The following is a 63,793-nucleotide window of genomic DNA, read 5'->3' on the forward strand; positions in this document are numbered from 1 at the left end:
TATTGACTAAACACTAAACACGCCCATATTGATTAAACACGCCCATATTGACTAAACACGCCCATATTGACTAAACACGCCCAAATTGACTAAACACGCCCATATTGACTAAACACGCCCATATTGTCTAAACACGCCCATATTGACTAAACACACGCCCATTTTGACTAAACACGCCCACATTGTCTAAACACGCCCATATTGACTAAACACGCCCATATTGACTAAACACGCCCATATTGTCTAAACACGCCCATATTGACTAAACACGCCCATATTGTCTAAACACGCCCAAATTGACTAAACACGCCCATATTGTCTAAACACGCCCATATTGACTAAACACGCCCGTATTGACTAAACACGCCCGTATTGACTAAACACGCCCATATTGACTAAACACTAAACACGCCCATATTGATTAAACTTGCCCATATTGACTAAACACGCCCAAATTGACTAAACACGCCCATATTGACTAAACACGCCCAAATTGACTAAACACGCCCATATTGACTAAACAAGCCCATATTGTCTAAACACGCCCATTTTGACTAAACACGCCCACATTGTCTAAACACGCCCATATTGACTAAACACGCCCATATTGACTAAACACGCCCATATTGTCTAAACACGCCCATATTGACTAAACACGCCCATATTGTCTAAACACGCCCAAATTGACTAAATACGCCCATATTGACTAAACACGCCCATATTGTCTAAACACGCCCATATTGTCTATATACGCCCAAATTGACTAAACACGCCCATATTGTCTAAACACGCCCATATTGACTAAACACGCCCATATTGTCCTAACACGCCCATATTGTCTAAACACGCCCATATTGTCCTAACACGCCCATATTGACTAAACACGCCCATATTGTCCTAACACGCCCATATTGACTAAACACGCCCAAATTGACTTAACACGCCCAAATTGACTAAACACGCCCATATTGTCTAAACACGCCCATATTGACTAAACACACGCCCATTTTGACTAAACACGCCCATATTGACTAAACACACGTCCATATTGACTAAACACACGCCCATATCGACTAAACACGCCCATATTGTCTAAACACGCCCATATTGACTAAACGCGCCCATATTGTCTAAACACGCCCATATTGACTAAACACGCCCATATTGTCTAAACACGCCCATATTGACTAAACACGCCCATATTGTCTAAACACGCCCAAATTGACTAAACACGCCCATATTGACTAAACACGCCCATATTGTCTAAACACGCCTAAAAGATAGGTTTTAAATGATTGTGCTGGTGTGGGCTGACGAATCACTGTGGTGAGCCCGGTTAGAGCTCAAATGAAGAGTCGCTCTTTACTTGAGGGTGGTTTATTGATATCTTCAATTATTCTTTACAGTTTGATTGCACAGGTGGTATGTGTGTGTGTGGTCTTCTGTCACGCACACAATACTGAACTTGGGATGCAAACAAACTATTACATTCAACTATAAACTCTGATAAAACGCGATGGCAAACTCCGTCTCCAAACTCTTTTCCTCTCTCTCTCTCTCCTCACGCAGCTTGCTCCTTTCGGTGGTCTAGGCTCCGCCCCTTAAAGGGCCAGCATGACAGTCTCTTTCAATAGGGCCTTTTTAACAACGCCCATATTGACTAAACACGCCCATATTGACTAAACACGCCCATATTGACTAAACACGCCCATATTGTCTAAACACGCCCATATTGACTAAACACTAAACACGCCCATATTGACTAAACACGCCCATATTGACTAAACACGCCCAAATTGACTAAACACGCCCATATTGTCTAAACACGCCCATATTGACTAAACACTCCCATATTGACTAAACACGCCCATATTGTCTAAACACGCCCAAATTGACTAGACACGCCCATATTGACTAAACACGCCCATATTGACTAAACACGCCCATATTGACTAAACACGCCCATATTGTCTAAACACGCCCAAATTGACTAAACACGCCCATATTGTCTAAACACGCCCATATTGACTAAACACGCTCATATTGTCCTAACACGCCCATATTGACTAAACACGCCCATATTGTCTAAACACGCCCATATTGTCTAAACACGCCCATATTGACTAAACGCGCTCATATTGACTAAACACACGTCCATATTGACTAAACACACGCCCATATCGACTAAACACGCCCATATTGTCTAAACACGCCCATATTGTCTAAACACGCCCATATTGACTAAACGCGCCCATATTGTCTAAACACGCCCATATTGTCTAAACACGCCCAAATTGACTAAACACGCCCATATTGTCTAAACACGCCCATATTGACTAAACACTAAACACGCCCATATTGATTAAACACGCCCATATTGACTAAACACGCCCATATTGACTATTGACTAAACACGCCCATATTGACTAAACACGCCCATATTGTCTAAACACGCCCAAATTGACTAAACACGCCCATATTGTCTAAACACGCCCATATTGACTAAACACGCCCATATTGTCCTAACACGCCCATATTGACTAAACACGCCCATATTGTCTAAACACGCCCAAATTGACTAAACACGCCCATATTGTCTAAACACGCCCATATTGACTAAACACGCCCATATTGTCCTAACACGCCCATATTGACTAAACACGCCCATATTGACTAAACGCGCTCATATTGACTAAACACACGTCCATATTGACTAAACACACGCCCATATCGACTAAACACGCCCATATTGTCTAAACACGCCCATATTGACTAAACACTAAACACGCCCATATTGATTAAACACGCCCATATTGACTAAACACGCCCATATTGACTAAGCACGCCCATATTGACTAAACACGCCCATATTGACTAAACACGCCCATATTGACTAAACACGCCCATATTGTCTAAACACGCCCATATTGACTAAACACTAAACACGCCCATATTGATTAAACACGCCCATATTGACTAAACACGCCCATATTGACTAAACACGCCCAAATTGACTAAACACGCCCATATTGACTAAACACACGCCCATTTTGACTAAACACGCCCACATTGTCTAAACACGCCCATATTGACTAAACACGCCCATATTGACTAAACACGCCCATATTGTCTAAACACGCCCATATTGACTAAACACGCTCATATTGTCTAAACACGCCCAAATTGACTAAACACGCCCATATTGTCTAAACACGCCCATATTGACTAAACACGCCCATATTGACTAAACACTAAACACGCCCATATTGATTAAACTTGCCCATATTGACTAAACACGCCCAAATTGACTAAACACGCCCATATTGACTAAACACGCCCATATTGTCTAAACACGCCCATATTGACTAAACACGCCCATATTGTCCTAACACGCCCATATTGACTAAACACGCCCATATTGTCTAAACACGCCCATATTGACAAAACACGCCCATATTGACTAAACACGCCCATATTGACTAAACACGCCCATATTGTCTAAACACGCCCATATTGACTAAACACGCCCATATTGACTAAACACGCCCAAATTGACTAAACACGCCCATATTGTCTAAACACGCCCATATTGTCTAAACACGCCCATATTGTCTAAACACGCCCATATTGACTAAACACTAAACACGCCCATATTGACTAAACACGCCCATATTGACTAAACACGCCCAAATTGACTAAACACGCCCATATTGTCTAAACACGCCCATATTGACTAAACACTCCCATATTGACTAAACACGCCCATATTGTCTAAACACGCCCATATTGACTAAACACTAAACACGGCCTTTTTAACAACGCCCATATTGACTAAACACGCCCATATTGACTAAACACGCCCATATTGACTAAACACGCCCATATTGTCTAAACACGCCCATATTGACTAAACACTAAACACGCCCATATTGACTAAACACGCCCATATTGACTAAACACGCCCAAATTGACTAAACACGCCCATATTGTCTAAACACGCCCATATTGACTAAACACTCCCATATTGACTAAACACGCCCATATTGTCTAAACACGCCCAAATTGACTAGACACGCCCATATTGACTAAACACGCCCATATTGACTAAACACGCCCATATTGACTAAACACGCCCATATTGTCTAAACACGCCCAAATTGACTAAACACGCCCATATTGTCTAAACACGCCCATATTGACTAAACACGCTCATATTGTCCTAACACGCCCATATTGACTAAACACGCCCATATTGTCTAAACACGCCCATATTGTCTAAACACGCCCATATTGACTAAACGCGCTCATATTGACTAAACACACGTCCATATTGACTAAACACACGCCCATATCGACTAAACACGCCCATATTGTCTAAACACGCCCATATTGTCTAAACACGCCCATATTGACTAAACGCGCCCATATTGTCTAAACACGCCCATATTGTCTAAACACGCCCAAATTGACTAAACACGCCCATATTGTCTAAACACGCCCATATTGACTAAACACTAAACACGCCCATATTGATTAAACACGCCCATATTGACTAAACACGCCCATATTGACTATTGACTAAACACGCCCATATTGACTAAACACGCCCATATTGTCTAAACACGCCCAAATTGACTAAACACGCCCATATTGTCTAAACACGCCCATATTGACTAAACACGCCCATATTGTCCTAACACGCCCATATTGACTAAACACGCCCATATTGTCTAAACACGCCCAAATTGACTAAACACGCCCATATTGTCTAAACACGCCCATATTGACTAAACACGCCCATATTGTCCTAACACGCCCATATTGACTAAACGCGCTCATATTGACTAAACACACGTCCATATTGACTAAACACACGCCCATATCGACTAAACACGCCCATATTGTCTAAACACGCCCATATTGACTAAACACTAAACACGCCCATATTGATTAAACACGCCCATATTGACTAAACACGCCCATATTGACTAAGCACGCCCATATTGACTAAACACGCCCATATTGACTAAACACGCCCATATTGTCTAAACACGCCCATATTGACTAAACACTAAACACGCCCATATTGATTAAACACGCCCATATTGACTAAACACGCCCATATTGACTAAACACGCCCAAATTGACTAAACACGCCCATATTGACTAAACACACGCCCATTTTGACTAAACACGCCCACATTGTCTAAACACGCCTATATTGACTAAACACGCCCATATTGACTAAACACGCCCATATTGTCTAAACACGCCCATATTGACTAAACACGCCCATATTGTCTAAACACGCCCAAATTGACTAAACACGCCCATATTGTCTAAACACGCCCATATTGACTAAACACTAAACTTGCCCATATTGACTAAACACTAAACTTGCCCATATTGACTAAACACGCCCAAATTGACTAAACACGCCCATATTGACTAAACACGCCCATATTGTCTAAACACGCCCATATTGACTAAACACGCCCATATTGTCCTAACACGCCCATATTGACTAAACACGCCCATATTGTCTAAACACGCCCATATTGACAAAACACGCCCATATTGACTAAACACGCCCATATTGACTAAACACGCCCATATTGTCTAAACACGCCCATATTGACTAAACACGCCCATATTGACTAAACACGCCCAAATTGACTAAACACGCCCATATTGTCTAAACACGCCCATATTGACTAAATACGCCCATATTGACTAAACACGCCCATATAGTCTAAACACGCCCATATTGTCTAAACACGTCCAAATTGACTAAACACGCCCATATTGACTAAACACGCCCATATTGTCTAAACACGCCCATATTGACTAAACACGCCCATATTGACTAAACACGCCCATATTGTCTAAACACGCCCAAATTGACTAAACACGCCCATATTGTCTAAACACGCCCATATTGACTAAACACGCCCATATTGTCCTAACACGCCCACATTGACTAAACATGCCCATTATGACTAAACACGCCCATATTGTCTAAACACGCCCATATTGTCTAAACACGCCCATATTGTCTAAACACGCCCAAATTGACTTAACACGCCCATATTGTCTAAACACGCCCATATTGACTAAACACGCCCATATTGTCTAAACACGCCCATATTGACTAAACACTAAACACGCCCATATTGACTAAACACGCCCATATTGACTAAACACGCCCAAATTGACTAAATACGCCCATATTGACTAAACACGCCCATATTGTCTAAACACGCCCATATTGACTAAACACGCCCATATTGTCCTAACACACCCATATTGACTAAACACGCCCATATTGTCTAAACACGCCCATATTGACAAAACACGCCCATATTGTCTAAACACGCCCATATTGACTAAACACGCCCATATTGTCCTAACACGCCCATATTGACTAAACACGCCCATATTGTCTAAACACGCCCATATTGACAAAACACGCCCATATTGACTAAACACGCCCATATTGACTAAACACGCCCATATTGTCCTAAAACGCCCATATTGACTAAACACGCCCATATTGTCTAAACACGCCCATATTGACTAAACACGCCCATATTGTCCTAACACGCCCATATTGACTAAACACGCCCATATTGTCTAAACACGCCCATATTGACAAAACACGCCCATATTGACTAAACACGCCCATATTGACTAAACACGCCCATATTGTCCTAACACGCCCATATTGACTAAACACGCCCAAATTGACTAAACACGCCCATATTGTCTAAACACGCCCATATTGTCTAAACACGCCCATATTGACTAAATACGCCCATATTGTCTAAATACGCCCATATTGTCTAAACACGCCCATATAGTCTAAACACGCCCAAATTGACTAAACACGCCCATATTGTCTAAACACGCCCATATTGACTAAACACGCCCATATTGTCCTAACACGCCCACATTGACTAAACATGCCCATTATGACTAAACACGCCCATATTGTCTAAACACGCCCATATTGACTAAACACGCCCATATTGACTAAACGCGCCCATATTCACTAAACACGCCCATATTGTGTCCAGAAGACATGGTCACACGTAATGCACATGCCGGAAAGATGCTTGTGCCGCTCCTTTGATGAAAAGAGAATGTTTGAGTTTATGCAGATGTAAATATGTTGATTTGACATTAGGCCGGTTAGAAGAGTCTCTGCAGTTACCAAAGCCCTGTGCCTGTCAGGTGTATTCACAGAGCTGTGTGTCCCGCACACACTCATGGACAGGGGACAGACCAGGGCAGAACCAGAAGACAAGGGGCGGGATCAGAGGAGATGGGAGGGACCAGACCAGACAGGGAATGGGCTCAAATGAGGTTGGTTACAATAGCCATGTTTTGAATGGCTCTTATCCCCCAGACCAGGTCAACGGTCCTGTTCATTCTGGGGTGTGAGTCCAGGGCCTGGCTCTGTCCAGAGGCAAAGCTCTGTCCAGAGGCAAAGCTCTGTCCAGAGGCAAAGCTCTGTCCAGGGCCTGGCTCTGTCCAGGGCCTGGCTCTGTCCAGGGGTAAAGCTCTGTCCAGAGGCAAAGCTCTGTCCAGGGCCTGGCTCTGTCCAGGGCCTGGCTCTGTCCAGAGGCAAAGCTCTGTCCAGAGGCAAAGCTCTGTCCAGAGGCAAAGCTCTGTCCAGGGCCTGGCTCTGTCCAGGGCCTGGCTCTGTCCAGAGGCAAAGCTCTGTCCAGAGGTAAAGCTCTGTCCAGAGGCAAAGCTCTGTCCAGAGGCAAAGCTCTGCCATGTGAGACACTGATGTCACCCAAACATGACTCATGTCCTCTTTATTGGACAGGCCAGTGCAGCATGAAATGGGGATGAGAGACAGGGAAGGACATGTTGCAAAGTGTGTTCAAACTCACAAGTGACACCTTAACAAATCAAATCTAAATACCTGAATTATCCTTTTAATATCAAAGCCTAGCTCCGCACAAATATTTATTGGTAATTTACTCTTTGACTTCTGTGCAAAGCCACGTTCACACAAGAAAACAGAGAATCCATTTTCAAAGAGTGACATCCATTTATGACAGAATAGAAGTATATTATTCCAGAAGCCCGTCCGGGCGCCGCCGCACAACGCTATCCTCCTTCCAGTTGTATTATAGGGCTGCCACCTCCAGAGAAAAGACTAAAAAGTGGTTTTCGGGCCTCGCAGGGAATTGGTGCATGAACATGACATTTTACGCACATCGATCTACTTTAGAGCATATTTTAGAGGCGAGACCTTTCCTCATCCTCCACTTAAGCACTTAAGTTCCCGCTGGAGCAGAAGAAGCTCAATAATGACTTAAAAGTACCACAAATCTCCTTTAAAATGATTTGTTAGATTACGTTACAAGTTTCTATTCATGTTATTTTTTTAATCAAATGTTTCTTCAAAATAACTTAGATTATATCTAGTGTGACAAACTCGTAATAAATGATGTTTGAAACTTCATTTAATAAATTCAATTAAATAATAAAAAAATGTAACAAAGTAATTATGATATCTACTGTTCCACTTATGACTCAGTTTGGTGGGATAGCGCCTGTGGTAAAAGTTTATCATAGTTTTACATCCGTAACGTTGCAGTTTTTGGAGACATTTTGAAACGTTATACTTTAAAATGAAGAGTTCTAAAACAGAACCTTCAACATCTGCCATAGAAAACAGACCATTTACACGTAACACACGCTTTTCCAACAGTTTAAACAATCATTCAACAAAATAAACCTGTTTGTCAAGTCATATACATTGCATTGATTTTGCCTCTGGTTTCCAGTATGGTTGCTAGGTAACAGACATGGAAGCCTATGTCCAACCAGGAAGTACAATTATAAACTTGACAACAATGGTCAAACTGGACACATATAGAGCTCATTCACGTGACACAAGCGCCCCAGGCTTGTCTCGCCATATTGTCCGTCAGCTGATGGTGTTTACCACAACAAGCCCCTTCAATACTGCGTCTGCAACACAACAACAACAACACAACAACACAACAACACAAACCCTCATCCATGATATCGCACGCTTTACTATAATCACAATGGTGAAGGTTTGTGTGGCAGTTGGTGCAGCAACCGGGAAGATAAACGGAGGGAAGTTCTATCGAAAACCGAGAAACCCGGAAAGAAGAGCGCGATGGACAGCTGCAATAAAACGTTCAAACTGGGAACCAAACGATCAGACTGTGTAGTCGTCATTTTATATCTGTTAAGTTACTATTTGTAGTTGAATTGAACTTGTCACTCACTGGCGCGGCGGAGGGAGCTTACAGCTGTTCAGCCCTGTGCAGGTGACTGAACCCCGGGCGTGCAGGTGAGTGAACCCCGGGCGTGCAGGTGAGTGAACCCCGGGCGTGCAGGTGAGTGAACCCCGGGCGTGCAGGTGAGTGAACCCCGGGCGTGCAGGTGACTGAACCCCGGGCGTGCAGGTGACTGAACCCCGGGCGTGCAGGCTCACCACTGCTGCCTGCGCTGGAGCTCCAGATATATAAGTCTAGTGTGTTCCACTCTTTGTTCAACATTGGGACTTGTGACCCATGGGACCAGTGGGATTGAATCGTAAATGTCCAGGTACGAGATCTGAGGAAGAGTCAATGATTTAAGCATCAAATATGGATCTGAGTTGATCGATCGCAGCTTTTCTAAATATTGACCTTTGTGTAGCTCATCCATGGAGTTTGTAGAATCTGAAAGCTCTGGGGCTTCTGACAGTACGGGGCCCCTGACAGTATGGGGCCCCTGACAGTATGGGGCCCCTGACAGTATGGGGCCCCTGACAGTATGGGGGCGCAGTATGCGATCACGTGGCTTGTGACGTGGGTGAATGAACTCTATAGACAAATGTTTAGTAAAATCTGAAATACATCCATGAGTGAAATGTGTCGTTTAGTCATAATGATAAAACATCTTTAGCCCATTGTTTCCAGAAAAGTGCATGTTTAGAGTTTTAGAGTTTTAGAGCCTTAAAACAAGTCGAGTCAAAACATTTTACAACCAGTAGAAGATTCCAAGAAGTTCAAATGTCTCACACAGTCCAAATGATTGGACTGCATCCTATAAGAGACACGGGGGCCCACAAGGGGCCCACACAGGGCCCACTTAGGGCCGTTAGCATACGTTTAAAATAAGGCTTTTTATCGTGCTCCTGTATTTGGAAGTTAAGAGCGCGATGTTCTAACATGGTACTTACTCACACAAGAGCTGGAGGAAGATCACTTCTTCTACTGTTGCTCAGAGCACTTCTTCTACTGTTGCTCAGATCACTTCTTCTACTGTTGCTCAGATCACTTCTTCTACTGTTGCTCAGATCACTTCTTCTACTGTTGCTCAGATCACTTCTTCTACTGTTGCTCCATGAGGAGAAACCATTTTGGAAAATGTGTTTTAATCATTTCAACAACTAGTGATATATTAAACATCAAAACTTAAAGCCACACTGAGAATCATAGAAACAGATTTAGTTGTAGCATCTGGACTCTGTTTTAGGAAAACAAAAGGTTTCGACTCTCATCCAAGAGTCATTCTCAATCTGTCAATCAAAACCAGGAAGTCAGGTCCACAGATTGAGAATGACTCTTGGATGAGAGTCAAAACCTTTTACAACACTCCTGGACAAATGAGGGATTACACCCACACACTGCCAATCATTTAAGCTGATATTAAGACTAAAACAAAAGCAATTATTTTAATTCTAGGCATTTTGATTACTTAAAACTATGAAAACAGCCTTGCTTATTGGGAGCGGGCACGCCACTCCACAGATCAGACTCATCTTGCTCCACAGCCAGGTGAAATGTAGGGCCTAAAGCAAGACTAAACAAGGTCCTAAACTATGTTGAAATATGAATACATTCAGAGGATCACAACTAAAAACACTTTGTGAATATTTTAAGTCAAAAACAATTTAATTTTAGGCTCCATGATAAAAAAGGTGACAGATCTGTGAAATAACCGTGATATTTTGTGCAGCACTAAACAGAGCATCTGTGTGAAGTGTCCACTGGTGAGAATCCAACATGTTCCAGATATGAAATACAGCCTTGTCCTTGGCTCTTTGGGTTAGTAGTAACCAGCTGCTTGTGTGTTGCCTCTGACAGGGCATCAGGAGCACTGACAGGGCATCAGGAGCACTGACAGGGCATCAGGGGCACCGACAGGGCATCAGGAGCACCGACAGGGCATCAGGAGCACCGACAGGGCATCAGGAGCACCGACAGGGCATCAGGAGCACCAACAGGGCATCAGGAGCACCGACAGGGCATCATGAGCACTGACAGGGCATCAGGAGCACTTCCACACACAGACGGCCAGGCTGCCTCCGAAGAACATGTAGAGCAGGTTCTTGACCTCGTGGGTGACCTCAAAGCCAAAGCCTTCGCCGATGACCACGTGCCATGAACTGCCAAACTTCTTGTCCATGGACTCTTTGATCATCTTTGCAGCGCTCTGGAAAAAACACAACTATATTAAACTCTCTTTTTACTTGTTTTCATGAGCTGAACTCAAACTTTTTCTACATACACAGAAAATCCATGTTAGCCCCACAAACGTAATGAAATGCAATGTAATAAACATAAAAAACTTATTTGCAATTTCCCAACTACAAATGCAATAATCAAACTTCAATCAAACACAAACTATCCAGATGTATTATATTGGGGGATTGAACAAGGGGGATGTGACCCACGACCTACCAAAGTACAGACCGTTTATTAATGTCCCGACCAGAGAGCGGAACACACTGGATCACTGCTACACAACTGTCAGCCACGCCTTCCACGCCGTGGGCGGAGCCATGCTGGGCTCATCAGACCACGTCATGGTTCATCTGATCCTCACGAACAGACAGAGGCTGAAGCTCTGCAATCCTGTAGTGAGGACTTCTAAGAGGTGGACCAATGAGGCAGAGGAGGAGGAGCTACGTGCGTGTTTGGACGTTACAGACTGGGAGGAGCTACTTGTGTGTTTGGACATCACAGACTGGGAGGAGCTACGACATCACAGACTGGGAGGGGCTACGACATCACAGACTGGGAGGAGCTACGACATCACAGACTGGGAGGAGCTACGACATCACAGACTGGGAGGAGCTGCGACATCACAGACTGGGAGGAGCTACGACATCACAGACTGGGAGGAGCTACGACATCACAGACTGGGAGGAGCTGCGACATCACAGACTGGGAGGAGCTACGACATCACAGACTGGGAGGAGCTACGACATCACAGACTGGGAGGAGCTACGACATCACAGACTGGGAGGAGCTGCGACATCACAGACTGGGAGGAGCTACGACATCACAGACTGGGAGGAGCTACGACATCACAGACTGGGAGGAGCTACGACATCACAGACTGGGAGGAGCTGCGACATCACAGACTGGGAGGAGCTACGACATCACAGACTGGGAGGAGCTACGACATCACAGACTGGGAGGAGCTGCGACATCACAGACTGGGAGGAGCTGCGACATCACAGACTGGGAGGAGCTACGACATCACAGACTGGGAGGAGCTACGACATCACAGACTGGGAGGAGCTGCGACATCACAGACTGGGAGGAGCTACGACATCACAGACTGGGAGGAGCTACGACATCACAGACTGGGAGGAGCTGCGACATCACAGACTGGGAGGAGCTACGACATCACAGACTGGGAGGAGCTACAACATCACAGACTGGGAGGAGCTACGACATCACAGACTGGGAGGAGCTACGACATCACAGACTGGGAGGAGCTACGACATCACAGACTGGGAGGTCTTCAGAGCTGCCAGAGCAGACACTTTGGATGAGGACACTGTCACTGTGACATCATACATTCGATTCTGTGAGGACAGCATTAGACCATCTCACACTAAAGTCACCTTCAACAATGACAAACCCTGGTTCACACTTAAACTGAGGCTGAGGCAGAAGGAGGCGGAGCACAGGGCGGAGCTAGAGAGCGCTACAAAGAGCCAAAGTACGGGTTTAGCAGGAGGTTTCGAGAGCTAGATCTCCAACAGCCCCGGATCACTGGACTTAATGATTACAGACCTGTGGCGCTGATGTCTGTAGTCATGAAGTCATTTGAGCGTCTGGTCCTCCCCCACCTCAAGTCCCTCACCTCCCCCTGCTGGACCCCCTGCTGGACCCCCTGCTGGACCCCCTGCTGGACCCCCTGCTGGACCCCCTGCTGGACCCCCTGCTGGACCCCTGCTGGACCCCTGCTGGACCCCCTGCAGTTCACCTACAGAGCAAACATGTCTGTGGACGACACCATCAACCTGGTACTACACTTCACCCTGCAGCATCTGGACGTGCCTGACAGATCGGACGCAGTGCGTGCGGCTGGGGAAGAATGTTTCAGACACTCGGACTATCAGCACAGGAGCACCACAGGGCTGTGTACTTTCTCCCCTGCTCTTCTCCCTGTACACAAACTGCTGCACCTCCAGCCATGACTCCATAAAACTGATCAAGCATCTCTGAAGAGAGCATGCAGACTCTCCTCACAAACATATATGTGACACGCCACGGCAATTGTCGGACCATGTCGGCCTCGGTGAAACTGAGAAAAACAGCATTTTACTTTTTTTCCCCAAATTTGTGATTTTCATTTTTTTGCAGAATGTGCTAGTTGAAGTTATGAATAAGCCCCTGTGTGCTTCAGATAACACTATTGGTTGTCTTAAACGTATACATTAAGCTGTTAAAAATGTGGTGTTTTCGGGTCTTTTTCCTGCTCTCCTGGGGGGCGTCACCTTTTTCTAGCCAATGTATTGTTTACATTTTCCACCAATCAGCTGTGATCCGCATGGCTACAGCTGCTGCTCCGTGTTTTCCTCTCATTACTCCAGACCGTCTGCAGAGCACAGTCTTCAGAGCTTACATTTCCTGGACTACATTGCAACGGAACTGTTTACTCAGGTACACTTTTACTTTACTACTAAATTATTGCTTTAACGCTGTGTTTTAAGGCGGTCTCGTGATCACTTTAGAATCTTACTTGTCTGCTACGGTGGAGCTAATGCTAAGCTAACATGTTGCTTCAGTGCACTCTGCAATACGGGCTTAATGTGACTACTTGCTGTTATCACCATGTTATCGGGTTATTTTTCGGCGTGGGTTGGCCCGCGGGTTGTGTGGGTCATGCTTTGTGTCTGTTTTATGGTGCTAAACCGGCTGTTAGCCCCACAGTCCGGAGCTAATCGCAGCTATTCGGAGCTAAGTTGTAAGCTAAACTTTGCTATGTCATCCCCCTTTTCAGAATTGGCAAAGACACCCTGACTGACATGACCTGTCTCTACGTGAAGTCTGCTAAGGAGCTTGGTAAGTGTAAAACATTATTTTGGTGATTTTCATGTTTTAATGATTAGAGTATAATTAACCATAAGCAACATCTGTTTTTCAGGTGAGCCTGCAGTTTGTACATCAAGCTTCAGATCACTGTGGAAACAGCTTCTCCCACACATCAGAAGCTGCAGGCCACGCACAGATCATCAGATTATCAAGCGAGCATACATGAAGACCAGGGTTGACACTTTGAGTTTATATTATTTGACTACTGTAATGTGTAAACATTAGCCTGGCAAAACTTCAGTGCTGCTCTCTGCTTAAGATATGTTTCTTCTGTTCTCATTTTTTTACATTGTCGCCCTTGTCATCAGGTAGTGGAAAACAGCTCTCCTGAGTCTCACCTCAATATCCCACAGCTTGTTGGAACGGCGGATGGCAAAGTGTTTGTCAAGAACTTGGACTGGCAGAAGCATCTGAGTCCCTTCTTCAGACGGCTTCCAAAGATCAAGAGTTATCAGCACTTCAGGTATTTATATTGAAACTCTCACATTGTGTTAATGAGTGTTTTATGTGAAATAGTTAGCCATTTCTTAAATGTCCTGTTATTTGTTTACAGCTTTGATGCCAAGAGCCGAGAGTCACAGCACAGAAGAGTGCACAGACCAAGAAGAGGATGAGGATGTGATCTCTGATGTAATTGGACTCTGGTGGTGTACATATCATATCTATTATCTCATATCTCATATATTCAAAGCCATGGACCCGTTGCAGTTCGTATACCTGGCCCTGGCATCTGTTTATAAGAGTTCTTCTATTAAGAGTGTTTTTTAAACTTCCTATAAGTTACTGTCCTTTCCCCCTGTATCTACTGTGTTGTAACATTAAAGGCTCTTATCTTATCTTTTGTTGTTTGTGTTGAATCATTCAGTGCACCATTGTTGTTGCACTGAATCACCTGTGAATTATGTTTATCGACAAATGCAATGAACTCTATTCTCATTCTGATTCTTTGATTCTATTCAGGGCCTTTTGTAATCCAAGTATTTCCATTTTAATATAGTAACTTCTAATTCTGATTCAAGTCCAGTTCACATCAATAACAACACTCCTCTTGAGTCTTGAGTGACAGCTGTAGGGGGAGGTGGTGTCAGTGTGACAGGGGGGAGGGCTTATCTCAATGAGATGCAAATGAGCCCCCCTGTGACTCTGGGCTCACTCAGGTGAGAAACTTTGGAAGCCGTTTTCTCAGTGAATGGGTTTGAGAGTTGTATACATTCAAATGACCACAACTTACTCAAAATGTCTCCGGGTAGACATGTAACTGGATTAGCCACGGTCAGTCACATATGTGTAGTCTCACTTCAAGCATCTCTGAAGAGAGCATGCAGACTCTCCTCACAAACATATATGTGTAGTCTCACTTCAAGCATCTCTGAAGAGAGCATGCAGACTCTCCTCACAAACATCTATGTGTAGTCTCACTTCAAGCATCTCTGAAGAGAGCATGCAGACTCTCCTCACAAACATATATGTGTAGTCTCACTTCAAGCATCTCTGAAGAGAGCATGCAGACTCTCCTCACAAACATATATGTGTAGTCTCACTTCAAGCATCTCTGAAGAGAGCATGCAGACTCTCCTCACAAACATCTATGTGCAGTCTCACTTCAAGCATCTCCGAAGAGAGCATGCAGACTCTCCTCACAAACATATATGTGTAGTCTCACTTCAAGCATCTCTGAAGAGAGCATGCAGACTCTCCTCACAAACATATATGTGTAGTCTCACTTCAAGCATCTCTGAAGAGAGCATGCAGACTCTCCTCACAAACATCTATGTGCAGTCTCACTTCAAGCATCTCCGAAGAGAGCATGCAGACTCTCCTCACAAACATATATGTGTAGTCTCACTTCAAGCATCTCTGAAGAGAGCATGCAGACTCTCCTCACAAACATATATGTGTAGTCTCACTTGAAGCATCTCTGAAGAGAGCATGCAGACTCTCCTCACAAACATCTATGTGCAGTCTCACTTCAAGCATCTCTGAAGAGAGCATGCAGACTCTCCTCACAAACTTATATGTGTAGTCTCACTTCAAGCATCTCTGAAGAGAGCATGCAGACTCTCCTCACAAACATGATCTGACACTCACCTCATTGTTGGTTGCAAACTTCTCACACGCCGTCACACACAGCTCCATCGTCTCCACTCTCATTTCCTCTGGCATGTCCGTGTGCTGCAGGAACAGGACATCCAAACTCAACATCATCTGAACATCACAATCAAGTGCACAACATCAATAACAAATTCAATGTTTAGAGTATTGGAAAAGCACCAGTATGGAAGATAATCTATGTAGCAGGTTCTCAGAATGTAATGTTTCAGTTGCTGAATTTAGAAAAAAAGAGCTCTGTAGATTTTCTTCATCTTTTGAAAATATTCACCAACAGCTCAACTTCAGACCAGTGGTAACTGCGCCTGGTCATAACAGAAGAGAAGAGAAGAGAAGCCTTTATTTGTCCACACAATGGGGACATTTTGGTGTTGCAACACAAGTAGATACAGAGGTAAAGAACAGATAACTTATAGAAAGCTTTAAAAACAAACAAACAACACTCTTATAAACAAAACTTTTAAAGACAAAACCTCTCATATTCTTCATAAGGAATAGAAAGAAAAAATAAAAATAACATAAGACAAAAATAATGATAATAAAAAGTAAACACTCTTATTTACAGCAGTTATATGCACATGGTTAAGTCAGTATTGCACATGGTTAAGTCAGTATTGCACATGATTAAGTCAGTATTGCACATGGTTAAGTCAGTATTGCACATGGTTAAGTCAGTATTGCACATGGGTATGACAGTATTTGTTGTAGAGTCTGACAGCAGCAGAAGGAAAGACCTGTGAAACGTCTCCTTCACACAGCGAGGGTGGATCAGTCACTGAAGCTGCTCTCCAGAGTGGACAGAGTGTCCTGCAGTGGACAGAGTGTCCTGCAGGGGGTGACACTCATAGTCCAGCATAGATGTGAGTTTAGCCAGGACCCTCCTGTCCCCCACCTCCTGCACCGAGTCCAGAGTACAGCCCAGGACGGAGCTGGACTTCTTGATGACTCTGTCCATTCTCTTCCTCTCCCTCTCTGTGATGCTGCTGCTCCAGCAGACCACACCATACAGGAGCTGATGCCACCACAGAGTCATAGAAGGTCTTCAGGAGTGGCCCTGTCACTCCAAAAGACCTGAGTCTCTTCAGGAGGTAGAGCCGACTCTGGCTCTTCCTGTACAGTCTGTGTTATGAGTCCAGTCCAGTTTGTGGTTCAGATGAACACCCAGGTACTTGTATGAGTCACTCTCTCAATGTCCCGTCCCTGGATGTTCACTGGTGAGGGGGCAGTGGAGTGGCGTCTGCGGAAGTCCACCACCATCTCCTTGGTCTTCCCCGCTTGCTAAGGAGGTGGTTCCGCTGACACCAGTCCACAAAGTCCTGCTCCAGTCCTCTGTACTCCACACCAGCCTTCTCCAGCTTGTCCCTCAGGAGCTGATGGTGTTGAAGGCGCTGGAGAGATCAAAGACCAGGATCCTCACAGAGCTGCCAGGCTTTTCCAGGTGAGAGAGAGAGCGGTGCAGCAGGGCGATGACGGCGTCCTCCACTCCGATGCCAGGCCGGTATGCAAACTGCAACGGGTCCATGGCTGAGCTCACTGTGGAGCGGAGGTGGTCCAGGACCAGCCGCTTCAGTGTCTTCATCAGATGGGACGTGAGAGCCACCGGCCTGAAGCTGTTGAGGTCTTTGGCGCGCGGTTTCTTGGGCACAGGTACCAGACAGGAGGTCTTCCAGACCTGTGGTACCACCCTCAGCTTCAGGCTCATGTTGAAGACATGCTCCACAACTCCACACATGTATCGTATCCAGACGTCCGGACAGCCTCGTTCGGACATGTCTGTCGTATCCACACGTCCGGACAGCCTCGTTTGGACATGTCTGTCGTATCCACACGTCCGGACAGCCGACAGCCTCGTTCGGACGTGTCTGTCGTATCCACACAATCCGTTCTTTTTTCTTAATTTTGAGCATAACAAAACACGAAAATGACTAACAATCAATATTTTCCATTGATATAACAAGATTATTTATTTCAAATGTATTTGTAAATATTCTGTACACTTAATTTTTTTCAAAATAAAACAGAAAACTTGCAACTAAAATTAGTTGTGGAACAAATTAATTAACACCAAGTCAGATGGCCTAATTTACAACTTTCTTCCACATCATCATCATGATCATCATCAGATGACTATTTGCATGAATCTTTACACTCACAAGTTACATATCACCACCAGAGTCGTCATGACGATAAGCTGTTTGTATCAGAATGACTTCTCTTACGACTCTGGATTTTTCCAGACACAACAAGTCTTGTTTTTGTCCTGGACATGAGTGAGTTTGACCCCTTTGAATTCGACATCCTCGGGGTTCTCGGGAGAAAACGGGGGAGCGCGCTGAGGCGACGAGGGGCTTTGACGAGCGCCGTGTCTCGCTAATCACACGACAATAACTATGTGTAACACATAGTTACTGTGTTACACAGTTATGTGTGACAGTTATATTGTAACACAGTTGTGTGACACACCGTTATTGTGTAACATAGTTGTGTGACACATTGTCGTGAGACAGTTATTGCAGTGAGATTAGCGAGACGCGGCGTCCACTCTCCTGGAAGGAAGCATCATAGCCTTAATACTTAAAGAGTGGATGGACCGACTTGAGTGTGCCTCATATAGACTCTCAGTTTTGAATATGGACTATTGTATATCCAACTCAATTATGTGCAAAAGAATGCAACAAATACTCCCAAATTCCCAAAAGCAACAAAACAAAGCTGTAATAATAGGTCTTGACTCCGAGAAAGCTTTTGATAATAATAATAATTTATTTGTATGTTATTGCAGCAAATACCATACTTTTCAGGTTATACAGCACTCCTGAATAAAAGCCATGCACATGATATTTACGATGAAAATAGAACTTGTCCTGACAAATAGCCGCAGGTGCCCACATTGTAACGAGATATTTACACATAAATAAACCCGGTAGTCTTTTGAACCAGGGGTCTTGCAGAGCACCCGAGGGCCACTGCTCTGCAGGACTAATTAGACTAATATCTAAGTGAATAGTTGTTTGATTGTATTAAAACACACAGCATTTTGATGCTTAACCAACACATTACAGCTGTCCCTTCTGTCCCCTACTGTCCCTACTGTCCCCTACTGTCCCCTCTGTCCTTGATGACTCTGTGTGGCTGATTTGTCTGTGTCTTCACATCTGGTTCATCTGCTCTTGAGCTCGTACTCATCGAGTGAGTGACATGAGATATTTACACAGAAATATGGTCCAGATAATGATGCACATGTGTCTTGTCTGGCCAAGAAAGTCTCATTTCACTGCGGCAGGTTCTGAACTGCAGACCACCGTATATCGCATGTCCGCGCTCCGCGTGTGTCTTTGTTTTCTGCCGTGTCTAGAGTCACTTCCTCATTAGACTAATTTCTATGTGAATATGAGACTTATTGTAATAAAACACACAGCGTTTTGAAGCTTAGGCAAGGCAAGTTTATTTTTAGAGCACATTTCATACACAAGGCAATTCAAAGTGCTTCACACAGCAGGAAAAATGCATTAAAATCACAAAGAAATTACAGAAACAGAAATACAATCAAATTAACTAAATTAAAAATTATCAATCCAACTGATTGTCTAAACTAATAAAATCACAAACAAAAGAGAAGAGTGCAAAGAAAAAATCCTTTCAGTCATATGCGCAGCTAAACAAAACTGTTTTTAGCTTAGATTTGAACATTGTCAGAGTAGAAGCCTGTCTCACATCTTCAGGAAGACTGTTCCAGATTTTAGATGCATAAAACTGAAATGCAGATTCCCCATGTTTTGTCCTGACTCTGGCACCAGCAGGAGGCCGGTCCCTGAGGTCCTTAGAGTCCGAGATGGTTCATATGGCATCAACATATCCAAGATGTACTTTGGTGCTAGGCCATGGAGAGACTTGTACACAAGCAGAGCTGCTTTAAAGTCTATTCTCTGAGCCACAGGGGGCAGTGCAGAGACCTGAGAACAGGACTAATGTGATCGTACTTCCTGGTTCTAGTCAGGACCCGAGCAGCAGCGTTCTGGATGAACTGCAGCTGTTTTACAGCTCGTTTGGAGAGGCCAGTGAGCGGCCGTTTTAATCCATTTTAGCCTTCATAGGGGCGATGGTGTCCAGAACATTCAAAACACTAGATGTAACAGAGTTCAACAAATCATTTACATTAGAACATGAGACATATTCAAAGTTTATCATTTCCATAAACAGTGCACCTGTGCCATCATTTATGCGTCTCCTCTGAACAACTGCAGGACCAACCGGTGGTTTGGGAGAAACAGACAGGTGAAAGAAGACACAGAAATGATCAGACAGAGCAACATCAACCACATTGACATTTGAAATATTTACCCCCTTTGTAATTATGAGATCTAGAGTGTGTCCTTTGCTGTGGGTGGGGCCACTCTGCTGTGGGTGGGGCCTCTCACATGCTGAGTAAAACTGAAGGTTTCAAGGACAGCATCAAGCTCTTTAGCGTTTCTGTCACAAATATTATCAACATGCACATTGAAATCACCTGTAATGACCAAACCATCAAAGTCTGTGCATACGACTGAAAGTATCTTAGTAAAATCATCAATAAAACTTTGAAAGTGCTGGAGAGGCTTGTATAAAACAATGAAGAGAATGGATGGAGACTGTTTTAGCTCCATTTTAAAGGATACATACTCAAATGATGAAAACACCCCAAAAGACAACCTGCGGGTAATTATTTCATCTCTAAAGACAGCACAGACTCCACCCCCTTTTTTGTTTTCTCGTGTTTCAGATTTAAACTTAAAGTTAGGTGGAGCAGATTCTATCAGAACTACATTTCCTGTGTTTTTGTCAAGCCATGTTTCAGTTAAAAACATAAAATCAAGATTATAAGAAGAAATAAAATTATTAATTAAGAGAGATTTGTTACATAAGGATCTGACATTTAGCACAGCAAGTTTCAGACTAGTTTCAGTGGGGCTGGGCCTTATCTTTTCACAGGGAATATGAATAAAATTTCTCAGATTGGGCCTGACTCGCATTTTGTTTTTCCATCTGTGTGATGATGTGACTACAGGAATAGCACTAGGGGGGGCTCTTTTTACATAGGGCCCCGGGTTGGTTTGATTTTTAATATGACAATAAGTCCCGGCAACGCTGAGACCCAGTGCATCCTAGCTATGGGAGATACCAGGTGAAAGGCGAGGTTGGATGGGTGGTGGGAATTTTGTAGCCGAGGAGAGTTTGCGACCAGGTGAGAGGCGAGGGGGGATGGGTGGTGGGGCTTTTGTTGGTGTAGTCGGCTTGTGCAGGGAAGAGTTGATAAGTATTGACATAGCCCTTGCTATATTGGGCGTGAGTGGAGTCATCTTAATGCCTGATTTGATCAGACTTTCAAAATGGCTGGGAAGGCCCATGGGTGAGAGTGGAGATGAGAAGGAGAATGATGAATCTTTAGTGGGAGTAGATGTTGCAGGGGGAACCCAGGGATGGTCTGAAGGCAGGGGCAATGACAGGGATGTTGTTGGGCCTGTCATAGATGGGTCCAAGGCCTTTGAAGATTGTTCCTTTGCTGGAGGCGGTGGAGGTGAATGTGGAGCAGCTGGAGCTGAATCCTTTGCTGGTGGCGGTGGAGCAGCTTTGGTGGAGGCTGAGGTTGTGGTGCTGTTGATGTTGAAACATTGGCTCGGTCTCTGGCTGATGGAGCAGGAATTCTTCTCTCATTCCTCTTTTCTCTAACTATCTGCTCAGGACCCTGTCCAGGCCCAGTCCAATGCCTCAGAGCATGGAGCAGGTTCTCTGTCAGCACCCTCACTCCACCTCTACATAGGTGGGGGCCATTTCTCTTAAACAGGTCCTCTCGTTTCCAGAATAGATAGAAGTTCTCAATGTAGTGCAGTCCTCTCGGGGCACACTCTTTGGACAGCCATGTGTTCAGTTGAAGAAGCCGGCTAAACTTGTTTATCCTCCTGTCGATGTTTGGATGAGGTCCACTTATGAACGTTGTGATTTCCATTTTATCAAGCACGTCGAATAACTTCAAAAAGTCTTTTTTCAAAACTTCAGTCTGTTCCCGCCGCATGTCCACTGCACCCACGTGCACAATCAGCTGTTTAGCTCCTCCATGCTTAGCCATAATATTTGGAAGGAGTGACATTATCTCAAACAGTGGTGCTTGGAAAAGAATGTGTGTTTATCTTTTCATGCGTCACGTGAGTTATCGCGCCGTCTGCAACCAAAACAATCTGCGTCACCTTGGCTCCTGGCACAGATCCTCCTCGCTGTATTTTGGCCACGTCATCTTTCCTTTTTTCATTTCATTCCATCTCTGAAAGTGGTAAAAATCTGTTTGTGAGCTGTATTTTAGGTGACTTCACGTTATCTTTGTATCGTTTAGGCCAGGGGTGTCCAAACTTTTTTCACCAAGGGCCGCATTTTGAAACGGCCAGAGGGCCACAAACAACTTGACAATGTCGAATTTGTTGAATGACAGTGAATCATTCAGAATTTTGCATTTGACGTAATTGCGATGAGCCTCCACACCTTTAATTAGACCTAGAACATTAACATTAGGTCGGTATAACATCAATATGCCTTATAACCTTTGCCTATATAACTTTTTGCTGTTTGGGCCGACGTAGCAGGAAGCTGGAGGGCCTACAAAAATTGGTCTGCGTGCCGCATTTGGCCCCCGGGCCCTAGTTTGGACATGCCTGGTTTAGGCTTTGCTCCAAGTTTGTTCCAAGAAACAGCCTGGTCTTTCTGGTTTTTAGACAGTTTTGGAAATGACACAGAGTCACTGCGGTTTAGGTTGAAAGTAGCAGTTTTTCTTGTAAAAAAGTATGCTCTTCTTACCATCGGTTGACACAGGAATTGTATCGTGAAAAACTTTTTCAGATTCCAAAACAAATATCCGTGTTTTCAGCTCATTAATTTCTTGTTGATATTTCCGACAGCGTTCACAGTCTTTCTCCCTTCTTCTCCCGGACATGTCGCTGGCGTCAGATATGTCGTTAAAACTGGAAAAATGTTCTTAAAATCCTTGGTTTACTTGAAAAAGTCTAAAGCAAAAATGTTTGGAAGACAAAAACTGATTAAAAAGCAAAATAAATAAGGAAAGCAGCGATAACAAGCAGAGCGAGCGAAAAAGCGTGTGCACTCTTCGGAAGCAGGAAGCTAAACTATAGAAAACACAATGTGGACAGTGCATCCACTGACTTCTTCTTCTACAGCGTGTCAAACGCTTGCGCTTCCGGCAAGATTGCCCCCTGGTGGCCATTTGCCACTAAAAATCTATAAATTAGATGTGCCGTAATAATGACCGCAGGGTTCAAAGCGCGGGAAAAAAGTAGCGTCTTAAAGGCGCAATGGACGATTTTTCGGCGATTTGAGAACTCAGGCGGAAGTGCGCATGCGCACTCCCCCGTGCGGACTGATACAACACACACGTGCGTTTGTTTATTAGCGCGACGGATCACATCGCATCTCTCGTCTCCCGTAGATTTCCGTCTCTTATGAGACAGCTCGAACAGTCTTTCTCCGTCATAATTTTGTCCCGTACACTGAGGGAACTATATTATGATAGATCAATGCGCTTAGACACGCGGAAACATGCTGCTCTTGGGGGACGAGCCGCACGCGGCTGCAGGTGAACGAGGCAATGCAGGTGAGCGGTAGGTGCGGTTTATGATTGACACGTGGCAGAACTAATCGGCAGTCCACGCCACGAGGAAATAAGACTCCGATTTGGGCCGAAAAAAATCGTCCATTCAACCTTTAAAGTCTGAAAAGTATGGAGGTATTTGAACACCTGAGAAAATCAATGTTAATATTTGGTACAGAAGCCTTTGTTTACAATTACAGAGGTCAAACATTTCCTATAGTTCTTGACCAGTTTTGCCCACTCCTAAACACAGATCTTCTACAGATCTCTCAGGTGTCAGGGCTGTCACTGAGCAACATGAAGTTTCTGCTCCCTCCAAAGATTTTCTATTGGATTTAGGTCTGCCACCCCAGCAACGACACAGAAAGCAATATAAAACAAAGGCATGACATCCATTAAATAAAACAAAAATTAGAGCAAAACAAATGAGTCCCATAATGAGTAAATACACTTTCAACAGAGTAAAAACCCCTCCATTAACAGGGGGGTGGGTCTACGTCAGGGGTGCCCACACATTTTCGGCTCACAAGCTACTTTTATATTCGACAAAGCCTGAAGATCTACCTATAGATCTAAATTATTGTAAATTTTTGTATTATTTTTATTGTCAGTATTAAACAGGTTTTTATTTTTGTTTAACCATAATTAGGCTATAGAAACACAATGTAGGCTTTCATTAATTGCCCAATATTGTTTATCATATACAAATGTGCAATATAAAAAGGAGAGACAAAATCTACTATTTAACTAGACCATTTGATACAGCTGAGTATTCTGAAAATAAAATATACTGACCACAACTACGAAGGTTGAGTTTAACCAGATCTTCCTCTCCTCCTTCCTCTGCATTACACAGCGTGCTTTCCGGAGCTTTCTGGCACTTTCCGGCGTGCGCTTTGGCATTTCGGTACGATCAACTTTCACTGCCTCTGAGATCGACCGGTCGATCGCGATCGACGTATTGGGCAGGTCCCCACGTCTGTGTGATCTGGTCTCCAAATCCAGGATCTTACTTTTCATATTCTTGCTCTCCGTCTGCAGCAGCATCATATTCATCTCACCTCAGTGTCTGCAGCTCATCTTTATTGTCTGAAATACGCTGGTCAGCTTCTTCGATGCTAGATCCGTATCCTCCCCCTCTTTCAGCTCCCTTATGTCGCTTTCAAACTGCTCAAGTTGGCTCAGACCCATCGTTTCCGTTCTGAGCGACGCCATAGCATGCTGCATTTCGCATTTTGTTTCATACATCATGAGCCGGTGCAGCGCTACCTCTTCTTCCTCCTCCAGCAGTATTATTCTGTAGGATTCTTTATCCGGGCTGGTGGAACCCGGTCTCCCCATGGGTGAAAGGTTGCGGTCGGCACCGCTTGCCATGTTAGCCTCTTGCGAGGAGGGCGCTTTTATTATATTTTTTAGAAAGAAAACAATGAGAAACAATGACAATAGCAACATACAAGTAAGACAGAAAATACAAAAATAATAATAATAATAAAAAGGTGGGACGGGTAAAACGGGTGGGGAACAGGGGAACAGGGGTACAGTTCAGAGTTCCTGGGTGTCAACATACATTAGTACATATATTTTCAGTTATACACTTATGGCTACATATACCCACATATATAAATATGTACACATATTCCTACTCGTATTCAGTACACTGTATGCTAAGGCTTTTTAGTGCACCTGCAACATGTACACCATTATAGCCATCAGCATGAATATACACATAAATGTAGATATATTCAAGTTAATAATTTACAGTATATAACAAATATATTAACCATTATTTTTGTTCACTCTGTAGTCCATGGGCCAGCTGTTTTTATTTTAGGGTCAATGTCCAGAAGAAGAGCAGCTTGCTCCATAGAAAGTAGGTACAGAAAATGTTTTAACCAATTGTTCATTTCAAAACAGTTTTTCTTACGCTCTTTCCAGTTCATTCAAATAATTCGTTTGACTAATATAAAACCAACAATAATATCCATTCTTTTTACACGAGTCTAGGGTTCTTATTCCAAAAAGACAAAACAGTGGAAACAGTGGAATCTGTATATTGAACATACTGGACAATTTGTCAATGACCCTATTCCAAAACGATTCCACTACTGAGCATCGCCACAACATATGTATGAGTGTGCCTTTTGCCCCGCAACCAGCAGAGATTTCATCATTTATTATAATGTAATGTAAGCTCGATATCATATTTTGAGCTGTATATTTTTGTATTTAACACATTTGGTTAGTTTAGTACATTTTTGGAGTGCAGTTTTCCATTACGGGGCAGTTATAGGATCCTCATATCCTGACTCCATTGATTTTTTTGTTGTTGCGTTGTTGACATCCTCTTGTGGTGTGGCACGACATTTTATAGACTCTTGAAACTGTGCCCTTCCGTGCAACAATAGATTTTAATTTGTCCTCCAGTTCCTTTTTGTCCCCAATGTTTTTATTTTTTAATAGTAAAGAATTTAGAACAGCTTTAATTTGTAAATATGTTTTTTGCCAGATTTTTTAAAGTTCTTTTACCTGCCGAAAAAACAAAGGGTTGGACCATCGAGGACAAGAAGGTACAAACTCCCCAACATAGTTCAAATATCTATGCAGTGATTTAATAATATTGTCTGAGAATCTAAGCATGGATTATTTATATTAGAGATGGTACTCGGGCCGTACCACAGAGCTAATGACAAGTCTGGATCGTAGTCTTTTACCATTTCATGCCATTCCATACTTCCAGCTTCTTGTGTGTTACAGTAGGCTCATTTGAGGGGATATCTAGAATTATATGCTATGTAATATAAATAAATGTCTGGTAGTCCCACACCCCCTTTATTAAGGGGCTGAATACATTTTATGATTGACTCGAGGTTTCTTACTATTCCATAAAAAGTCTGTCAATAGTTTGTTGATTTCTTTGAACCATTTTGGGGGGAATCTAAGTGGGATAGATGACATAATAAAGGTTATCTTAGGTAGAAAATGAATTTTAATGGTCTCAGCTCTACCCCATAATGAAAGGGGCAGGACTGTCCATCTTTGTGCACCCTCCCTCAAGGTCTGTATAAAGTCTACTGTGTTTAGTTCAACCAAGGTTTCAACAGGATATTTCATTTTGATTCCTAGGTATTTCATACCTGTGGGTTTCCACTGGAAGGGGGCAGAGTCAAGGTGAGATTGGAAGGTGTGGCAATTAAGAGGAATATAGACCTGCGTTTGGCATAGTTAACTTTGTATCCTGAGATTTTGCCAAAAGTGTCAGTTAGAGAATATACTTTAAAGCAGCTCTTGCTTGAATACAAGATAAGATAAGATAATCCTCTATTGTCCACACATGGGGAAATTTCAGTGTTACAACGCAGTAGATACAGAGGGAAGGACAGATAACTTATAGGAAGTTTGAAAAACACTCTTAATAGAAGAACTCTTATAAACAAAACAAAAAACTCTTATTTAAAAAAAAAACTCCTCTCATATCTTAATAGGGAATGGAATTATAATAAAATTAAGTACATAATAATAAAATAAAGTGAAAAATATCTAGCATAAGACTAAATAATACTAATTCTAATGGTAAGTAAACACTCTTATTTACATCAGTTATATGCACATGAATATGGCCTTAATTGCTTGTGAGTATGACAGTAATTGCACATGAATATGACGGTTTCGCACATGGTTAAGTCAGTATTGCATATGGTTAAGTCAGTATTGCACATGAATATGACGGTATTGCACATGTTTAAGTCAGTCAAGTATTGCACATGTTCAGGGCCAACAGTGTTATAAAGTCTGACAGCAGCAGAAGGAAAGACCTGTGAAACGTCTCATTCACACAGCGAGGGTGGATCAGTCTCTTACTGAAGCTGCTCTCCAGAGTGGACAAAGTGTCCTGCAGGGGGCGACACTCATGGTCCAGCGTAGGTGTGAATTTAGCCAGGACCCTTCTGTCCCCCACCTCCTGCACCGAGTCCAGACCGCAGCCCAGGACGGAGCTGGAGTTCTTGATGACCTTGTCCAGCTTCTTCCTCTCCCTCTCTGTGATGCTGCTGCTCCAGCAGACCACATCTACAGGAGCTGATGCCACCACAGTCGTAGAAGGTCTTCAGGAGTGGCCCTGTCACTCCAAAAGACCTGAGTCTCCTCAGGAGGTAGAGCCGACTCTGGCTCTTCCTGTACAGTGCGTCTGTGTTGTGAGTCCAGTCCAGTTGGTGGTTCAGATGAACACCCAGGTACTTGTATGAGTCCACTCTCTCAATGTCCCTTCCCTGGATGTTCACTGGTGAGGGGGCAGTGGAGTGGCATCTGCGAAGTCCACCACCATCTCCTTGGTCTTCCCCGCGTTGATGAGGAGGTGGTTCCGCTGACACCAGTCCACAAAGTCCTGCTCCAGTCCTCTGTACTCCGCATCATCGTCGTCCGTGATGAGTCCGATGATGGCAGAGTCATCAGAGAACTTCTGCAGGACACAGCTGTCCGTGTCATGTGTGAGGTCTCCAGTGTAGAGTGTGAAGAGAAAGGGCACGAGGACAGTGCCCTGGGGCACCCCCACACTGCAGGTCCGAGTGTCAGACACACAGTCCCGGGCTCTCACAAACTGGGGTCGGTCTGTGAGGTAGTCCAGGATCCACTCTGCAGGTCGTACTCCACACCAGCCGTCTCCAACTTGTCCCTCAGGAGCAGCGGCTGGATGGTGTTGAAGGCGCTGGAGAGATTGAAGAACAGGATCCTCACAGAGCTGCCAGGCTTCTCCAGGTGAGAGGGAGAGCGGTGCAGCAGGGAGATGACGGCGTCCTCCACTCCGATGCCAGGCCGGTATGCAAACTGCAGCGGGTCCATGGCTGAGCTCACGGTGGAGCGGAGGTGGTCCAGGACCAGCCACTCCAGTGTCTTCATCAGGTGGGACGTGAGAGCCACCGGCCTGAAGCTGTTGAGGTCTTTGGCGCGCGGTGTCTTGGGCACAGGTACCAGACAGGAGTTCTTCCAGACCTGTGGTACCACCCTCAACTTCAGACTCATGTTGAAGACATGCTCCATAACTCCACACAGTTCATCTGCGCAGGACTTAAGGAGCCTGGGGCTGATGCCGTCAGGTCCTGCTGCCTTCCTCACTTTAATCCTCTTCAGCTCACTCCTCACCTGTGCTGTTGTGACAGTCAGTGGTTGGCAGGGGGACTGTGTGCTGGGGGGGGTGGGTGAGTCCAGGTGGAGTGGGGAGCTGATGGGCCAGGGCGGAGGTGTGAAGAGGAACGGATGCAGGGCATTGTCCAGCTGTGGAAGAGGGAGCACGCAGCTGTGCAGGGGGAGGGGTGGGTGATTGATCAAACCTCAGGAAGTGTGAATTTAGCTCATTCACCCACTTATTGTGTCATCCAACATTCGGCAAACTCATCGGTGGAAAGACTTCTTGATGTTGAATTCTTCAAGGTGTTTCATACCAAACTCATTCCACGACTGCTCTCAGTGTATACTGAGACTTTATCATCTGGCGCTCATCTTTTACATGATCCATGCACTTCCTATAGGCCCGTTTATTTAGTGAATGTAGATGCCAAAGTTCTTGCTAAGGCATTAGATTGCTGTTCAGAACAGGTGCTTTCTATTATCGTTTCTAAAAACAAACTGACTTTTTAAAGGGCTTTATTACAATAGTCGCACTGTTGAATATAATCAACCCTGGGAAAACCATGAATATACCAGAAGTAGTTATATTGGTCAACGCAGAAAAAGTGTTCAACTTTGTAATAATAATCCTCTGATCAGTGTATTTATATAGCATTTTTACCTGAAGACACAAGGACATTTCCTCTAGTCACCCCACTGTGGAACCTAACGTTCCAGTTGTCTCCCATCCAGGCCGTCCTGCTTAGCTTCTGAGAGTTAACAAGATCGGGCATTTGAAAGCAGGCCTTGGATGTAGGACTTGCAATAGAGCCCTTCTGAAGTCCTCTCCAGTCTTTAATGATATCACAATCCAAAAAACCTACCTGTTCCCTACTATTCTTTCTTTCGTATACTTGGATAATTTTCAGGGTATATAATTAACATCGTCAAAAGTGAATGTTATCATGTTAATAAACTGGATATGCAACTTTCTCAATCAGAAATTCCTTTTAAATTAAGGTCCTCTGGGTTTAAGGTATTTTGGGGTTAACATAACTCTCCATTCTGTGAATTTTCCTCACCTGTTAACCGAGATAAAGCAGATTTTCAAAGCAGGGCTTCACTTCCACTTACTTTGATGAGAACGAATACAGTTAAGATGAACATCCTACCCAGGTTCTCAAAATAAATGATTTAATTGAACAATTTCCCATTTTTTGTGGAATGACAAAACCCTTTGAGTATGACAAAAAGTACTTAAAAATTACAACTTTGATGGCAGCCAATATTTTTGTTTTACTATTGGGCAGTGAATATAACTAGAATGACATTTTAGATAAAGTCAGTTGACATGCCCTGTTGTCAGCTGGAAGCAGTTGTGTCCCTCATCATCGCTCTCGGATTTATTATCTGGCTCGGTTTCTGTCAACCCCTTTGGCCTTACCTGCAACCCTGTGGTGAACTCTGCTCTCAGAATATGGTTTCGATTTAGGAGGCAATTTTCATTAACAGCTCCTATTTCCTTGACAGCACTTTGTAGAAATTATGTGTTCAAACCTACAGTCAGGTTTTAGTTTGTGGCATGATAGTGAAGTATTTTACCATAATCCAGGTGAGGAATTCTGCTAAAAGGTTGTTTCATAGCTTACCTCAAATGCCACCTGATCAGACTTGGGTTGAGCTATTTCAATTGAGACATTCACAAAAGTCACTTATTTTAAAAAATCTATTCCGTCGTTTGATTGCTATTTGACTTTATTACTCTAAAACAAGACTAGCTCAGATCTTCTTAAGCACTGTAGATATGTGACAGATTTGACAGAGAAGCATAAACCAGCCTTGTCAATTCTATGTAGAAGTTCCTCACACCTCCCAGACAGACACGGCAGCCAATCAGAAAGCTCTCTTGCCGTGCTGTGTTCGTGCTTCTACGTCCAAAAAAGGTGCTGTGGACTGCAAGGGCTGTGGTTGATTTATATGGACAATATGGAAAACTTATTCAATACAACTAAGAGCTGCAAAGATTTGTGGGACTGCAGTCGTAAGCGAGGCACCAAGCATCACCAAGTGCACTGAGGGACAGAGAAGTGCACTGAGGGAAAGAGAAGTGCACTGAGGGAAAGAGAAGTGCACTGAGGGACAGAGAGAACTGCACTGAGGGACAGAGAAGTGGACTGAGGGAAAGAGAAGTGCACTGAGGGAAAGAGAAGTGCACTGAGGGACAGAGAGAACTGCACTGAGGGACAGAGAAGTGCACTGAGGGACAGAGAAGTGCACTGAGGGAAAGAGAAGTGCACTGAGGGACAGAGAAGTGCACTGAGGGACAGAGAAGTGCACTGAGGGACAGAGAAGTGCACTGAGGGAAAGAGAAGTGCACTGAGGGACAGAGAGAACTGTGGTAAGTAAGTACTCTTATTCATATTTCAGATGTGCTTAGGGATCTTCTCAAAATAGGTTGAAGCTTAAAAGACAATTTTTTTTTTCTGGACCCCCTCCCGCACTCAAAAGACAAAGAAAAAATGTCTGGCTTCACATAAAATGTTACGCGTTGATAAAACGAAAGTAGCTTGATAGACCCTGCTCACCTCTAGTCCCTGAACATCCTTTGGTATGTTTATCAGTAGAAGTTATGAACTCTCCAAATAATGTCACCTGTCACGCATGTTAGTTTACTCAATCCACATGGTCCACGGGCCCTATGTGCCATCCCATTCAACCCAAACTGTGAGATGACCACATTGAGATAGTCTCAAGAGGATGAGAGAGTGAGAAACTCATGTTTCTTGTCAAAACCTGTAATTGTCAATTGCCTGTGTTTAGACCTTAGACATGTCAGAGTGACAGAACGGGCCGCAGCGCGCCCCGCTGCTCCCCCGCACGGGCCACGGCGCGGCGCGCCCCGCTGCTCCCCCGCACGGGCCACGGCGCGGCGCGCCCCCCGCTGCTCCCCCGCACGGGCCACGGCGCGGCGCGCCCCCCGCTGCTCCCCCGCACGGGCCACGGCGCGGCGCGCCCCCCGCTGCTCCCCCGCACGGGCCACGGCGCGGCGCGCCCCCCGCTGCTCCCCCGCACGGGCCACGGCGCGGCACGCCCCGCTGCTCCCCCGCACGGGCCACGGCGCGCCCCGCTGCTCCCCCGCACGGGCCACGGCGCGCCCCGCTGCTCCCCCGCACGGGCCACGGCGCGCCCCGCTGCTCCCCCGCACGGGCCACGGCGCACCCCGCTCCCCCACACGCAGTGCTCCCCGTACACACCCGCCGCGCTCCGCCCGCACCCGCCTCCTAATGTTGGCCTATTTCAAAACAATTACTGCCACACCGATGTATTGAAGCTTCAAAGCAACAAAAAGACAAAATGTAGGTTCACCCCCCCCCCCCCAAAAAAAAATATTACGTCTTTTCAGCTTCAATCCATTTTGAGATGATCCCTTAAAGCAGCTGCTCAGTGCTTCTACTGGACTTTTACATTTATGGATATTCTGAGGTTAATCTCAGTTTCTTCGGTGAAATAGCATCATTTTAGAGTTGACTTTTGGAAACATTCTGGAATGAAGATGTGCGGGGTGTTTGGAGTGCAGATTAGCTGTAGATGTCTGACCCTGATTAGAGGGAAGCTGTGGAGCCTCTTGTAGTCGGCCTCTTCTTTCTTCCCCTCTGCGGTGGCTGCCATCCCGACTCCTGCAGGACACACAACACAACAGACTTCACATTACAAGTGTCCAGTGTTGTGCAATGATAGGTTAAGTATTTTCCACAACAGGTTAGCTTGGATCATACTGAATACATTTGGAACTGTGTCAACTCACGTGAACTCAAATTTGAATTTGAAAAAACTCACAAATAATTTGAGATTTCCAAAAATTAACAGATTTTTTCTTATTGCTGAGACACAAATCTGTGGTTTGGAGATATTAAAATGATTAGCTGTGTACAACGAAGCTGACGTCATCCAAACGTACTGTTTTCTTTAGAAATCAAATCTAAATACTATCTCTGCAATTCATAAAAATACATTTTCTGTGTCTCCATGGAGCTGGATATATTTGATGCCATTTTGTACAAACCGTCCATTACATCTCCATAGAGACTCGAAAGCTTTGGACCATCCATCAGAAAACATAGTGCACTATTCCAGTCGTGTCCACTCTTGAAGGAAATGAGTGGTTCATGAATACAAATACCTTGGTGTTTTGATCGATGACTCCCTCACTTTTAAATCAAACATAGCAACAATCGTGAACTTAAACATGATCCTCGTACTATAAAGACTTGTAGATGATTCAGAGCACACACAGATTTGTACAGATAAAGTCACAATGAGGGAGGTCTCTTCCAGACAAACAAATCGGATTAAGACAGCAGCAGCTGTATTTGAAGCTGCTTGTGCCTCTGGAGTCCCACGAACATCATAGTGTAGATCCTCCAGAGGCTTGTAGTTCTGCACAATCCTTCTATTTGGCCCTTAACCAGTGCTCACAAGCAGAAATGGCTCCAGTGGCCCCTGAAATACATGAAGACTCATTTTCAAACAGTCTTGTTCACTGATGAGTGCCGTAGATGGTCCAGATGGATGGAGTGGTGCATGGTTGGTGGACAGCCACCATGTCCCAACAAGGCTATGACGTCAGCAAGGAGGGGGCGGAGTCATGTTTTCGACCAAAATCGTGGGGAGAGCTGGTCGGCCCCTTTAGGGTTCCTAAAGGTGTGAAAATGACCTCTCTAACCCTCTAACTGGATTTTCTGACCGACCACTTTCTTCCATCGTACAAATGGAAGAACTGTGCTTTCTGTAACAAAATCATGCAGGACAGTGCACCATCTCATGCTGCTGGAAAACCACTGCATCATTGGCTGCTATGGACATAAAAGAAGAGGATCTCCTCCCCTGACCTCCCCTGACCTGCTAATGCTTCTACTTGAACAAATGACCATTTTCAATTCTTAACAACAATAACATGGTTCGAGACTCTTTTGTGTATGATTTGGAAAAGTGCATTTTAAGTTTTTATTTTAAACGAATACTGTTATCATTGGGGGGTTTGTTCATTCAAATTGTACTCTAAAAGGTTGATGACTTGAAAATTATGATGACTGTCATTTATAGTGACTATTTGGATAAATCAGAAAAATATATTATTTGCATAATAATTTGGATGCAGTGTAAAGTAGATTAAGTTGTGCAAAACTTCCAGTGTTCATGTGCACCACACTTACAGAGGATTGTCTGTGGACTCTCCATTCAAAACCCTCTCCCAAATAACAATTTCACACGATAGTGCATAACAGTTTGGCGGCACGTTAGCATAGCGGTTAGCACTCTCACTTCAAAGCAGGCACATGTGGAGTTTGCATATTCTCCCCGTAGGTTGTCTCCGTCGGGTAATCCGGTTTCCCCTACATGTACAATAGGCTGCTACCCTCTGGGGCCAGGACTACTCTGAAAAAGAGTAGCTAAATCTCAGTGGGACTTTCCCACTGACATTGTCTGACTCCACAGACATTGTCTGACTTCATCGCCACCACAGACATTGTCTGACTCCATCGCCACCACAGACATTGTTGATTCATTTCTCCCTGTGGCCCTCAGAGGCAACTGTTGTTGTGATTTTGGGCCTTACAAAAATAAATTGATTTGATTTGACTTTCTTGGTTAAATAAAGGCCAGTAAACAGGTAGTAAGTTTAGATAACTAACAACGACAATGCAATAGTTTGTTTCTGAAAATAGAACATGCGATGGATCGTGATTAACCAAAGCTTCCTCATGATTGTAGGGGCTGTTTATGGACAGGTTTCCCTGCAAGCGTTAGAGCTTTTACCATGTTCAGCAGTCTGGCTTTACACTGGGCTGTGAGCGAACAATACCAGGTCACCGTGCCATATCTAACAATGCTAGCCAAGACTGCATTGTAAAATAGGCCCATGATCTCTCTGCACACCAAAAAAAGAGTCTTTTGAGAAAGTGAAGTCTTTGCTGCAGTCTACTACATAGATAATCCACATGAGCACTCGCTCAGGCTATTGAACACCACTAACCCGAGGTATTTATACGAAGATACTAGCTTAGTAGAAAAAGCTTCAGTTGTAGTCATCTGGACTTAGTTTGAAAAAATAGACGTTTCGACTCTCATCCAAGAGTCATTGTCAATAAAAGAATTTAGATCGAGAACTCCGATATTAATACTGTTCTGTGGTAAGACCCACCCATTGGGAGGAGCCTTCCTGAAGTAGAAAGAGTTGTTTGTTTCAACAGAAACTCCCCCTTGTATCTACCGAGCTAGCCGATACAAGGGGGGAGTTTCTGTTGAAACAAACAACTCTTTCTACTTCAGGAAGGCTCCTCCCAATGGGCGGGTCTTACCACAGAACAGTATTAATATCGGAGTTCTCGATCTAAATTCTTTTATTGACAATGACTCTTGGATGAGAGTCGAAACGTCTATTTTTTCAAACTAAGTCCAGATGACTACAACTGAAGCTTTTTCTACTATGGAACACGCCTGGACGAATGAGGGATTACACCGAAGATACTAGCTATTGATCAGTGGGGGGCCGTGGGTCTGGGGCTTGGGCCTTCAGTGAGGTCCTACACAGTCTCACCTGAATGAATCCACCTCTTATTATCATCATTATGATGCCATGGCTCGAGACACTATACATTTAAACAGAAACGTAGTTTAACCAGGCTGTTCATATTATAATGAGATGCCCATGATTTCCACCCCTTTATTTAGCTAAAGCAGTAAGACTCTCCTTTCTCCTGCCCACAGCTCTGAGTAAGTTGAATTACGACATTCAGCGTGGAAAGTTGAGGTCATCTGAACTCCGTTTTAGAAAAAAACAAGACGTTTTGACTCTCATCCAAGAGTCCTTGTCAACTGCAAATTTTGACCGGGAACTCAGATATTAGTCTATTAGTCTCCCTTTTGTTTGTGTGTCCCTGGCTCTCTCCCTGAGGACCTGATTAGCATCCGAATGCCCTGGAGGTCGACATCTCCAGGGATTCAAAATGCCACAGGAAGATTGATTCCTCATTCATGGATTTAAAAACCGGTGTTAAAAGTAAACTAAATTAACTAAAAACTATGTTTTGATTAAGAAGAATAACAAAATGCATTAGAATTTCATGTTCACACTGGCCTTAATATCAGAATACAACTGCCCCATGATTAAGTCACATTATCAGCTCCTCAGTCGGCCTTGATGCCCTAACCACTACTGTTAGAACATTTTTGTTTGCACATTATTTACAACACTATTTCAATAAATTGAGTTAATACAGTACAATAACTACAGATAGTGTAAAATAAAATACAAAATGCTTTACCAACATTGCAAAATTGCCGATCCAGTACTGAACCAAAATTAAACTAGGTCTAGAATAGTACCAACCAGTCCTGAACCAGGACTTACCCTGAATCAAGACAGGTCTAAACCAAAGTTAAATGGGGACTAAACAGGGACCAAACTAGGTCTAAACTAGTGCTAACCCAGAATTAAACATATATACAATATTTTTTCAATTTGTTTTAATATTTGGGAGATGGGTTTTCGAAGTTGAATAGCCCATCCATCCATCTTCTTCTGCTTATCCAGGGCCGGGTCGCGGGAGCAGCAGTCTAAGCAGGGACTCCCAGACTTCCCAGGGGTCTCGCTACGTACATGATAAATCAAACTGGCCCGTCATCCGTTTTGACATGGGGAAATAATAAACCATCGCTAAAACCCGGCGTGGGAACCGCTGTGGCCAGCGCGGCCAGCGCAGCTAGCACAGGGCTAGCGCAGGGCTAGCGCGGGCGCTAACCCTAACCCACCCCGGAAGACGTGGCGCAGCCATGGATCTATCTATCTAGACGCAGGCAATCGACAATTACAAGTTTTGACAAGAAACATTAGTTTCTCACTCTCTCATCCTCATGAAACTATTTCAATGTGGTCATCTCACTATTACAGATTGTGAGAGGGAGTTCTCCACTTTATGGAGAATAAAGACCAAGTCAAGGAATTTACTGTCAACAAAGATGCTGGAGAACCTGATGCTCCTGGAACTGAAGGTCCAAATAACCCTGACATCTTGACTATGAGGCCTGTGTCCAATGGAAGAAAAGGCCAAGAAGAGTTTATTCATCCAAATGATTTCAGCCTGATACTGCCATGAGCTAAAACTGTACACATTTTAATTATTGTGTATTATACAGTGTCCATTGGTAATACATTTAAATGTATTTGTGTTTTTTTATCATTTCCATTAAGTTTTGGGAAGCCAATATTCAAATTTCTTGATGGATAGGCTTATACACCATGTAATAGTATATTTAGGCTTATACACCATGTAATAGTGTGTTTAGGCTTATACACCATGTAATAGTGTGTTTAGGCTTATACACCATGTAATAGTGTGTTTAGACTTATACACCATGTAATAGTATGTTAAGGCTTATACACCGTGTAATAGTATGTTTAGGCTTATACACCATGTAATAGTGTGTTTAGACTTATACACCATGTAATAGTGTGTTTAGACTTATACACCGTGTAATAGTGTGTTTAGACTTATACACCGTGTAATAGTATGTTAAGGCTTATACACCGTGTAATAGTATGTTAAGGCTTATACACCATGTAATAGTATGTTTAGACTTATACACCATGTAATAGTGTGTTTAGACTTATACACCATGTAATAGTGTGTTTAGGCTTATACACCATGTAATAGTGTGTTTAGACTTATACACCATGTAATAGTATGTTTAGACTTATACACCATGTAATAGTGTGTTTAGACTTATACACCATGTAATAGTGTGTTTAGACTTATACACCATGTAATAGTGTGTTTAGACTTATACACCATGTAATAGAGTGTTTAGACTTATACACCATGTAATAGTGTGTTTAGACTTATACACCATGTAATAGTGTGTTTAGGCCGATAAGATAAGATAATCCTTTATTGTCCCACATGGGGAAATTTCATTGTTGCAACGCAGGTAGATACAGAGGAAAAGAACAGATAACTTATAGGAAGTTTGAAAATCACTCTCAGTAGAAGATCTCTTATAAACAAAAACTCCTATTGACAAAACCTCCCATTTCCCAACAAGGGATGGAGGGGAAAAATAATAAAGATAAAATTAAATAAATAAATAAATACCATTGCATGTTATCACGACAGTAATTGCACATGGATTGCACATGAATTTCACAGTAATTGCACATGAATCACGACAGTAATTGTTAGGGCTGGGCAACGATTAAATTTTTTAATTGCGATTAATCGCATTATTTCCCTGATTAATCACGATTCATCGCATTTTTACGTGCAAAATTCAAAAAGAATTCAAAAGAAGTGTAACGTGCATCAGCATTTTTATTCAGTAGCAGTTAAATAAAATATTAAATATTCACAAAATCCTGAGCCACAATCATTAAAGATGAACAGGCCACTTCAGAGGGAACGTCAGAAACATTGTAATCTCATGAAACATTAGACACTCAAAACACATTTTAGGAGCAGCAGAACCAGTCTAGAACCAAATGTCCCCAAAGCAGAAAACACTTCAGTACAGTTTGTACAGTCTTAGAACTTGACACTAAAGCGCCATAACATGAGTTGTGCAAACAAACACTTAACCAGTTCAATACAAATATATACATTGTGTGCATTTTAACTTAAACAATTCTTCATGAACTAGTTCAGTTCATAGTTCATACATTTTGAAATGAACTAGTTCAGTTCATAATTCAAAAAATGAACTAAGTTCTAAATTATTTCCACAGCCCATATACAACCACAGGCAGCAATTATTGTATTAGTTTATTGCTGAAAATATGTGTCAGATTTCATCTTCATATCCAATTTTGAATCCTTCCCCAGGATTTACATTCACATTGAAGGGACAGACTTCCCCCATGTGTTGCTGTCCATTCAGCACCACACTAGCAGCAGCAGCAGCTTTCAACCCCACAGTATATTCTCATAAACATGAGGGAGAACTTGCTGGGCAAAGTTTGCACATAAATGTTAGATTGTTCCAATCCTCACCGACCTCATCATAAAACTCACGTAACTGGTCGTAGTAGGGCAACTCCTGCTGCTCTGTTGACACACGTTGCTGTCGCGTCAATGCTGTTTTTTGTTGTGATGCGCATGTGCAGTGCGGTGCGACACGCGAAATCTCTGTCTCCGCGATCTATCGCCTCTACAACTCTGGAGCTCTCACACTTGCCAGACATGGGCTCTTTTTGGGCAACTTAACGGTGTTTTTCGCCTGGAAGTCTCGAGAAATCTGACACTTTATTGAACGAAAATTTACAAAACGAAGGTGCCGTTCACAGACACCAGAATGAACGCGTTCATATTATCGTTCGTCAGCAGTAATACAGTTCTTTCAGTTCACGTTCACCACAATTATGAACGCGTTCATGAACTTTCATTCAATGAACACGTTCAGGTACAACACTGTCTACGGACATGAGTCCGGCGCGTTGCGCGTCCGGTGCGTTTGTCTTTCTAATGGCTTTAGAACTGGTGCGGACCAGGGGAATCCGACCTGCGTTAACGCACGTTAAAATAATTAATCGGGTTAAATAAGTGATGAGTTAAGGCAATAATAACGCGTTAACTTGCCCAGCCCTAGTAATTGTACATGAATATGAAGGAATTGCACATGAATATGTCAGTATTACGAGTGTTCAGGACTAACAGTGTTTGTTATAAAGTCTAACAGCAGCAGGAAGGAAAGACCTGCGAAATCTCTCCTTCACACAGCGAGGGTGGATCAGTCTCTCACTGAAGCTGCTCTCCAGAGTGGACAGAGTGTCCTGCAGGGGGTGAGACTCATGGTCCAGCAAATATTTGAATTTAGCCAGGACCCTTCTGTCCCCCACCTCCTGCACCGAGTCCAGAGCACAGCCCAGGACGGAGCTGGACTTCTTGATGACTTTGTCCAGCCTCTTCCTCTCCCTCTCTGTGATGCTGCTGCTCCAGCAGGCCAAACTGTACAGGAGGGCTGATGCCACCACAGAGTCGTAGAAGGTCTTCAGGAGTGGCCCTATCACTCCAAAAGACCTGAGTGTCCTCAGGGGGTAGAGCCGACTCTGTCTCTTCCTGTACAGTGCGTGTGTGTTGTGAGTCCAGTCCAGTTTGTGGTTCAGATGAACACCAGGTACTTGTATGAGTCACTCTCTCAATGTCCCGTCCCTGGATGTTCACTGGTAAGCGGGCAGTGGGGTGGTGTCTGCGGAAGTCCATCACAATCTCCTTGGTCTTCCCCGCGTTGATGAGGAGGTGGTTCCGCTGACACCAGTCCACAAAGTCCTGCACCAGTCCCCTGTACTCCGCATCATCGTCGATGAGTCCGATGATGGAAGAGTTGTCAGAGAACTTCTGTAGGACACAGCTGTCCGTGTCGTGTCTGAAGTCTGCAGTGTAAAGGGTGAAGAGAAAGGGCGCGAGGACAGTGCCCTGGGGCACCCCCACACTGCAGGTCCCCCACACTGCAGGTCCGAGTGTCAGACACACAGTCCCGGGCTCTCACAAACTGGGGTCGGTCTGTGAGGTAGTCCAGGATCCACTCTGCAGGTCATACTCCACACCAGCCTTGTCCAGCTTGTCTGTCAGGAGCTGATGGTGTTGAAGGCGCTGGAGAGATCGAAGAAAAGGATCCTCACAGAGCTGCCAGGCTTCTCCAGGTGAGAGAGAGAGCGGTGCAGCAGGGAGATGACGGCGTCCTCCACTCCGATGCCTGGCCGATATGCAAACTGCAGCGGGTCCATGGCTGAGCCCACGGTGGAGCGGAGGTGGTCCAGGACCAGCCGCTTCATCAGGTGGGACGTGAGAGCCACCGGCCTGAAGCTGTTTAGGTCTTTGGCGCGCGGTATCTTGGTTACAGGTACCAGACAGCAGGTCTTCCAGACCTGTGGTACCACCCTCAGCTTCAGGCTCATGTTGAAGACATGCTCCACAACTCCACATTCATGTGCGCAGGACTTAAGGAGCCTGGGAATGATGCCGTCAGGTCCTGCTGCCTTCCTCACTTTAATCCTCTTCAGCTCACTCCTCACCTGTGCTGCTGTGACAGTCAGTAGTTGGCAGGGGGACTGTGTGCTGGGGGGATGGATGAGTCCAGGCGAAGTGGGGAGCTGATGGTCTGGGGCGGAGAAGTGAAGAGGAACGGATGCAGGGCCTTGTCCAGCTGTGGAAGAGGGAGCATGCAGCTGTGCAGGGGGAGGGGTGGGTGACCGATCAAACCTCAAGAAGTGAGCATTTAAATCGTTCACCCACTGTAGGTCCCCCTCTGTCTGGACAAGGGGAGATTTTGAAGCCCGAGATGGTTTTCAGGCTTCTCCACACTCCCTGAATGTTCTTCTGCTGCAGCTGCTCCTTCATCCTTCTCTTGTAGCCGGCTTCCACCTGCCTGATCCGCCTCCTCAGCTCCCTCTGCACAGTCCTCAGTTCCTCCTTGTTCCCTGACCTGAAGGCTCTCTTCTTCTCCTTCAGCAGAGCCTTCAGTTCACGGTTAATCCATGGCTTGTTGTTTGGAAAACACTGCACCATCCGGGAGGGAACAGTGTCCTCAAAACAGAAGTTGATGTAGTCCGTGATGCACTCTGTGATGGTGTTGATGTCCTCCCCATGTGGGTCGTAGAGCTCAGTCTAGACAGTGGTGCTGAAGCAGTCCCTCAGAGCCTCCTCGCTCTCAGCAGACCACATCCTCACCTCACGGGACACCATAGGCTGCCTGCGCACGATGGGTTCATACACAGGCCTCAGATGTACAAGGTTGTGGTCCGAGCTGCCCAGGGGAGGGAGGGGGGAAGAGGAATAAGCCTCTTTGGTGTTGGCAAAAAACAAGTCCAATGTTCTATTCTCTCTGGTGCGGCAGGTGACATACTGGGTGTATGTTGGTAGAACAGAAGAGGGAGAAGCATGGTCACCAGAGACGAGGAGGAGAGCCTGTGGGTGCTGTGCAAGTGCAGGAGAGCAATGCTTCACAAGCATATTCAGCATTGGCAGACGGGGCCACATAGACTGCGATCAAAATCACATGTGAGAACTCCCGGGGCAGATAATATGGCCTCATGCCAATAGCCAATAGTTCAATATCCTTGTTACATAGCTGCTGCTTCACTGTGCAGTGTTCGGGTTTACACCAGCTCGTGTTTACATACACAGCCAGGCCTCCACCTCTCTTCTTCCCGCATTCTCTCATTTATGTTTAGGCCTATACACCATGTAATACATTACAGTGAACCCTCGTTTATCACGGGGGTTACGTTCCAAAACGAACCCGCGGTAGGCGAAATCCGCGAAGTAGAAACCTTTATTTTTTTTACAGTTATTATACAATGAAATACTCCATAAAACATTGAAGCTCTCACCGGCGTCTCACGCAGCTCACATGCGCGCCGCTCTCACCGACGTGTCCCGCAGCTCACACGCCGCTCTCATCGGCCTCTCACACGCCGCTCTCACCGGCCTCTCACACGCCGCTCTCACCGGCCTCTCACACGCCGCTCTCACCGGCCTCTCACACGCCGCTCTCACCGGCCTCTCACACGCCGCTCTCACCGGCCTCTCACACGCCGCTCTCACCGGCCTCTCACGCGCCGCTCTCACCGGCCTCTCACGCGCCGCTCTCACCGGCCTCTCACACGCTGCTCTCACCGGCCTCTCACACGCTGCTCTCAACGGCCTCTCACGCGCCGCTCTCATGGGCCTCGCAAACTTCAATTTGGCAAGCGGTTTTACGTACGTGTACATATTAATCCATAACGTTATTGACACAGGTAGAGAAGACGCGGAGAGACTGTTTAGCCAAACAGAATGCAGAACACAATGCATGATGAAAATCCGCGAAGCAGCGAGACAGCGAAAAGGGAACCGCGTTATAGCGAGGGATCACTGTACACCATGTAATAGTACAATTAGGCCATGGGACATGCCCGAAACACCTCCCCAGGGAGGCGACCAGGAAGAATCCGGAACAGATGCCCGAGCCACCTCTGCTGGCTCCTCTCGGCGTGGAGGAGCAGCGGCTCTACTCAAAGCTCCTCCCGTGTGACTAAGGGAGCGCCCAGCCACTCTGCAGAGGAAACTCATTTCGACCGCTTGTATCTTGTCCTTTCGGTCGTTACCCAAAACTCATGACCATAGGTGAGGGTAGGAACGTAGATTGACAGGTAAATCAGGAGCTTCTTCACTGCAAGAGTCAAATGCAGTGATCACATCAGCAGCCGCTGCACCGATCCGTCTGTCAATAACACGTTCTATCCTCTCCTCACTCGTGAACAAGACCCCAAGATAGTTGAACTCCTCCACTTGGGGAAAGGACTCCCCACGCACCTGGAGAGGGCAAGACACCTTTCTCTGGTTGAGAACCATGGCCTCGGATTTGGAGGTGCTGATTCTCATCCCAGCCGCTTCACACTCGACTGCAAACCGTCCCAGTGCAGCTGCAGGTCCGAGTTTGATGGAGCCATCAGGACAACATCGTCTGCAAACAGCAGAGATAAGATCCTGTGGTCCCCAAACCGGACACCCTCCGACCTCTGACTGCACCTAGAAATTCTGTCCAAAAAAACTATGAACAGAACCAGTGACGAAGGGCAGCCCTGGCGGAGTCCAACATGCACTGGGAACAGGTCTGACTTACTGCCGGCAAAGCGAACACAGCTCCTGCTCCAGTCATACAGGGACTGGACAGCCCTGAGCAAAGGGCCCGGACCCCATACTCCCCCCCAAAGGACTCACTCCGAGGAACACGGTTGAAAGCCTTCTCAAAATCCACAAAGCACATGTGGACTGGTTGGGCAAACTCCCATGAACCATCGATCGAGAGTATAGAGCTGGTCAGTGTTCTACGACCAGGACGAAAACCACTCTGCTCCTCCTGAATCCTTACCGGGAAGGCTGAGGAGTGTGATCTCTCTGTAGTTGGAACACACCCTCTGGTCCCCCTTCTTGAACAGAGGGAACACCACCCCGGTCTGCCAGTCCAGACGCACTGTCCCCAACCACCACGCGATATTGCAGAGACGTGTCAGCCAAGACAGTCCTACAAAATCCAGATACTTTAGGTACTCAGGGCGGATCTCATCCACCCCCGGAGCCCTGCCAACGAGGAGTTTGCGAACAACTTCAGTGACTTCAGCTTGGGTGATGGGCGAGCCAGCCCCTGAGTCCCCGGTCTCTGCTTCCTCCTCGAAGATGCGACTGAGGGACCAAAGAGGTCCTCAAAGTATTCCTTCCACCGTCCGACGAAATCCCCAGTCGAGGTCAGCAGGTCTCCACCCACATCATAAACAGTGTTGGTGAAGCATTGCTTCCCCCTCCTGAGGCTCCCGACGCTTTGACAGAATTTTTTTGGGGTCGATCAATAGTCCTCCTCCATGGCCTCACCAAATTCTTCCCAGCCCCAGGTGGCTCTGCGACAGAACAAGCTATTCCGATTCCTGTCAATTGCCTCAGGAGTAGAAGCCAAAGAGCCAAAGAGGCCTGAGGGCATGCCTTACTTCCAGTGTCCACCACCGGGTTCGGGGGTTGCCATCAAGCACCAGAGACCAAGCACCAGAGACCAAGCGACAACAGCTCGGAGTAGCCGCATTGAGAATGGAAATTGAGAACATGGTTCACTCGGACTCAATGTCACCAGCCTCCCCCGGGATCTGGTAGAAGCTGAGAGGGCTCCGCAGACCCTCACAATGTGCTTGGGTCTGCCAAGTCGGTTAACAGCTCTGCCCCTCTCTTCACCCGAGTATCCAAGACACGCGGCCGGAGGTCAGATGACATGACAACAAAGTCGATCATTGATCTCCAGCCTAGGATGTCCTGGTGCCACGTGCACTGATGGACACCCTTGGGCTTGAACATGGTGTTCGTTATGGACAATCCATGGCTAGCACAGAAGTCCAATAACTGAACACCGCTCAAATAGCCCTGATCTATTATATTAGATCTGAATTTTATCCTGAGTAATCAAACTGCTTGTTCTCAGTTCTCCATTTGACCGTATTTATTTTTAAATGCTCAAAGTTAGGTTTGGACCAGCTTTTCTGCACCAGGATCCTGTGTGTCTGTCTGCTGTCACAGATCAAATGTGCAGCTGGAGCCGAGAGGAGTGCTTAGGGGCCGTCATCAAATGTGCAGCCGGAGCCGAGACGAGTGCTTAGGGACCGTCATCAAATGTGCAGCCGGAGCAGAGACGAGTGCTTAGGGACCGTCCTCAAATGTGCAGCCGGAGCTGAGACGAGTGCTTAGGGACCGTCATCAAATGTGCAGTGCAGCCGGAGTCGAGACAGGTGCTTAGGGACGTCATCAAATAGCAAAACCAAAAATGGAAACGTTTTATAGCTGGAAAGGAACGTCAAATAGAGCGGTACAATTTAAATTACACAATAAATACACCATGATGGACGCCACAGCAACCTTTATTTTACCATCAGAAGCTTAATACATATTTTTTGTGAGTGTAAAGACAATCTGACTTATCTGGTGTTAATTAATTTGTTCAACAACAAATTTTATCTGCAAGTTTTCGGTTTTATTTTGAAAAAATGTTTACAAAGTGTTTAAAAGTTAATTTGTAAAGACTTTTTTTTTTAAAATAGAATGTTTACAAATACATTTGAAATCAATTATCATCAATGGAAAATATTGATTGTTAGTCACTTTCGTGTTTTGTTATGCAATTGATCAAATTGATATACAAATTTGAAAAACTGAACGTATTGTTTAGCAGCACTGCTATACAAGAGATTTTTTTTTTATCTGAGCCCCGAGCTCTGCATCAACACCATCTTCCTGCTCTGCTCCAGGACAAGCTCTCCCAGCTCAACGTGCCTGACTCCACCTGCAGGTGGAGCACTGACTTCCTGACGGATTGGACGCAGTGCGTGCAACTGGGGAAGAATGTCTCAAACACTCGGACTATCAGCACAGGAGCTCCACAGGGCTGTGTACTTTCTCCCCTGCTCTTCTCCCATCACACAAACTGCTGCACCTCCAGCCACGACACTGTAAAATGTATCGGGCTCATCCCGGACGGGGATGAGTCTGTCTACAGGAGGGAGGAGGATTTCTCTGCTGAGAAGGTGATCGGCTGCAGACTTCCATCTCTGCAGGACCTCTACGTCTCCAGGGCTCTGGGATGTGCAGGTCGGATCACAGCCGCTCCCCTCAGGCAGGAGGCCGCTCCCCTCAGGCAGGAGGCCGCTCCCCTCAGGCAGGAGGCCGCTCCCCTCAGGCAGGAGGCCGCTCCCCTCAGGCAGGAGGCCGCTCCCCTCAGGCAGGAGGCCGCTCCCCTCAGGCAGGAGGCCGCTCCCCTCAGGCAGGAGGCCGCTCCCCTCAGGCAGGAGGCCGCACCCCTCAGGCAGGAGGCCGCTCGGCCGCTCCCCTCAGGCAGGAGGCCGCTCGGCCGCTCCCCTCAGGCAGGAGGCCGCTCGGCCGCTCCCCTCAGGCAGGAGGCCGCTCGGCCGCTCCCCTCAGGCAGGAGGCCGCTCGGCCGCTCCCCTCAGGCAGGAGGCCGCTCGGCCGCTCCCCTCAGGCAGGAGGCCGCACCCTTCAGGCAGGAGGCCGCACCCCTCAGGCAGGAGTCCGCACCCCTCAGTCAGGAGTCCGCACCCCTCAGTCAGGAGGCCGCACCCCTCAGTCAGGAGGCCGCACCCCTCAGTCAGGAGGCCGCACCCCTCAGTCAGGAGGCCGCACCCCTCAGTCAGGAGGCCGCACCCCTCAGTCAGGAGGCCGCTCCCCTCAGGAAGGAGGCCGCTCCCCTCAGGCAGGTGGTCCATCTGGACCAGAACCTTCCGCCACAAGAACAGTTTCTTTCCCTCTGCCGTTGGACTCATGAACACTTCTTAAACACTGTCCCTTAAACTATAATTTAATCACTCACTGTCACTTTCTGCACTACATATGTAAACCCAACTGTACATTTTGCATACACACTAAGCCTATTTTTATTTATTTATTTATATCTTATAGCCTATTTTTATTTTATAGCAGATCTTCTTCTTGTTTTGTTTCTTTTTTACTTATATAGGTTGTTTTATCATTGTTCATTGTTTTATGTTGCACTGAATCACCAAGACAAGTTCCTATGTTTGTGAATTCTGTTCATTGACAATGGCAATGAACCTTTTCTGATTCTGACTTTACGTGAGTGAAATGACTGCCACTGTTAAATAAAGAGCTGCACTAAACCTGCTCAGTGTGACCTCTAAACACATGTACAGAGCAGATTTGAATACACACTTTTAAGACTCGCCATCAGCAGCACAGCCATGTCACACAAAGAACAAATGTTACACCAAATCCTGTCTTCATCTGCGGTGCAATCATCTCCATGCTATCAGCAGCAAATTATATGTAAAGTTTTGTTTCTAAATACGTGAAGGCCACAATGAGATGAACTAATGAAGCGAGTGACGGTGCTGTGGCCCGAAAAACATTCATCGCTATACATCTATAAAGTTTGGTTAATGTAGATATTATATTGAATCAAGTCATGGCTGAAAAACATTGAATTCTTTAAATGGTGCAGAGATCGACTGTGTTTGTGGGACAACTCATAGCTCCTTAGCGCTGGTTAGGAACCTCCGGGGGTTCCTATGCTAAAGGAGTTATGAAAGGAAGCATGACGTCTCCTTTCCTTAGTCCCTCTTGACTTTACTGATCAGGAAGGCACTTGTCATGGCTGACAACGCATGTCCCGGGCAATGATAAGGACAGGATCTTCCTACACATATTTAACCAATTGGGATGGAGCCACCTTTTGTGGTGGATTCAGACCATTTCAATAAAGAGTTAACTCTCAGAAGAAGAAGATGACTTTAGTTACCTCGTCATGGCATTGTAAAGAGAAATTGTATCCATTCCTACTCTGTATTACAAATAACTTAGAGAAATCCATTTCAAAATATTACAGAAGATTTATCTATGCAATAACTAGTCTACAAGTTTGCCAGCTGGTATATAAATATAAATACAAATATAAATACCAACTGCACCTTTTTTTTTTCTTACTTGCAAATTGAAATTGCTCTTCATCTTTTTTGGTCAACATACATGTAGTTTTTGGAACGATGTAAAGAATTATATTTCTACTCACTATAAACACTACCTTTTCTGCCAAAGACATTGTAATGTAGCTCAAACATCAATATAACAATGCGATTAGTCGCATGACTTTTATAATGATCATAACAGCGAAATGTCACATTCATGAAGCTAAATTCTCCAATCCCCTAGATTCAGTCACTGTTTAAAATCTAATTCAAACGCTATCGTTACATACACATCGACACGGTGAAGAAATTAAACAATAAAAAGCCACAGAACTGGGGATAAATGGGCAAAATATTTGGTGAAATCTTACAAATAATCACGTTTACTATATGCACTTTAAGCAGATCCGTCCTCTAAACGGTCTCAATAAAGGGAGGGAAAAGAGACTAAACGCGTCTGAAATCAAAGTCTAAGCGCTCGTTAGCTTTAGCACGTTAGCGCCGTTGTCGCTACTGACCGTGCTCTTCTCCAAACGAACTCCTTTAAAAGCCTTCTCTTTAAGTCCTTCTGTCCGCGGTGTGTTCCACCAGAGCTGCAGACTGCACCCGGAGCTGCACCGGGAGCTGCACCGGGAGCTGGCCGTGCAGAGGAGCAGAAAGGAGCCTCAGAGCTGCGGTCGTTAGGGAAACATCTGTACACAAAATCACACAACAACACAGACGGTTACACTTCCGCATCGGGCTCTTCTTCTGCTGCGGGAAAGTGGACGGAGGGCTCACTACCGCCACCTGCCGAGAGGGCCCTGCTTTACATCAAAGAGGTTCAATCATATTGAAAACACACACAAAGTGCTCTGGTGGTCCTTATGTAGGCACATATCTGTGTACAGTCAATTATTCCCACGTTCATTTACAATATGTATATTTACGTACAAAATGATCCAACAGAAACATGCTTTAAAGTTTTAATTTACTGTAAAGAAAATTCTATATGCATCATCATTACATTTTACATGAGGAGAAATGAATATAAAATGTATAATGCGTGCATCGTGCATAATTGTTACCTGTATACAGAGGAACACGTTAGAAATATATAATCATAAACAAACAAAATCAATTCTAATGATTTATTTACAAGGGTACACAAAACTCTCTTGACCTTTCTGTAGTTAAGCAGTCGCTACAGCACAGAGCTGATGCTGTGAGAGTGAGATGATCCAGCTGTGTGTTCCTTCACCCTATGGATCACACGCCCAGCAGGCACTCAGAGCTTTCAGACGGATTGTGTCTTCTAAACATCTGCAGTCCAGGATTATGTGGGTGTGAAGGAATTGTAAAGGAAGTCAACCCAGGTGGTGAGGATGTGACTCATTGTAGGCTGGTGGATTCCCGCCTGATCGCTTTCTGGTCACAAACAACAAGTTGTCAATAGACTGGAGACTGGAAAAAGTTAAACAAATCATTAAATACAAATTATATTATTATTAGGCCCGAGCGCCACAAGCTGGCGAGAGGCCAATTAGTTCCGTAAGACTGTGCAAAGCACGGCTGCGAAAGTGCGCACATAGTAACTAACGCACTCCTCCACTCATGCACGCCCCGTGCAGACTAATTAGTAGTAGGAAAATGGAATATTACCGTTGTAAAAGGGCGAAGTCTGTGCAAAAGAGCGCTTTACATGGGGATGACGACCGCTTCACTCGTTTGCGCTAAGTAGCTCACGAATACGTTCTCCATCTCTTGCATGTTCCGTGCATATAAGCATGTAATGCAAAAATTGAACATTATTACTGTATAGAGGGCCAAAAACACAAAGTGGGCGGAGCCCACTCAAAATTAACGAAAGTACCCGTCAGTGACCAGGGACCCACACCATGAGGTAGGAAAGCGCGAGCGCTTTCCGAAAATGTATAGTTTATGATATTTGAAAAATGGGAAACATTGTTTTCGCATCGGAATATTATTCTTTCTTCTTCTTCTTCTTCTTCTTCTTCTTCTTCTTCTTCTTCTTCTTCTTCTTCTTCTTCTTCTTCTTCTTCTCGGGACCAACCGACCGCAACGCCGTTCACCCAACCAAATGTCGGCCATATTGGTTCAAAAATGGCTAAGCATGACTCTGGAGTTTTTCCAAACGTCGTACTTTTACGAACTCCTCCCAGGGCGTTGTCCCTAAAAAGCTGAAATTTTGTGAAAATGCTACTGAAGAGTGTGACATCAAAAGTTATCCAAATGACATTGACCCTGTCACGGTCTCTGAGCGGCGAAGCCGCAAACTGTAGCTAGAATTTCAGAAATCTCCCAAATTTAAAATTTGCAGCCGTTTGCGCAGACAAAGTCCGAATTGCGTCAAATTAGAATCAGTTGTTAAACTCTTTGCCCTAAACCTACTTGAAGTGAAATAAATTAATTTGGCACTACTGCGCCCCCTACATATTTTATATGGAGGTTAAATGTTTAGTTTTGCGAAATTATATGAAATTTGACACACAACTCAATTTTGGCCCCATCAAAAAAGTCAATGAGACCCATGTCATAATTGTTATGGCTTTGCCGTAGCGATGACCAGAACCTCCCATGTTATTCCAATGGGGAAATTGCCAGAACATGTTTACACTTTAGACTTTCACAAACTCCTCCCAGGGCTTTAGCCCTATTAACCTGAAATTTGGTGAGACTCATCTTCAGGGGTGGACCATCAAAAGTTTTGCCAAGAATTCAAAAGAAAATTGCTTTTTGAACGGTAAAACTAAGGGGAGAAGATGTGACAGCGTCACAGATTCAGCAGTAGGCGTAATAAAAGGACAATTGGGGCGCGTTAGCCCCAATTGTCTTCTCTCTTGCGGCATGGCGAGGGCCGATCATTGCCGCTTGCAGTTTAGGAGGAGTTTAGGTAAACATTACCCATGCTTTATCTCTAAGGAAAATACCAACTATTGTAAAAGACAAGTGCCTTGATGTGAAGTTAACCAATGAGAATGTGACCCGCCTATTCCATAATTTGTAATAAAACCAACCTGCAAGAGAAAAAACGTTGTGAGACCAAGGAGGGTCGCCAGGCTGCTTACAACAGCCTTGGCGGCCCAGCCCGACGGTTTCTCCCATGCATGCTACACAAAAGTCTGATGTTTCTGTATCGTTTCATATTCTAAGTTGAATTGTGTTCTCTGTGTGTTAAGGAATAGCATTGGTTTATGTCTAATTTCTTGACACTTTCACAGTAGTACGTGTGCTATTACTTTTGACATTTGAACAACTTGTACGTTTAGCAGTATTTTCAAAAGTATTAGTACTCCATTTAGCCAGTTTCAACTCCTTAACGCTTTAACCGATTTCAACAAGTTATACCTCATTATGATCGCTCTCACAGTATTACGTGTGCTATTACTTTTGACATTTGAACAACTTGTACGTTTTGCAGAATTGTCAAAAGTATTAGTACTTGTTTATAGGAGATCTTCTACTGAAAGTGTTTTTCAAACTTCCTATAAGTGATCTGTTCTTTTCTTCGGTATCTACCTCTCTATCTACCTGCGTTGCACCAATGAAATTTCCCCACGTGGGACAATAAAGGAATATCTTATCTTACCTTACTTTTTCTCCATTTAAATGATTTGGGCATTATTTGAGTGTCTGCGTAATTCTTTAGGCTTTATTATTTAGGCTTTATTCTTTAGACTTTTGTGACGGAGCCAGTCGAGCAAGAGAGAGAGAGAGAGGGAGGGGGAGGGGGGAGAGAGGGAGGGAGGGGGAGAGAGGGGGAGAGAGAGGGGGAGAGAGGGAGAAGGAGAGGGAGGGAGAGAGGGGGGAGAGAGGGGGAGCGAGGGAGGGAGAGGGAGAGAGAGGGGGATTGAGGGAGAGAGAGGGGGAGAGAGGGAGGGAGAGAGAGTGAAAGAGAGAGAGGGAGAGAGAGAGAGAGAGAGAGGGAGAGAAAGAGGGAGGGAGGGAGAGAGAGGGAGAAAGAGGGAGAGAGATGGGGAGAGAGGGAGAGGCAGGGAGAGAGAGAGGGAGAGAAAGAGGGAGAGAGAGGGAGAGATGCAGAAACTCTAGCAATGGCTTCAGCCATTGCAAATTATCTAGTTTTATCTGTGACCCGAGAACTTGTCAGATCCTAAAACAATTTTCATACATCCATGAGCAAAATGTATTTCAAACAAACAATAAAATGCATGATACGTTCCCGAAAGGCAAGTTAAAAATGGCCACAATTTAGATCAATTGATCAGGGTTATATTTAAAACCAGTTTGTGCTACAATTCAAATGACTCAACTCCTGAGGGCATATGCAACAACACAACTGGTGTTCAAAACCAAACATGCAGTTTGTAGATTCAAACGGAGAACCAAGAACCAAAATAAAATACAAGCCCAACTGTGTCCATCTCAAGTTTTTTGGGGGGAAACAGTATCGGCTTTTGTGCCACTTTAGAAGGTAACTAAAAGATAAACAGTTACAAAACAAAATGGAATACCTGGTTTACATGCAGACTTTTTACAAAAGCACCTTCCAAACAAGGCCAGTGGCTTGCTCTCTGCATGGGGCTTAACCTGCAGGGGGTAAGGTCCAATTAAATTGAACAACAATATCCACGGCTCGTCCGGCGCATTTCTCCGTCCATAACAAATGACCTGTTTGATTTATAAGATGGTGTTTAGCATCGATCTTTTCATTAGACTGTTAGCTACAGAATGAGACCATCCACGGGTTTGTTTTTTACAGCCTCCGCAAAAAAAAAGGAAAAAAGCCGATTCCGACGCACGAGTTTCCTCTGTTTACATTGAGAATGCGCTAGCTAACGGTGACGTAGAAGACTTTGATTTACATATTATTCTAGCCAATAAAAATAGCTTTCGAATGTAAGGTGGACTTAGGGCTTCTTCACACAGAATCGTCTGTATTCACGTGCGTAAGGCTGTCAGAGCCTAGATTTTTCGGCAGGAGGCGACTAGATTTTACGCTTTCTGATTTTATTAGCCTTTTGGACACGCATTTTGTTAGATATATGTATTGTTATACCAACACAAAAATAAAATAAAAATATTCTTTATTTTTTTTTCACCTCGATATGGGAAATTCATGGGTAAACTCATATTTACACATTTTCACATTCATTGTTTTTAGCAGTTATAATAGGTATTAGTGGCCTACGAAACATCAAAATGTATGTTTTATGATCATAGAGGAGCTAAAATTGTAATAAAACAGTTTGGCACAGTTGGCACATATTTGGATCACTTGTTCCGAATAATATTATACTTTTTGATACAAAAAGGTCAACAGCACCAAAATGCCTGTTCCTAGAGATCTGAAACTTTACACAGTTGTTGTGAACAATATAAACATCATGTACAGTGAACAGCATATGCACACAATGAAGTATGTCCTGCTCAGGACCTTTACAAATTGACAATATTCAGGCGAGACAAAAAAATGTATGTTTTGTTTATGTTTGGGCTTCTGTAGTGTAAGTTCTGAAAACCTGACAGTGTGTCATGTGCACATCTGCAGAAACTAGAAGGTCTAAGCTTTCTAATGATACATCACACTTGCATGTGGGCTGTAAGATCCTCTTATAATAAGCAATGTAATTTGGGTCCAACCATTGTGCACAGGGACAAATAGGTGGATGGAAACAGGTTAAAGATTATCCAGCCCCACAGAAGAAAGTTATAATGAAAAGGACAATATCTGAAAAATCTTTCTCAAAGTTCAAAGAAATAAATAATAGAGCCAATACTCAGTGACATGTCATGTGATCCTGCTGAGAACAGTTATAGTCCCAGGGTAAGTGATCAATTTGTCGACCTGAACATTAATTCTCTGAAGTCTGCTCTTGATGTTGTCGCGCCGTTAAAACAGAAGGTCATAAGGCCAAAGCGCGCCTCCCCATGGTACAACCAAGAACTGCGTTCACGTAAACAAAGAGTTAGAAAGCTAGAACGATCATTTTGTCGCTCCCACACAGAAGAATCCCTAAAAGCATGGAAAAGCTGCTGCTGTCCTATCAGCAGCTCTGCGTTTGGCCCAAACCAGATACTATTCAAATCTAATTGAACTGAACAAAAGTAACACTAAATTACTTTTCAGCACTGTAGCTAGGCTAACAAACTGTCACAGCAGTAGAGCCCTCACTCCCAGCTTCTCTCAGCTCTGATGATTTCCTCCTATTTTTAAACAATAAAACAAAACAATCAGAGATAAATTAGATGAAAGTACTCCCACTATTAGCCCTGAACTAGTCCAAGCGGTAAAACTAACATCCCATATAAATCCACCTGTAAATTTAGAAAGGTTCACAGCTGTTGATCAAGAGGGATAACTTCAGCCATTATGTCCTCTAAAAGCTCAACCATTCCAAGCAGACTCCTCAAAGACATTCTCCCCCTAATTATAGACCCTATTCTTACTATAATAAATACTACATACGAAAGTGGCTATGTTCCACATCCTTCAAACATGACGTCAATAAACCTCTTCTGAAAAAGCCTAACCTCGATCCTGACCTATTGCTAAACTACAGACCTATTTCAAATCTTCCCTTTGTCTCTAAAATCCTTGAAAAAGTTGTAGTAAAACAGCTTTGTCGCCACCTACAGGACAATAACTTATTTGAAGTTTTCCAGTCAGGGTTCAGAGCCCACCACAGCACTGAAACTGCACTAGTTAAAGTCACAAATGATTTGTTATTAGCCGCTGACGATGGACTGGTCTCAATCCTGATCCTGTTGGACCTCAGCGTTTGACACCATCAACCACAACATTCTACTGCAGAGGTTAGAATGTGATGTAGGTGTCAGAGGAACAGCCCTCAGCTGGTTTAAATCCTATTTATCTGATAGGTTCCAATTTCTTAATGTAAACCAGAGCGCCTCACCATGCTCTAAAGTAATTTACGGTGTGCCTCAGGGATCAGTACTCGGTCCAATTCTGTTTACTCTTTAAATGCTGCCGTTAGGCAACATTATCAGAAAGTATGGCATTAACTTCTACTGCTCTGCAGATGACACTCAGCTGTATTTATCAATGAAACCTGATCAGAGCGATCAAGTAGATAGACTTAGTGCTTGTGTGAAGGAGATAAAAACCTGGATGACGCTTAATGATTTGCTTCTTAACCCTGAAAAAACCGAGGTCATTGTGCAGGGCCGAGACGCTCTTTCTGAGCAGATAGTTACTCTGGACAATATCAGCGTAGCCTCCAGTTCTACTGTAAGAAACCTCAGAGTTTTATTTGACCAGGAGCTCTCATTTAAAGCGCATATAAATCAAGCCTGTAAAACAGCCTATTTCCATTTGCGCAACAAGAGCCAAAATGAAAAGAATTCGGCCTAAAAGCGATGCTGAAAAACGTATCCATGCATTTGTAACGTCTAGATTAGACTGTAACTCCTGCTCACAGCGTGTCCTAAAAGCTCCATAAAAGCTTTCAACTGATTCAAAATGCAGCAGCAAGATTATTAAAAGGGACTAAAAGAAGAGGGCACATTACGCCGGTGCTGGAGTCTCTTCACTGGCTCCTGTCGAGTTAAATATAAAATTTTAAATTCTACTCCTGACCTACAAAGCCATAAATGACATGGCCCCATCCTACCTCAAAGATGCTATAGAACCATATCATCCAAACAGAGCTCTTCTTTCAAAATGCTGGCCTTCTGGTGGTCTCAAGAGTCTCTAAAAGCACGTTTAGCAACCAAGCTTGTGTGTTATGGAATCAGCTCCTGTCCATGTTAGAGACGCCGACACAGTCTCTTCATTTAAGACCAGGCTTAAAACGTTCCTCTTTGAAATGGCTTATGTTCAGGCCAGTTAGGAACAGAAATATAAAACCTACAGCTACACTGCCCAAGGAGAAACTACGCTGGGGGAAGTATGGCAGCTTGAGCACTATCCTCTGCTTCTGACTACTTATTCTATCAAACAATATTTAATATTAAAATTCACTTGCAATCTGCTCATTGCCTTTTCTTTTTCTTTTTCTCACTTCCCCGAGAGAGTGGAATAGACCCATTGAGGACCTGTGGACCTAGATGCTCCTCTCCTGGTCAGATCTCTTCTTCCTTCTGGAACTCCTCCAGGTTTCTACTTTTTCCCAAAGAGGTTTTTGTAATTTTTCCTGGCCGAGAAGGAGGGTCTAAGGACAGGGGACTCTGGAACATCGTTCCTCGTCCCCATCGTTTAATCCGTTTTTCACTGTTGCCCTCAGAGGCAACTGTTGTCGTGATTTTGAGCGTTCCAAAAATAAATTTAATTGAACTGAAGACCCTGCTGACAGAGGGCTCTGCAAGACGTTCCCACCAGACCATCACAATGCGCTTGGGTCTGCCAAGTCTGTCCGGCTTCCTCCTCTGCCTCCTCAATTCACCACCAGGTGTTGATCAGTTGACAGCTCCGCCCCTCTCTTCACCCGAGTGTCCAAGACACGCGGCCGGAGGTCAGATGACACGACAACAAAGTCGATCATTGACCTCCGGCCTAGGGTGTCCTGGTGCCATGTGCACTGATGGACCTTGTGCTTGAACATGGTGTTCGTTATGGACAATCCTTGGCTAGCACAGAAGTCCAATAACCGAACACGGGTTCAGATCAGGGAGACCGTTCTTTCCGATCACCCCTCTCCAGGTGTCACTGTCGTTGCCCACGTGGACGTTGAAGTCCTCCACTAGAACAATGGAGTCCCTCTAAGAAGGGTACTTTACACTGCTGTTCGACCGTAGGCCGACACAACACTCAGAGACCTGTCCCCAACCCGAAGACGTAGGGACGCGCGATCTTCCCGTTCACCGGGGTGAACTCCAACACATGGCGGCTAAGTTGTGGGGCTATAAGTAAGCCCACACCAGCCCGCCACCTCTCCCCGCGGGCAACACCAGAGAAGTGGAGCGTCCAGCCCTCTCAAGGAGATGGGTTCCACTCGACCTCCCGCACAAGCTCAGGCTCTTTCCCCCGCAGTGAGGTGACATTCTGTGTCCGGAGATCTGGTTGTTGAGGCCCCTACCGTTAACTGCCGCCCAGATCTCTCTGCACCCGCCCCTTACGGATCCTCCTGCAGGTGGTGGGTGCTTGTTAGGGCAGTCGTTAGGGCTGTGCACAGCCGGGGTTCGTGAGGCGCTCGCCGTAGAGCACCCACCTCAGGCCTGGTGACGCCTGTAACGCCAATCCGGGCGATAACTGGCCTTGTTCTTGTACTCATCATAACGGGGTTCTGAACCGCTCTTGGTCTGACCCGTCGCCTTGGACCTGTTTGCCTTGGGGAGACCCTACCAGGGGCTTGAAGCCCCCAACAACATAGCTCCTGGGATCATTTGGGTGGTCAAACCCCTCCACCACGTTAAGGTGAGGGTTCAAGGAGGAGCACTGTGATGTCATACATTCAATTCTGTGAGGACAACATTATATCTACTAAATTTCAATAATAACAAACCCTGGTACACACCAAAACTGAGGCAGTTAAGGCAGCAGAAGGAGGCAGAGCACAGGGTCAGGGATAGAGAGCGCTACAAAGATGCAAAGTAGGGATTTAGCAGGAAGGTGTCGAGAGCTAGATCACAGAACAATATGCGTCTGAAGCAGCTGTTCTCTGACAAAAACCCTGCAATTTGCAACTCTGATCAAGTTGCGGATGACACCACCCGGCTGGTGTCCTGGTGCAGCGGTAACAACTTGAAGTTCAACGCCCAGAAGACAGTGGAGATGATCGTGGCCTTCAGGAAAGTCACAGCCCCCCATCCCCCCCTCACTATCACAGACTCCCCCATCACCACCGTAGACTCCCTCCGCTTCTCTGCACCATCATCACCAGGACCTCAAGTGGGAGCCACCATCAGCTCCTCATCAAGAAGGCCCAGCAGAGGATGTACTTCCTGTGGCAGCTGAGGAAAGCCACGCTTTCAGTGCAGATGATGGTGCAGTTCTACACGGCCATCATTGAGTCCATCCTCACCTCCTCCATCACCGTTTGGTACGCTGGAGCCACAGCCAGGGACAAACAGAGACTACAGCGCCCTCTGCTGAGAAGGTGACCGGCTGCAGACTTCCATCTCTGCAGGACCTGCACGTCTCCAGGGCTCTGGGACGAACAAGTCGGATCACAGCCGACCCTTCTCACCCTGGACACGGACTATTTGAGCTACTCCCCTCAGGCAGGAGGCCACTCCCCTCAGGCAGGAGGCCACTCCCCTCAGGCAGGAGGCCACTCCCCTCAGGCAGGAGGCCACTCCCCTCAGGCAGGAGGCCACGGTCCATCCGGCCCAGAACCTCCCGCCATAAGAACAGTTTCTTTCCCTCTGCCGTTGGACTCATGTTGGACAACACTTCACTATTCACTTTCTGCACTACATCTGTAAATTCAACTGTACATTTGTGGACATAGTAAGCCTATTTTATTTCTATCTTTAGGTAAAGTTATTTTTAATGCATGCCCTTTTTGACTTATATAGGTTGTTTTATCATTGTTCATTGTTTTATGTTGCACCGACTCACCAAGACAAGTTCCTATGTTTGTGAATTCTGTTCATTAGCAATGGCAATACAACTTTTCTGATTCTGAAAACTCTGGTTGGTTACCAATTTGTTAGCGTCGCATTGGATTGCTGAGATAATCTTAGCGTAGCCATTTTATTAGGTTGGTTGAGTGTTAAATGTGTTGACTTTGTTCAGCTGGATTATTTAGTGTTTTTGTCGTGTCGTCGTATTTATACAAAGGATGAACTTATGAAATCTTAACCGGTGATTGTCACGTTATCCCGGCGAACATCCTGGGGAAAACACAGAGGAGCCGGGTGGGACGCCACCTCCGGGAAAAGCGAGGCCACCACAGGAAACCAGTTCCCGCCGTAGTCATGGGTAACACGAGGTCCCTTCAAAATAAAAATGACTGAAATAGCGAGCCACATGCGGTCCCAGAGGATTTATAGGGACAGCAGTGTCTTGCTTTTCACAGAGACCTGGTTAACAGCAGAAATGCCGGACTCTGTTGTCGGTTTGGACAATTTTCATCTGCTGCGGGCGACAGAACGAGAGAATGCGGGAAGAAGAGAGGTGGAGGGCTGAAGAAGAGAGGTGGAGGGCTGGCTGTGTATTTAAACACGAGCTGGTGTAAACCGGAACATTGCACAGTGAAGCAGCAGCTATGTGACAAAGATATTGAACTATTGGCTATTGGCATGAGGCCCTATTATCTGCCCCGGGAGTTCTCACATCTATGTGGCCCCGTCTGCGCATGCCGATAATGCTTGTGAAGCATTGCTCTGCTCCACTTGTAGGCTGCAAACACGGCACCCACAGGCTCTCTTCCTCGTCTCTGGTGACTTTAACCACGCTTCTCCCTCTTCTGTTCTACAAACATACACCCATGTCACCTGCCCCACCAGAAACAATAGAACATTGGACTTGTTTTTTGCCAACACCAAGGAGGCTTATTCCTCTTCCCCCCTCCCTCCCCTGGGCGGCTCGGACCACAACCTTGTACATCTGAGGCCTGTGTATGAACCCATCGTGCGCAGGCAGCCTGTGGTGCCCCGTGTGGTGAGGATGTGGTCTGCTGAGAGCGAGGAGGGACTGCTTCAGCACCACTGTCTGGACTGAGCTCTATGACCCACATGGGGAGGACATCAACACCATCACAGTGCATCACAGACTACATCAACTTCTGTTTTGAGAACACTGTTCCCTCCCGGACGGTGCGGTGTTTTCCAAACAACAAGCCGTGGATTAACCGTGAACTGAAGGTTCTGCTGAAGGAGAAGAAGAGAGCCTTCAGGTCAGGGAACAAGGAGGAGCTGAGGACTGTGCAAAAGGAGCTGAGGAAGAAGATCAGGCAGGAGGAAGCCGGCTACAAGAGGAGGATGGAAGAGCAGCTGCAGCAGAAGAACATTCAGGGAGTGTGGAGGAGCCTGAAAACCATCTCGGGCTTCAAAATCCCCCCTGTCCAGACGGAGGGGGACCTACAGGGGACCTTTTTTTTATACGGTTTACTTACCTGCTAATAGTATTACCTAGTCTTCTGCTAGTTATTTTTTACTTCATTTTATTTTATTTTTATTTTATTCTATTATAATTATTTTATTATTATTATGTGATTTTTATCTTTATTCTGTATTTTTATTATCTATTTTATTTTATTTCCCCCCCCCCTCCATTCCCTATTAAGATAGGAGAGGAGTTCTATTAAGAGTGTGTTTTTGAAACTTCCTATAATCTGTCCTTTCCTCCTGTTCTACTGCGTTGTAACAACGAAATTTCCCCCTGCGTGGATATTAAAGGTTTATCTTATCTTATCTTATCTTACAGTGGGTGAATGAGCTAAATTCACACTTCCTGAGGTTTGATCGGTCACCCACCCCTCCCCCTGCACAGCTGCATGCTCCCTCTTCCACAGCCGGACAATGGCCCATACCCGTTCCCCTTCACACCTCTGCTCCAGCCCATCAGTTCCCCACTTCGCCTGGACTCACCCATCCCCCCAGCACACAGTCCCCCTGCCAACCACTGACTGTCACAGCAGCACAGGTGAGGAGAGAGCTGAAGAGGATTAAAGTGAGGAAGGCAGCAGGACCTGACGGCATCAGCCCCAGGCTCCTTAAGTTCTGCGCAGATGAACTGTGTGGAGTTGTGGAGCATGTCTTCAACATGAGCCTGAAACTGAGGGTGGTACCACAGGTCTGGAAGACCTCCTGCCTGGTACCTGTGCCCAAGACACCGCACGCCAAAGACCTCAACAGCTTCAGGCCGGTAGCTCTCACGTCCCATCTGATGAAGACACTGGAGCGGCTGGTCCCTGACCATCTCTGCTCCACCGTAAGCTTAGCCATGGACCCGTTGCAGTTTGCATACCGGCCTGGCATCGGAGTGGAGGACGCTGTCATCTCCCTGCTGCACCGCTCTCTTTCTCATCTGGAGAAGCCTGGCAGTTCTGTGAGGATTCTGTTCTTTGATCTCTCCAGCGCCTTCAACACCATCAGCTCCTGAGGGACAAGCTGGAGACGGCTTGTGTGGAGTACGACCTGGCAGAGTGGATCCTGGACTACCTCACAGACCGACCCCAGTTTGTGAGAGCCCGGGACTGTGTCTGACACTCGGACCTGCAGTGTGGGAGCGCCCCAGGGAACTGTCCTCGCACCCTTTCTCTTCACCCTCTACACTGCAGACTTCAGACATGACACGGACAGCTGTGTCCTGCAGAAGTTCTCTGACGACTCTGCCATCATCGGACTCATCACGTACAACGATGATGCGGAGTACAGAGGACTGGAGCAGGACTTTGTGGACTGGTGTCAGCGGAACCACCTCCTCATCAACGTGGGGAAGACCAAGGAGATGGTGGTGGATTTCCACAGAGGCAGAGGGGACATTGAGAGAGTGACTCATACAAGTACCTGGGTGTTTCATCTGAACCACAAACTGGACTGGACTCATAACACAGACGCACTGTACAGGAAGAGCCAGAGTCGGCTCCACCTCCTGAGGAGAATAAGGTCTTTTGGATTGACAGGGCTACTCCTGAAGACCTTCTACGACTCTGTGGTGCATCAGCTCCTGTAGGTGTGGTCTGCTGGAGCAGCAGCATCACAGAGAGGGAGAGGAAGAAGCTGGAAAAAGCTCCGTCCTGGGCTGTGCTCTGGACTCGGTGCAGGAGGTGGGGGACAGAAGGGTCCTGGCTGAACTCACATCTATGCTGGACCATGAGTGTCGCCCCCTGCAGGACACTCTGTCCACTCTGGAGAGCAGCTTCAGTGAGAAACTGATCCACCCTCGCTGTGGGAAGGAGACGTTTCACAGGTCTTTCTTTCTGCTGCTGTCAGACTTTATAACACTGTTGGCCCTGAACATGTGCAATACCGTCATATTCATGTGCAATTACTGTTGTACTCACATGCAATAATGTCACATTCATGTGAATATAACTGATGAAAATAGAGTGTTTATTTTACCATCATTATTATAATTATCTAGCTGTTTTTATTTTCCTTATTAAGAAATGAGAGGTTTTGTCTATTGGAGTTTAATTTCATTTAAGAGTTTTGTTCATAAGAGTTCTTCAATTAAGAGTGCGTTTTAAACTTCCTATAAGTTATCTGTCCTTTTCCTCTGTATCTACCTGCGTTGCAACAATGAAATTTCCCCATGTGTGGACAATAACGGAATATCTTATCTTATCTTATATTATCTTATCTTAGATACATGTCCTGTCTCTACCTGGGACGTGCTGCTGGGATGAGTCATACTCCAGTATGTAGAACTAGAGGGGACAACGTTTTTTTAATAATAAGGTTGAAGTTGCAAAAATAAAAGGTTATACATTAAAAGTATGAAAGAGTTTTATTCTGTTGGATGCAAAACTTTAATTATTCAAGAAATGAAACTCAAATGATACTTGATTGAATTTGTATTGAATGATGTGGACAGAAAGGAAAAGCCCTGATGACATGTTGGAGTGACACTTGGGCCGACACATTTGCCTCTTGTCGGCTGATTCGCAGTTTAATACCCAGATCAGATCAAACGTCATGTGTGGCTAGACAACGAGCTACATGAAGTTTGCTGGGCAGAACCGACATCAGCACAGTGCAAAACGCAAAAGGTCAACTAAAAACAACGCCAAGGGATATATTTCAATATTTGTTATTTCAACTTTGAGATCAATTTGAAAAATGGAAAATCAAAGTTTTATGTATTTTTTCTTGTGAATCAAAATGACAAATGAACATTTTAGTTTTAATTTTAAAATCGAAAATCCATTGAAAGAATCATACACGGACATGTTTGTTTATGCTTGTTGCCATGGTTTATGCAAAGTCCAAACCTGAGGACTTTGGCCCCTCTTAAAGCTGTACTGTGTGACTTTTGTGCTTATTGCTCTAACTGTACGGCATTAAAGTTAATTTCATTACATGTTTCATTGCTCATACCTTGAAAAACATGTATTCTTGTTAAAGTATTTCCCCCTGTAGGCTTATTGGACAGGACACTTAAAGCGTGGAAGGGGGATAAGAATTGCAGCTGCCTCAATATTGCCGTAGTGTCCTTGGGCAGGACACTTAACCTGACTCGCCCGTGTGTGATGGTGTGTGTGAATGTGTGACTGGTTCCTTGGTGTAAAGCTCTCTGAGTGCTCTGAAGAGCAGGATTTGAACTCATGACGCTGCAGCATTAGTGCCACAAGTTACGGGCAAAGCAGTAACATCTATGGAGACATGGTGAGGGACCAACTTCCAGTAAAGTTACATAATGTAGCTTTTAGATTGAGCCAAATGAAGGTAGAGGTCTGTATAAAATTGGGTTGAAGATTGCAGTGTTGCAACAGAAAAGTGCTCGGACCACAGAATTAATGCCAAAGCTTCCTGAGCGTCTTGTCTGCTGTTAGTTCACTTCCTGATCTCCTGTGCTCTACTGATCAATATTATACAAGGCCTAATGACCCCCTGGGGCAGGAAGACCCCCCCATACTCAGAGAGAAGGGTGTGTGTGAAGGAAGGGGCCCCAGCATTCACCATTTGCCTGTTTTAGAGCTCAAGTATTTCCTCTCCTGTGCTTTGTGCAGGCTCAAGTGCTGGATTAGTCCTGGTTCAGTCTTCACA

At 45.1% G+C, this 63,793-nt stretch overlaps 1 protein-coding gene across 1 annotated transcript; it reads right to left on the bottom strand.

The window, feature by feature from the left end:
* Positions 1-10,465: 10,465 nt before the first annotated feature.
* On the bottom strand, positions 10,466-48,955 carry LOC140378275 (dynein axonemal light chain 4). The gene is made up of 4 exons (XM_072464041.1): positions 48,736-48,955; positions 32,812-32,891; positions 16,464-16,547; positions 10,466-11,475 (listed from the first exon to the last, which is right to left on the bottom strand). Exons 2-4 carry the CDS (start codon positions 32,881-32,883, stop codon positions 11,311-11,313), a joined length of 321 nt encoding a protein of 106 aa, XP_072320142.1. The 5' UTR covers positions 32,884-32,891; positions 48,736-48,955; the 3' UTR covers positions 10,466-11,310.
* Positions 48,956-63,793: the final 14,838 nt, after the last annotated feature.

The sequence above is a fragment of the Eucyclogobius newberryi genome, unplaced genomic scaffold (genome assembly GCF_026437365.1).
Source record: "Eucyclogobius newberryi isolate DKJ021-1_F unplaced genomic scaffold, fEucNew1.0.hap1 SCAF_4, whole genome shotgun sequence".
NCBI classification, from domain to species: domain Eukaryota; kingdom Metazoa; phylum Chordata; class Actinopteri; order Gobiiformes; family Gobiidae; genus Eucyclogobius; species Eucyclogobius newberryi.

Coding starts and splice junctions, on each gene's coding strand:
- LOC140378275 (XM_072464041.1), bottom strand. CDS start 32,883: ATGGCAGCCACCGCAGAGGGGAAGAAAGAAGAGGCCGACTACAAGAGG. Junction 16,548..32,811: donor ACAGCTTCCCTCTAATCAGG/GTCAGACATCTA, acceptor CTGTTCCTGCAG/CACACGGACATGCCAGAGGA. Junction 11,476..16,463: donor AGTTTGCAACCAACAATGAG/GTGAGTGTCAGA, acceptor TGTTTTTTCCAG/AGCGCTGCAAAGATGATCAA.